The 72,089-nt window shown below is 32.3% G+C and overlaps 5 protein-coding genes, 2 long non-coding RNA genes and 1 pseudogene across 7 annotated transcripts; 3 read left to right on the top strand and 5 right to left on the bottom strand.

The window, feature by feature from the left end:
- Nucleotides 1-1,957: 1,957 nt before the first annotated feature.
- On the bottom strand, nt 1,958-6,465 carry LOC100781785 (LRR receptor-like serine/threonine-protein kinase IOS1). The gene is made up of 13 exons (XM_014768229.3): nt 6,305-6,465; nt 5,667-6,198; nt 5,111-5,586; nt 4,840-4,978; nt 4,678-4,749; nt 4,448-4,519; nt 4,272-4,352; nt 3,850-4,031; nt 3,505-3,752; nt 3,293-3,419; nt 3,070-3,138; nt 2,806-2,995; nt 1,958-2,680 (listed from the first exon to the last, which is right to left on the bottom strand). Exons 1-13 carry the CDS (start codon nt 6,384-6,386, stop codon nt 2,272-2,274), a joined length of 2,679 nt encoding a protein of 892 aa, XP_014623715.1. The 5' UTR covers nt 6,387-6,465; the 3' UTR covers nt 1,958-2,271.
- A 13,277-nt stretch (nt 6,466-19,742) lies between these two features.
- LOC121173595 (uncharacterized) lies at nt 19,743-20,002 on the top strand. Its single transcript, XR_005888732.1, has 2 exons — nt 19,743-19,805; nt 19,903-20,002. It is a non-coding gene; the product is annotated as an uncharacterized lncRNA (long non-coding RNA).
- Nucleotides 20,003-28,082: 8,080 nt separating this feature from the next.
- LOC100779102 (putative leucine-rich repeat receptor-like protein kinase At2g19210-like) lies at nt 28,083-35,535 on the bottom strand. The gene is made up of 13 exons (NM_001253212.1): nt 35,454-35,535; nt 34,833-35,364; nt 34,256-34,752; nt 33,993-34,131; nt 33,831-33,902; nt 33,609-33,680; nt 33,431-33,511; nt 29,704-29,864; nt 29,350-29,612; nt 29,136-29,262; nt 28,905-28,973; nt 28,627-28,816; nt 28,083-28,494 (listed from the first exon to the last, which is right to left on the bottom strand). Exons 1-13 carry the CDS (start codon nt 35,533-35,535, stop codon nt 28,083-28,085), a joined length of 2,697 nt encoding a protein of 898 aa, NP_001240141.1.
- A 6,452-nt stretch (nt 35,536-41,987) lies between these two features.
- Nucleotides 41,988-42,854, top strand: LOC102668758 (putative leucine-rich repeat receptor-like serine/threonine-protein kinase At2g19230). Its single transcript, XM_041009822.1, has 2 exons — nt 41,988-42,467; nt 42,656-42,854. The coding sequence occupies exons 1-2, from the start codon at nt 42,172-42,174 to the stop codon at nt 42,744-42,746; spliced, it is 387 nt and encodes a 128-aa protein (XP_040865756.1). The 5' UTR covers nt 41,988-42,171; the 3' UTR covers nt 42,747-42,854.
- Nucleotides 42,855-46,482: 3,628 nt separating this feature from the next.
- LOC121173598 (uncharacterized) lies at nt 46,483-46,982 on the bottom strand. Its single transcript, XR_005888735.1, has 3 exons — nt 46,922-46,982; nt 46,757-46,837; nt 46,483-46,495 (listed from the first exon to the last, which is right to left on the bottom strand). It is a non-coding gene; the product is annotated as an uncharacterized lncRNA (long non-coding RNA).
- A 426-nt stretch (nt 46,983-47,408) lies between these two features.
- Nucleotides 47,409-48,921, bottom strand: LOC100792239 (LRR receptor-like serine/threonine-protein kinase IOS1). The gene is made up of 3 exons (XM_041009799.1): nt 48,761-48,921; nt 48,123-48,654; nt 47,409-48,042 (listed from the first exon to the last, which is right to left on the bottom strand). Exons 1-3 carry the CDS (start codon nt 48,840-48,842, stop codon nt 47,544-47,546), a joined length of 1,113 nt encoding a protein of 370 aa, XP_040865733.1. The 5' UTR covers nt 48,843-48,921; the 3' UTR covers nt 47,409-47,543.
- Nucleotides 48,922-50,896: 1,975 nt separating this feature from the next.
- Nucleotides 50,897-51,766, top strand: LOC121173593 (uncharacterized; annotated as a pseudogene).
- Nucleotides 51,767-61,573: 9,807 nt separating this feature from the next.
- On the bottom strand, nt 61,574-69,206 carry SIK2 (stress-induced receptor-like kinase 2). The gene is made up of 13 exons (NM_001251359.2): nt 69,112-69,206; nt 68,491-69,022; nt 67,914-68,410; nt 67,651-67,789; nt 67,488-67,559; nt 67,267-67,338; nt 67,102-67,182; nt 63,341-63,498; nt 62,983-63,245; nt 62,771-62,897; nt 62,540-62,608; nt 62,262-62,451; nt 61,574-62,129 (listed from the first exon to the last, which is right to left on the bottom strand). The coding sequence occupies exons 1-13, from the start codon at nt 69,191-69,193 to the stop codon at nt 61,718-61,720; spliced, it is 2,694 nt and encodes an 897-aa protein (NP_001238288.2). The 5' UTR covers nt 69,194-69,206; the 3' UTR covers nt 61,574-61,717.
- Nucleotides 69,207-72,089: the final 2,883 nt, after the last annotated feature.

The following is a 72,089-nucleotide window of genomic DNA, read 5'->3' as shown; positions in this document are numbered from 1 at the left end:
GGGCGCGGGGGGTAAGGCGAATGAGAAGGTCGGGGTCGAGTGGATAGACGCATGTCGGAGAACTTCTCCTCCTGGAGTCTTGCAAGGCCCGCCGCCTGGATCAAGGTGGCCGGCTGATGGGCTTGTACCTCCCTTCGAATCTTCGGGGTCAGGCCGGATATGAAGCAGCTGAGGAGGAAGGTCGAAGGTAAGCCGGCTGTGCGGTTCGCAAGATCCTCGAAGTCGGAGAGATACTGGGCCATGGTACCTGTCTGCGTGAGTTTGCTTAGAGCCCCTGAGGGATCATCAAATTGGGATGGAGCAAAACGCGTACGGAGGGCGTTCAAGAAGGCTGGCCACGAGGGAAATTGCTCGGTGGTGTTCATCCATTGAAACCACGCTAGAGCACGGCCTTCCATATGAAAAGAGGCAATTGTAAGTTTGTCTGAATCCGGAGTACGATGGTACTAAAAAAATTGATTTATTTTATAAATCCATCCGAGAGGGTCGGATCCATCGAATCGTGGGACATCTAATTTTATTCTGTGTATTGGTGTAGGGACAGGTGGTGGCGGTGGGAGAGGAGGCGGGGTTGGTGGTGGTGGAGAAAAAGCGGGGGAGACTCGTTGAAGGAGCTCGTCAATCTTCATGGTCATAGCGTTCACAGACTCGCCCAGGTATAACTGCAGTTTGGCCAAACGACTGAGAGCGTCTTCAAGCTTATCGGGGGGAAAAGAGGTGCGATCGGAATCTGCCATGGGAGGAACAACGAGAGCACCAAAATTGATAGCAGTGCTCGTGTTCTGCAGCTGGCTTCGAGGGCCAGGGCCTCCGAGAAGAGAAAAGGAAGGTGAAGAAAAGGGGAAAACTCAGATAAGAGAAGGAATGTATTGTTCTTATTCCATTTGCTAGTTATTTACATATATTTATAATGCCAATTTGCTAAGGAATTATCCATATCATATCTATTATCATATCTTTTCAGGAATCTTGGCATAATATCCTAACGGTATACAATTCTGGATGTTTCCAAGCAAAGGACACCTGGACCTAGCAAATTCTGCACGTGTCAGCTCAGCCTCCTCTTACTAGTGTTTCTGCTCATCAAACATAGTCTCTTAAGTGCGTGGGTCTGATAATTCTTCTTTTAGCTTTCACTATTTGTACCCCTGCATTCGTATTTGCTGCTGCCTTCGTATTTGCTGTGTCTGCTTCTTCTGATGTTGCTATGTGTACCCCTGTATCCATGTTTGTTACGTCTTCTGTTTCTGTGATTGTTTCTCTGCTCCTATCAGTATAACTGGGCTTAATTTTTCATTTAGTAATAAAATTAAAAAATAAGGTACTTTCTAATTTCCTAGTTGATCTTAAGACATAGTGCCATGGAAAATGTCATGGGATTGTAACAAAGTAACGTAGCTTTTATGTAATATGGATATATATTGTCGTCATATAAAGGAAAAAGAAAACATTCCTGTAAGAATGATATATAAAAAATCAAATTAGACCTTTCACATTCATTACAAAATTTTGGAACACATATTGTCATCGTCATATCATATTCGCTGCTTAACCAAGTCTTAAGGATTTTAATCCCAAATTATTCAAAGATATAGAAACGTAAACCCTAGTATCTAAAGGTATATGCCTCATAATAATAATCTTTCAAGATTTTATAGTCAACAAATTAGTTTATTAAAAATCTAATTTTAGTCAACAAATTAAATAATTTAGTAAAATTGTGTTTATTAAATTAAATATGATGGCCAAATTTAAAGTTACAAAAATTACATTCATTCAAATACGAATGCAAAGTAAAAACACCAATTATGCGCCGACTGGCAAAGAATGGAGCTACATCCCAAGCACATTTCACGCACGTTGCTGGAATAATCTTGTCCTCTTGAAATTTAATGTCAGCAGATGCTATTGGCCTAAGGGCATCTCTAGTATTAGGGTTTAGTTTTCCTTTGCTGTGTTTCTTTATTTAATTTCATGCGCATAAAAAAGAAGTAAAAACACCAATGATCAATAATTATACATCGATATTCATTCCTCAGTATTTATTTTTCTTCTATTAACACACTTCATTTCAATCACCAAGCCTAAGCACACAGCCACATGCAGGACAAGTTAATTTAACATTTAAACAAGTATCACCCAGAAAACATAAGGGCAACATAAAGCGGCTATTCACTACTTGTGCGGCTTCACTTTCAATTGTGTGGCTTCATCTCCTTCTGACATTACAAGTCTTCAATCATACATTACTATCTTATCTCGGGCAAGCGTTTACCTGGCCTGGGGACTAAATTCGGTATTCAGATTCATGGTGACCGGTTTAACTGAATCTCTTGAATCAGGACCACCATATTTAGTTCGAGCTAATTCCATTGCTAAAGACTCCTTCAGTTCAGTCACTATCACACTTATGATTGGCCTTCTGTTGGGATTTGGAGATACACATGCTGCTGCTATTTCTACTGCTTTCCAAACCGAGTTATTATCAAAATCCCCTTCTAACCTTGAGTCAACAATGCTCTTGATATCACCTTTTGCAACCAAGGAGCTAACCCATTGACTTATGTGAGTCTTTTCTTGATTCTTTGTTATCACGGGTTTACTCGTGATTATCTCCAAAAGAACAACACCAAAGCTATAAACATCACTCTTCTCTGTTAATCTATTGGTTATGTAGTATCTGCAACACAATGTATGTAACTCAATTTCTTTTGTCAGAATTTACAGACATATACATACTCAGAATCATTATATTTTCTAAGAAAATGAAGGATAGGAATAGGACAATATAATTGAAGTACTCACTCAGGGTCCAGATAACCAGGAGTACCAGCAATAACAGTTGACACATGAGTGCTCCCGTCTGTTGGGATAATTTTGGATAGACCAAAATCAGATAATTTCGCTTGGAAGTGTTCATTCAACAAGATGTTTGTAGATTTTACGTCTCTGTGGATTATAGGCGGCTTGCAACCATTTTGCAGGTACTCCAATCCTGAGACCAAAAATATATATTGAGAGAGGAAAGGAGGAGTTCAGAAAAGACTAACTATACATGTACTCTCTAACCTGATGCTGCATCCACTGCTATACGAAGTCTGTCTTCCCAGGTGAAGAATTTTGTTTTGCTGCGTTTACCTGCAGAATCAAGTTTTATAACTTTCTGTCTAAAAGTCAGTCATACAATTGTCCAATATGGAAATATCCATATCCAGGGTTTCCGCTTACAAACTACTTAAAAAATTTGTTGCCAGAAATTTTAACAAGAAATTAACTTTATTTGGGAACTAACCAGTGATATGTTCTTGTAAGTTTCCATTATTCATGTACTCGTATATGAGAGCCTTATTGTCTCCTTCATTACAATAACCAACAAGGGAGATCAAATTTTTGTGATGAACTCTCATTAGAAGTTTAACCTGGAACTCAAAATCACAACCGCGTTTAACCTTATATATTTGTTTCTGGGCTCAAAAACGTAGTTCGAAGTGATTAAAAACTTACCTCTGCTTGAAATTGTTGATAACCATGAACAGACGATGGGGAAAGCATTTTCACTGCAACTGGAGTGTCATCGATATAGCCCAGATAAACTGTTCCAGATCCTCCTTTACCCACAATTGTATTGAAATTGTTGGTGATGTTAAGGACATCAGAGTATGAATATATCTGTTTTTTGGATTGCAGTAAGGAATCATCTTGTCCTGTGTATTGCGGTGAGATAGGACTTTGATCCTTCTCCACCATAGAAGCTGTTAAATCAAATATACAATAGTTTTGAAAACTAGCAGGTTACGAGTTTGTTTGGCAAATTATAAATAGAAATATTTTTATCATTGTAGGCGTCACCTTTGGAATTTCTCCTTTTAAGGGTCCGCAATATTGCTGCCACGGCCAGCAGAAGGATCACAACCCCACCAGCTGATGCTACTACGGGTGTAACAATGTTCTTTTTGTCCTCTTCCTCTCCCTTTTCTTTTTCCTTTTCGTTGCATTGACCAGATTCACAGAGATGTGGATTTTGGCCCACACTTGCATAAAAAATACAAAAGATTTATGTTTTAACTCTCAGTAAACCTTACAGGTCATCCATAATTTGGTGTAACCATGTCCGTTGAATTAAAATATCTAGAGCGATTAAGAGATAACCGCAAAACATTGGACATAGATAAAGAAGATTTACGTAAAAGACTAAAATACAACTAATCGGTAGTCATTGCGTTAAAAAATGACGATATTATGAATTTGAGAATTTTCAATAGGATCCATACCTTAGTGATAGGGAACCTTCCTTAGATTTTTCAACAAGTGTTGAGGGAATTGAACCGGAGAGGTTATTATTCTCCAAGTTCCTGCAAAAAGAGGAAAGCTTTAATATCCTTTTCTGTTTTCAAAATTCAGAGGAATCACATAGTTCCTGACATCAAGTATCAGTCCGGTAACTTACAAGATCTTCAAGTGTTGTAATTGAGACAGAAAATCAGGAACTTCACCGTCTAAGCTATTGTTTGATAAATCCCTGCAAAGAAAAAAACTTGGCCGTTTTAAGTATGTTTAAATCTTATTCTTGAGACATAAGTACATACCAGAAATAATAGAAACATTCGAAATAAGGGATTTTTCTAGTCTCGTCATTATTGGACCAGGTGAAACAAAATAAAATAAAAAAAAACTCACAACTTCTCCAACATGGTGAGATTTAAAATTGAAGGGTCTATCTTTCCTGACAATCCACTTGAAGATAAGTTCCTGTTTTGCACAACCGGTAGTTATTATATATGTTATCATCTCAGACTCAGTTTTCTAAAGCTATATGTTAAAATGGAAAAGATGACTTACAAGGTTATGATTCTTGGGGAGTCAACTACGGGATACGTACAATTCAGACCCTCCCACAAGTAGTCTTTCGGGCTGCATGGATCACCTTGCCAATCTCTTGTCACCCCATAAACAGACTTGATGGTTGTAATCGCATCAACTATTTTTTTTTTAATTGAAATGCAAATAAATAAATAAATTATTGTAAAAAAAGTGTAGATTAACTATATTAGTGTAAACCAGAGAAATGGATTTTAGATATTAAAAATCATTTTTTGTTTTCTTGGCATACCATCTCCTTGGTACGTATCTGGTTGCGGGAACTCTTTCACTCTGTAAATTTCAATGGCATTGATGATGGGAGGTAGGGTAGAAGTCTCGGTCATCACAAATGAAAAATTAATTTTTTCCCCACTGATGCCTGAAGTGCTATATATAGTATTGACACTGTGGTACCTAGGAGATATATTTTCAGTCCATGGATTTCCGTTCAGGGTGATGTTGAACTCTCTCGTCTGATTCTTTGCTAACACTTGAATCTCTGTGAAGTGCAAGTAAACATAGAATGAATCTTTTGGATCATCTGGCTTCCAGCTTATTACCAATGGAGCACTAACATTTGCTGGTGTAATTGCGGTGCTCATGACAACAGCTGGCGGTTTGTAGTCGTTCTGCACTAAAGAATCAGCATCAATCGGAAAATTTAGTGGTCTCCATGTATCTAGATCGGCACCGCTCCAGTAACGATCATAAACATCATAGTTGTACCTGTGAGAAAATCAAAGTAAGTCCAGTATAATAGATTCTTTTAATGCAAAAGATTTAATCCAAAACTTGTGCAATTTCACCTGTAGCCTCTGTTTGAACCTAAATCCACACGGAAGTCGGTTTCCAATGATCCAAATCGAGTTTCATAAATGTCAATTCTCAAAGTCCTCAACTCTATAGCTGATATAAATGGTGTCCCATGGCCTGTGTCAACCATACAGATATGTACGTAATCCAGTGAAGGTACATATATGATCTCAAAATCTAGACTAACGGATGCATTGTTTATGTTCACTGTAAGCCACCGGTTAGCCCCGAGAAGAAGATCAAACTTTGGTAACATATTTAAGCCATCATAATTTCCGTACAAAAAAGAAGCCCTGATCAGATACTTGGAGCCTCTTGTGATGTTTATTTTGTAGCAGTTCCTTTGTCCTTCCGGGAAGCTTCTGAGATTCCACACGTTTTGTAGAAACTGATCTCTGAGTTCAGGTACTATTGTCCTGCTCACACCAGTATTTATGAAATTTGCATCTGATGTATAGTTTAAGCCTGTATTCGGCACAGTAAAGTTCACACCTGCAGGAGCTCCGCAAGCTATGCTGATGAATCCTAAAACATAAAATGCATACATTATGCATGGGTCTTAATGCTTCAGCTAAACCTTTATTAGATAATGATATAATAATGAAGTTGATGTTTTAATTTGTTATCAAACCTGATTGATCCTGAGCTTGAATCAGAACGGCAAGAACTAGACATCCTAGAAAAGTAACTAGGAAACTCCTGGACATTCCCATTTCTTATCACCTTCTGCCTTGTGCCTTTGAAGTAGAATATGACAAATATATATCAGGTTGCTGTTATATATACTACAGATTTGTGTTTTGGCGGTAAATCTAACCAGTTTTTGTTCCTTTCCGTTTTAGTCTAATTACTCATTCTTCCATGCAGCTAGCCAGTATGACACTAGGTACATCCACTTGCTAGCTTTCTTTGAAATTCCTGTCATGTTCATCACTTGTCACTCATGCAGTTGCGTGCACCATTAAAATAATTCTACATTCACATGTCAAAGGATACAAACTAATAACAAATGAAAGAATTTATTATCAAATGAAAAATATTTGAGCTAACAAAGCTAGCTGAAGAAGGATCGAGGTGAAAAAAGCAGGGAACTTAACCTCGTGGTTTAGTAAATTATATATACAAATTAATCCACCTTGTAGAGCCAGAAAGATCCCATGTTAATCATTCTCTCAATTTGACGTTCCATTACAACTTACCAAAAATTCCATCTCTGAAGTGAACTTAAATTACGTACCTGTCAAACATTACGACAGGTGTTTTGGATGTCCTCCCCCGAAATTAAATTTTCAATGAAAATAATAAAAATAGAACTATTACTTTAAGTAATGCAGAAAAATGTTGTTCTAATGAGTTTGATAAAAGACCTAATAATCTGAAGTTCCAAACTATGAATACTTAAATGATGAAAAGAAAAGAGCATATAAACTTTAGGTTCGACATACTAAGTCAATATTATTTTTTACCACAACTTTTTTTTAAGGGTGAGGCCAAGTCAATATTTATTGCTATAACATTGGATCAACACTAATGAATGATATATTAATATTTTACTCGTTAAGTCTATCAAATTAAAATTATGAAAGGTTAAAATATATTTGTAATTCTTAATAAATATTTAAATTTTATGTTTGTTTAGTAACTTTTTTCTTTTTTTTATTTCTCATAAAAAAAATTATTTTTGATCATTGATATTTTTTTTTAGTGGTTGATAATTTAGTAAATTTTGTTTTTGTTCTTTGATAATTTTTTTCATTTGTTATTAGTCCTTTTAAAAAACATTCCTAACAAAAGAAAAAAATTATCAAAAAATAAATACAAAACTTGCAAATTTATGGGAGATTAAAAAAAGCACTAAAGACTGAAAATGAAATTATTATTTTATTAGAAATTTATTCTAAATTTTTTTTAGAGAAAACAAATACAAAATTCAAATATATATTAAGCATCAACAACATATTTTTAGCCAATTATTAAATACACCAAGTTTATAGAATAGCAAAATTTCTCTTCAAATCATTGTTGATATCTACTCTTTAAACTACTGTAATATAATTTTTCTCCAAGGACTAGGTTCTTCAATAGGTTTATCTAAAAAATAAGGTTCTTCAAAAGGTAATTTAAAATTTTCATTTGAATTATAGGCAAGAAGGAATACTGATTTTTAAACACGTTCATGTGAATAACATCTTAAATAACAGTGTGATAAATTCAAACTCGATTTAAAACATCTTACTAACAAATTTTATTTGGAATTCACTTTTTATTTTATTTTATTTTATTTTAATCTATGCTTAATTATCCATTTAGTTCTTATAGTTTTCAAACTTATCCCTTTTAGTTCATATAATTAATAAATAGATTTTTTAATCTTTAGAATTTACATTTTAATTTTCAAAAGGTCTCTATCGATAAATTTTTTATTAATTCCGTGAGACTCAAAATTCACTCATTAAACTTAGGGACTAATTTAAAAAAAATAACTTTAAAAACCTTTTGAGAATTAAAAGATAAATGATAGGGATTACAAAATCAACTTATTAAACTTTATAAACTAAAAAATCAACTTATGACTAAAAAAATAAGTTTAAAAACTGTAAAAACTAATAAATAATTAAACTGATAATCTATAATCTAATAGTATATGTATGAATAAATCTAAAGAAACTGTTCGCTAACATGCATTTAAGCGTTTTTTTTTTTTTACTTTTATTATGTTTCGTGGTACTAAAGAAACTGTTCGCTAACAATATAATTTTGCACTATTTAGTGGTACTATTTTATTTCATTTTATAAATGTTTACAAAAAAGAGGTCAAATAGTTTTTTTTTTTTTGAAACAGCTATGAACCAATTTATTAGAAATAAAGCTTAAGAATGGTATTTTTTTTATAAGGTGTAATATCCCAATTTTCGTAAACTAATTTAAAAATGATTGTTATTTGTAAATAAATAGAGTTTTAGAAAAAAAATGATGAGGTTTTATAATTAAATAAATAAGGGGAAATAACTTTATTAATTAAAATAATAATTTGAGAGAAAATAAAAAGGATATTTTATTATTCATTTGATGGAAAATAAAATAGAGTTTTTTTTTATAAAATAATAAAAATAAATAGAGTAAAAAATAGATCGTGAATACCCCTAGTTATAAATAGAAAAATGCTAGGTCAGACTCACTCCTCTGTCCCCTCCTCCGCCTCTCAATTTCGTTTTCCTTTTTCAACCTCTTTTCCCGCAGACCACCAAACATATCTCAAAAAAACAATGATCTCGGATTTATTTACCGTTGGATCATCGTGAAATTTAAGCACCAGGTTCGCAACCAAATTTCAAGCATTCTCACCGTTGAGAATTTTAAAATCATATATGAGCTTAGAGGAATACCCTTCGTATCGTAACCTTTTATTTTCTCGCAGAAATCCAAAATTGTCTCAGTAAAACTACTCTCCTGAATTGATTAACCGTTGGATTGTAGTAAAATTTGGATATGTTGTTGGAAATTCAATTTCTCACACTTTCACAATTTGGATATATTTTATTTATTTATATATGTCGGGTAGAGGGTGTCACATGATGTCCCAAATATCCAAGTCAATGATTAAACTAAATCAATTTCGTGTCAACTGATTCACATGTTTGTTTGATAATATGGTCAAATAATATTCATATTAATGAATTAATTTGCACACGTATATTAACCAACCTACTTTTCCCGTTCGGTCTGGTTATTTTGGATATTGAGTGTTACCCTTGTTATATGATAAACTACATGCGACAAGGTCAAATTTTTAAGGGTATGTCTGTCCTAAGATTTGCAATCAGCCATTTAGTATAATAAATCAGGCACTTTCTAATTCCCTAGCTCTGTAGCCACAGTGCGGTGGAAAATGTCATGGGATTATAACAACTAGCTTTTATTTGATATGAATATATAGTGTCATATATAAAGGAAAATAAGATATTAAGATCATATTCTTAATTTGTGTAAGGATGGAATATGAAACAATCCAATTAGAACTATCAGCCTATCACATTCATCAAAAATTAGGAATATATATATTTGTCTTCGTCATATTCGCTGCTTACCAAGTCTTGAAAATAAAAGTAAACCCTGGTATCTAAAGTTATAAAATTCTATCAAATTTTGAATAAAAACTAAAAACAGTACCCATCAAATTATTGAGTTTTTATTTCCTGAAGAAAAGGACTATAGGAAAGTGAGAGAACAAAATAAAAACGAGATATAACTATCTAAAAGAGACGCGCTTAACTAGTTGGCATTTTTCAATAACTAGGTTGGTTGAAAGGATAATTGATGGAACTTATTCTAGGCAACGTTGCATGAGATAGAAATGGCATTAACTTGTAAAAAATCATATGGGTTAGAAAAAGCATTAACTATTTAGCCAAACTTTTCCTTCTCTTCCATAATGGGATGGACACCTTTTTGTAGCCCAATGTTAGTTTGGGTTGGTAAAATCTGATGGGTGAGATTTCTTACTTATCAGTAACAACGTTGGATTAAGTTGGATAGAGAACTTCTCTCCACTAAGTCTTCACACATTGGAAAAAGGAATAGCAAACAAATTACTGTTTTCTTTTTGCATTGCTTCTAGCGCAGTATGAACACCCACTTGCTTACATAGAAATTCCTGTCTTGTTCATCACTTGTCACTCAATGCATCACAAAAATAATACTACATTCATCGGTCAATCAATGTAAACAGAAATAAAAATTAATTAAAAGCATACCAATAGATGCATCTTAACCGAATATTAAATTAGCAATAAAATATCTATGTATGTGATATGAATCTTTATACATGGTTGAAATATTCAGGGCTTTAGGAATCCTGGTGTTGTTTCTGGATGAACCCTTGACTGGCCTGGTCAATATATATAGCCCCTATAATAATCCCATTTGCTGAGACAAGGCTACTAATGTCAAGATTGGATTTCACGATCTTCATGCCATTGCCCATTATACATGTCTCAGTCTCACTTTGCAAGTTGTATCGCCCTGCAAATTCAACGGTACAAATATACAACCTAGAAAATGAGGAGTAGCTCACTATTTCTAAGTATGCATGCCTTGTGTTGCTAAATTGTATTAAATTTCATGAACTAAATCACTTTCGACAAGTCTCTTATAACTGATAATTTAATAGGACAACTAATGCTAACAATTAAGGTTCTTTTAATTTATTTCTAATTAAAAAATTTCTCAAAATTTTATTCCATGTTGAAAATGAAATATCAAAGAATTGAACAGCCTCGTTAGCAAAGCAAAAATTTATCGAAAGACATGTAGAACGGCACTTTAACAAAATGATGGCCTGATAAAAAAGAGGTACAATAATCTGAAATGGTAAGCCAAACTAGCTAGGTGTACAATCTCATGAAAGATAAGAGCCTAAACTTTAACCTGGGCCCTGTAAGAGCATATGCAGTGCTGGTTCTTATATAAGTTTTTTTTAAACTTCAAATTGTTTAACTTTTTTTTTTCCTATTCAAGTAAATAACATGTAATTTTTTATAAAAGTATCGATGGTTAACCAAATTTATATCATAAATAATGTATTTTATTAAGTAATATTATAGGACTCACAAAATTAAATTGAACACCTATTTTACTAACTTTAACATCATAGTAAAATTTTCTAAAAAAATACTTAAAACTACATGAAATGAAATTGTAAGGTGCAGATAAATAAGCCCTTTTAAGTAACATGTCATTGTTTAACTACTACACTGTTCTGGTTGCGTCTGGTTATATAGATATTGAATGTTACTCCTTGTTATATAATAAACTACTTGTGATTATGTTAGCTTTTTTTTCATACATACAATGTCAAATCTTTTAAAGGTATAGGCTTAATTTTTCATATAGTAATAAAATTAAAAAGTAAGTTACTTTCTAATTTCCCAGTTGATCTTAAGACATAGTGCAATGGAAAATGCCATGGGATTTTAACAAAGTAGCTTTTATTTAATATGGAAAAAGAAAACATTCGTGTAAGAATGATATATAAAAAATCAAATTAGAGCGCTTTCACATTCATTACAGATTTTTGGAACATATATTGTCATCGTCATATTTTGCTGCTTACAAAGTCTTAAGGATTTTAATCCCAAATTACTCAAAAATAGGAAAGTAAACCCCAATATCTAAAGGTATATGCATCGTAAGTCAAGAGGTACATTTTTTTTTTGGTGAATGGTAAGTGAAAGAGATGAACACATGCAGTAAGCATGGAAATCGAAGGAAATAGATTCTCATCAGAGAGAGATCAAAGCTTCATTAATTTTCTATATGGAAGTGTACTGTGAAAGACATGATATATATCCTCTTTACAATCTTGAGAAAACCCCACTAACTATTGGCCAAACTAACTCCGAGCACTGATCGAAGACATGTGAGAAGCACATATTCCATAGTCTTAGGCCAGTAAGGAACAATGCTCATTCACTTATTACGAGCACAATGCACAAAGTAAAAACAGCTTATTTTATACAAGGAAAAAATTTATAACAGTCATTTTCATTCCTCTTATATATGTAATTTTACTCTGTTGGCACACTGCACTACAATCACTTTGCTTGATCCCATTCCGGAATAGCACGAGGAAGACTACTTACCTAACTTATATCCATCTTTGAACACACTTTAATTAGTCATTTATTACAACATTTGTTTTTTATTCTTCTTATCGTTTACCTCGGCAGGGTGAGTTCCGTGTCCAGATTCATGGAGATTGGTTCAACTGAATCTCTTGTTAGATTCAAGGAGACTGGTTCAGCTGATGAACCTCTTGTTATTAGATCGGCATCAATGTGTTTAGTTCGAGCTAATTCGGTAGCTAACAACAACAACAACAACAACGCCTTATCCCACTAGGTGGGATCGGCTACATGGATCAACTTCCGCCATAATGTTCTATCAAGTACCATACTTCTATCCAAACCATTAATTTCGAGATCCTTTTTGATAACCTCTCTTATAGTCTTTTTGGGTCTTCCTCTGTCTCGAATTGTTTGTCTTCTCTCCATCTGGTCTACTCTCCTCACTACAGAGTCTACCGGTCTTCTCTCTACATGCCCAAACCACCTAAGTCTATTTTCCACCATCTTCTCTACAATAGGCGCTACTCCAACCCTCTCTCTAATAGCTTCGTTTCTAATTTTATCCTGTCGAGTCTTACCACACATCCACCGCAACATCCTCATCTCCGCTACACCTACTTTATTCTCATGTTGGCTCTTGACCGCCCAACATTCTGTTCCGTACAAAATCGCCGGTCTTACCGCAGTCCGATAAAACTTTCCCTTTAGCTTGATCGGTACCTTTGCATCACATAACACCCCCGATGCTTTTCTCCATTTCATCCATCCTGCTTGAATGCGATGATTCACATCCCCTTCAATTTCCCCATCATCCTGTATTACAGACCCAAGATATTTAAACCGTGTGACTTGAGGGATAATATGGTCTCCTATTTTCACCTCTGAGTTAGAAACCCTCCTTCTTTTGTTGAACTTACATTCCATATACTCCGATTTGCTTCTGCTTAGGCAAAAGCCATGTGTTTCTAGAGCTCGTCTCCAAGTTTCCAACCTCTCATTCAACTCCTCCCTCGACTATCCAAGGAGGACTATGTCATCTGCAAAAAGCATGCATCTCGGCGCTATCTCTTGGATTTGTTCCGTGAGGACATCCAGAATTAAGGTAAAAAGGTAGGGGCTAAGGGTTGACCCTTGATGTAAACCAATTGTGATGGGAAAATCGTCTGACTCTCCACCCTGTGTCCTAACACTAGTCGATACCCTATCATACATATCTTGGATAACTCGAATATATGCAACCCTAACCCCTTTCTTCTCTAGAGCTTTCCACAAAATCTCTCTAGGCACTCTATCATACGCTTTCTCCAAGTCAATAAAAATCAAGTGCAAGTCTTGTTGGGCCATGCGATATTGCTCCATCACCCGCCGTAATAAATAAATCGCTTCCATGGTCGACCTTCCCGGCATGAAACCAAATTGATTCTCAGTAACTTGAGTCTCCTTTCTTAATCTCCGTTCGATCACTCTTTCCCATAATTTCATGGTATGACTCATGAGCTTGATTCCCCTATAATTTGCACAATTTTGTATATCCCCCTTGTTCTTATAGATTGGCACTAACGTGCTTCTCCTCCATTCCTCCGGCATGCGTTTTGACCTCATAATTTCGTTAAAGAGTTCGGTGAGCCACTCAAGACCTCTATCTCCAAGAGTTTTCCACACTTCAATAGGTATGTTGTCTGGCCCCACCGCCTTACCATTACTCATTCTTTTCAACGCTTCCTTTACTTCCTGTTTCTGAATCCGACGATAGTACTTATAGTTCCGGTCCTCTTCTCTTGTGTCTAGACTGCTAGAGTCATATCCATATCCATCATTAAATAAGTTGTGGAAATACGTCTTCCACCTCTCCTTGATATCTTTTTCATGCACTAAGACTTTGCCTTCTTCATCCTTAACACACTTTACTAAAGCGTTCTTAAATTCAGTGACTACCATATTCATGATTGGCCTTTCGTTGGGCTTTGGAGAAAGACAAGCCTTTGCTAGTTTTACCACTTTCCAAGCCGAGTTACTATCAAACTCTCCTCTTAACCTTGAGTCAACAATGGCCTTGATATCCCCTTTGGCAATCAATGAGCTAACCCTTTCACTTATGTGAATATTTACTTGAGTCCTCGCTATCACGGATTCACTTGTGATTATCTCCAAAAGCACAACACCAAAGCTATAAACATCACTCTTCTCTGTTAATCTGTTGGTTATGCAGTAACTGCCAGACAAAAGCATGTAACTCCATTCATTTTTTGTACGTCAGAATTTGTTAGTAAACCAGCACATCATATATATTTAATATAATTGTATTGTCTTTTTAATTTAATCATCTTAATTTTAAGTGATCTAATTTTTTAAGTCTATAAATTTCTAAAAACTGCCCTGTCAAACATAAACTTCTAAAAATTAATGTGTTTAATGAGTGAATACTAATTAACGAATTATGGTAACCCTAATTGATTAATATATGAGAAATTAATTAATTATAGCATAACACAATACAATTTTCCTTCTTCTGGTCAAAAAGAGAAATAAACATTAATTAGTAGTATTTCAACAACAAAAAAAATAATTTATAAACAATGTTCTGAATGAAACAATTAAACATTGATGATCATTCCATCAATAGGTTTTTATTATTGTCACTATTCCCATGAAAATAAAATTTTATTATTGTCGCATAACACCCTGAGATCTACTAAATCATGTTAACTGATCAAGAATTAATAGGTTTGGGTAAATATATAAGAAGTCATTGGAAACTGTTGCCGAATCTCCATGCCAATCTATCACGTCAAGTGATTTCACGATCTTCATGCCATTGCCCATTATACATGTCTCAGTCTCACTTTGCAAGTTGTCTCGCCCTGCAAATTCAACGGTACAAATATACAACCTAGAAAATGGCATTAACGAGATATAACTATCTAAAAGAACAAAATAAAAACGAGATATAACTATCTAAAAGAAACGCGCTTAACTAGTTGGCTTTTTTCAATAACTAGGTTGGTTCAAAGGATAATTGATGGAACTTATTCTAGGCAACGTTGGATGGGATAGAAATGGCATTAACTTGTAAAAACATCATATGGGTTAGAAAAAGCATTAACTATTTACTTTTCAGGTAGTGTATTTTGTCTTCTCTCTTTTTGCTACCGCTGGGTCACTTGAAGTGCCTCTGTGAGTCCAAATGTTGCTATCAAAAACTTTTTGGGAATTTTTTTCTGCACCCCGTAATTTCTCCCACCACCTCCTTTCTTTATGGAAAGACTATTTTTAGATTCCGAAACTCTTTCCGTAATGGTGTCAGACATTTATTGAGGTGCGGGAAGTTTTAGCCAAACTTTTCCTTCTCTTCCATAATGGGCTGGACACCTTTTTGTAGCCCAATGTTAGTTTGGGTTGGTAACATCTGATGGGTGGGATTTCTTACTTATCAGTAACCACGTTGGACAGAGAACTTCTCTCGGAGGGGAGTTGCTACGTGCACCCAGCATTATTGCTGGGGCACCCAGCATTATTGCTGGGGCACCCAGCAAACAGTGAAGTGGCGAAACTGCCCTTCAGCAATTATTCTTCCGGAAGAAGGTTCTTCCGGAAAGTTTCTGGAAATAATTTTTCCGGAAAGTTTCCGGAAGAATCTTCTTCCGGAAGATTAATTTGTGTCTTCCGGAAATACTCACAGACAATTTCCGGAAGAACGTCATCCGGAATGTTTCCGGAAGAAGCTTCTTCCGGAAGAATTCCATTGTCTTCCGGAAGAAGCTTCTTCCGGAAGTTAGTTTTTTTTTTAAATGCGTATGTAATGACGATTTTGCCCTTGTGTAAATTTCTTTAAATTAACGTCTTCAGGCTGTGTTTTACTGCGCTTTCTTTGTTTCTTCTTCCGTTTGCTTTGTTTCTTCTTCCGTTTGCTTTGTTTGTTTCTTCCGTTTGCTGTTGTTTCGGTGGTGGTCCCTTCAGCAGTCTGTTGGTGGTCCCGTGAAGTGAAGTATTTGAAGATTTGGTGGTCCCGTGTTCCGTATTTGAAGTTTTATTAGTGGATGTTGTTCCTATTTTGTCGGAGGTACGCGTTTATTTCGTTTTCCGGTTAGCTTTTAGAGAAGAAAAACAGTAAAAAATGTATCCGGAAGAAATTTTAGGCACAGAAGGAGGAAGGTCCGGAATGACCACTTCCGGAAGACCTTCTTCCGGAAGTTAAGAAGCCCAATTCCGGAAGAAGGTCTTCCGGAAGTAGTTTCCGGAAGCACTTCTTCCGGAATTGGCCTTCGTAACTTCCGGAAAACCTTCTTCCGGAATGTTAAATTATTACTAATTTATTTTAATTTCTGTTTTATAATTTTTTTAATTTCTGTTTTATATATATTTCTGTTAGTTAATAATGAATTATTGGTTTAATTAGGTATAATGATATATATTGTGGATTATAATTTTTTTTGTTTTATAATGGTATATATATATATATATATTTTTGTTTTATAATTTTTTTTTATTTCTGGTTTATATATGTTGTGGATTATTGATTTAATTAGGTATAATGGTATAATATTAAATGATTTAGGTAACTTAAATGTATAATGGTACAAAAATGTTTTATTAGTTGTTTATTATAGTGATAAGTTTAGTTTAAGTAAATAATGTAGTTATAAATTTAGAATATAGTGATAATTTTAATATAGTCGTGTATGATGCATATGTCCTATTAATATGTTTGTTATTTAAGGTGCAGTAAATTTTTGGATGTGGTTATATGATAATTTGAATGTACTTGTGTATGATGCATATGTCCTTAAGATGGACGAAGATCAATGGAGGTATGACTTTGCGATGTCACAAGAAGTTGATATGGATTATGATTATGATAATCAAGAAGAATGTGGAGTGAATGAACGACATGTCGATTGTTCAAATGCTTTTAATACATCTCAGGTAATCATAGATAATTTGAGTCATTGGTTGAATTGATGGTTTGTACGAAAATTAATGTGTTAGGGTTGCGTTGTAGGTATTCGCTACTCGAGATGATGTTTTGCAATGGGCTCGAACAGTTGCCCATGAAAATGGATTTGTTGCAGTGATTATGAGATCTGACACAGAGACCGGTAGCAGAGGAAGAAGTTCATTTGTGTTAATTGGGTGTGAAAGGAGTGGTACGTACAAGTGTAGAAATAAAGAATTCGTTAGAAAAGACACCGGGAGTAGGAAATGTGGTTGTCCCTTCAGGCTTCGTGGGAAACCAGTGCGTGGAGGGGAAGGTTGGATGGTGAAGTTGATCTGTGGGATTCATAATCATGAATTGGCGAAGTCCTTAGTTGGACATCCATACGCCGGGCGATTGACTAAGGAAGAAAAGAAAATTATTGCTGATATGACAAAGTCGATGGTGAAACCGAAAAACATCTTGCTAACGTTGAAGGAACACAATGCCGACAGTTACACCACGATAAAGCAAATTTACAATGCAAGAAGTGCATATCGTTCTTCAATAAGAGGAGCTGATACCGAAATGCAGCATCTGATGAAGCTTCTCGAACGTGATCAATACATTCATTAGCATAGATTGAAGGATGAAGTTGTGGTGCGTGATCTGTTTTGGTGTCACCCAGATGCAGTAAAGTTATGCAATGCATGTCATCTACTGTTTTTTATAGACAGTACCTACAAAACAAACAGGTACAGACTCCCACTACTTGACTTTGTTGGAGTGACACCAACGGCGATGACATTCTCTGCTGGGTTTGCATATCTGGAGGCTGAGCGTGTTAATAATATTGTATGGGCTTTGGAACGATTTCGAGGCCTATTTTTAAGACACGATCGCCTCCCTCTTGTTATTGTCACTGACAGAGACCTAGCACTGATGAATGCAGTGAAAACTGTGTTTCCCGAGTCTACTAATTTGTTGTGCAGGTTTCATATCGATAAGAATGTGAAGGCGAAGTGCAAATCTTTAATCGGGGAAAAAAATGCGTGGGACTATGTAATGGATAACTGGGGTACTTTGGTTGATTGTCCGTCCGAATACGAGTTCCATGAGTCATATCAGAAGTTTCAAGTTGCTTGTTCGCCTTGGCCGATGTTCGTTGACTATGTTAACGACACATGGATTATCCCCCACAAGGAAAAATTTATTACAGCATGGACGAATAAGGTCATGCACCTAGGCAACACAACAACAAACAGGTATTAACAACTGATTTTATTTGTTAGTAACGATTAATATTAAATGGTATTTAATTGTTGTATATTTTCATGTTTGTTGTGTATTTTAAATGTAGGGTTGAATCAGCTCATTGGGCTCTCAAAAGAGTACTACAAAATAGCGTTGGAGACCTATGTAGTGTTTGGGATGCCATGAACAACATGATCACGCTGCAACACGTCGAAATTAAAGCATCCTTTGAAACCAGTACGCATGTGGTTGGCCATGTATATAAAAAAACCTTATACAAGAGGCTTCTTGGGATGGTTTCGAGGGATGCTTTAAATCAGATTGCTTCTAAGATTGACCGTCTACGTTATCTCGGCAACAATCTCTCTTCTTGTGGTTGTGTGATGAGAAGCACGCACGGGCTTCCTTGTGCATGTGAGCTTTCTAGGTATACTGCTAGCAGCATCCCATTGGAGTCAGTCCATCTTTTTTGGAGGAGACTTTGCTTTTCAGACCAAGGGTTATGTGAGACGGAAGTCACCATCAAGGAAGAAATAGAGGTCATATCTAAAAGGTTTGATGAACTTGATGTGGCTGGCAAAGTAAATCTGAAGAGTAAACTTCGAGAAATCGCATACCCTGATCATAACTCTATGTGCCCTCCTCCATCAAAGGTGAACACTAAAGGTGCACCGAAGAAACCGATGAAAAGAAGTCAAACATCCACAAAGCGTGATCCGTCTTACTGGGAGTATGTTGATGCTTTTCATTCTGTTCAAAGCAGCAACTCTCCAGTGAAACGAAGTGCATCATGTTCTCAACCGCGTCAGCCAACAAGGATCATTCCGATGTTGGATCAATTTGCGTCATTCTTTCAAGGTTTCATTCGTGACGTTGTGGATGTGAAAGCGGACGGTAACTGTGGATATCGGTCCATTGGCGCTTTATTAGGTATGGGGGAAGATTCGTGGCCGTTAGTGCGTAATGAATTGCTTAAAGAACTTGGCAGGTGGTCGCATGAGTACATGAACCTCTTCGGTGGCATAGAGAGATTTGAACAATTAAAGTTGTCCCTACTTGTTGATGGATTTTCAAAGGTATGTTTTTAGGTTAATTTTTTTTAATAACAATGTTTAAATTACTTACATGTGTATGTTTGGTTCATTGAGGTTAGTGTGGACAAGTGGATGGATATAACAGACATGGGATATGTGATTGCTTCACGGTATAACGTAATCCTTGTATCGTTGTCCCAACAACAAAGCATGACATTTTTCCCTCTTAGAAGTCAACCACCACCTGACTCTTCTGGCCACCGCATCATATGTGTCGGTCACGTGTTTGGAAATCATTTTGTTCAGGTACATTGAATATAGTTAGTGTAACAATTATGCAATGACTTCGCTTGTTCGTTTGGCACGGTCAGCGCATGATATAATGTTTGTTCATGTACAACAGGTTTATTTGAAAGACCATTGTCCGTTGCCGCCCCCAGCGCTGTTGTGGTCAACCAATTGTTATTCTCAGGCAAAGCAATGGGCAATTCCATATATTAGTAGAATGCAGGAATACACAAGCTTGATGTCATTCAAAACACACTATGTAGACCTAAATGAAGACTAAACATTCATTGTTTATTTATTTGTATTCATTATGCGATATAATTCGTTGTAACCCGTCACTAACCAATTAATATTATCAACTACTCGTTTGGTTAAGCAAGGAAATTGTTGGTCCAACAAAAATCATTTACGCGTACAGCATACATCATTGTCATAATTGACAACACATAATGACATGCATGCGTGTTACAGTTTGAGCGTGACAACACATTGGTTGACTTCAGTACACATTTTGAAACTAGCAGTCGCTCAACAACACATTGGTTGACTTGACTACACATTAGCGACAACACATTGGCTGACTTGACTACACATTTACGCGTGTCTATTTTTTTGTAAACAAAGTTAAACAAAGGCTCGGTCACAACCATCTATATATATGGCAGACTAGGCTACTAAATCACACATTATCTTGCTTTCAAATACTGGGGTTTACTTCCAAACTTCAACTCCGGTGCCCATTCGAGTACCAAATAGGTGTGATTTTGCAAGCCTAAAAACCAGAATACACAATACCCTTCAGCTATCCGACAAACAATTTTTGGATGAAATTCACTACCGGAAGCCATTCACCGATACAGGTAACCAAATTCGCTTTGAGTGTATCATTTCCTATTTCATCATGGCATCAAGATATAGAACAGAAGTTTCATAGTTTACCTGTAAGAAAATTGGCACGTAAATGGAAATGGTTCTTCATCTATTTCGTAGAAAGAGCTCCAACCCATAAGTGGCTGAGACTCCATGATCATGCTCCAGACACGAAGATATATAAAGACGTTGAAGTATTGAAGAAGGATTATAAGTCCCTTCCTTGCTGAAACAGTAGTAGAACGTGGGGAATATGAAAGGAAGTTGGCAATTTATATGAATACGAAATAGGAATATACGATGATGAGAGTAAATCATATGTAACTTAAGGTGGCTATTAATTGCTTGGAGAATGTGCGCGCCGCCTTCTATGCGTGAATGCGTTTTAATGGTGACGATGAGTATGCTTGCGAGAGTTACAAGAATACAAGGGGAATAAGAATATTCCAAGTTTGAACTTTAATGAACTCTCTTGCTTCTTTAATGAATAGGTTTTGAAGATTGTGATCGTGGAGCTTCTGTGCATTTGGAAGATTTGATCTTTTTTAGGATCCTTTAATTAATCCGTTTATCACATTGTAAACAAGCAAGATGATTAGGTCTAATATGCTGTTATGTAGCCTATAATGGAACTGTGCATGCTAGCTCTGCTTGCTTTAGGCCAATCATGAATTCGGTTATTACAGTAATTATTTACTTGAACATGGAAAAAGGGTTCATTTCCTATTTTTTTCGATTTTGAGGCTTTGTTTTGACGTGTTAGTTGACGGAACTGGGGAACGGGACTATTTTTTTTGGATTCTTTGACGTCCAAACATGAGAAATGGCCGCCCTCCATTGTCTCAGGGCACAAGCACACCCACGCAAAAAAATCCCAAACATGGGTACTTGAACATGGAAAAAGGGTTCATTTCCTATTTTTTTCGATTTTGAGGCTTTGTTTTGACGTGTTAGTTGACGGAACTGGGGAACGGGACTATTTTTTTTGGATTCTTTGACGTCCAAACATGAGAAATGGCCGCCCTCCATTGTCTCAGGGCACAGGCACACCCACGCAAAAAAATCCCAAACATGGGTACTTGAACATGGAAAAAGGGTTCATTTCCTATTTTTTTCGATTTTGAGGCTTTGTTTTGACGTGTTAGTTGACGGAACTGGGGAACGGGACTATTTTTTTTGGATTCTTTGACGTCCAAACATGAGAACTGGGGAACGGGACTATTTCCTGATTTATTAATTATTTTAAAAACTTTTATTTTTTATGTAATTCTTACAAACAAAACTCATGATTCTAGGTTCCCTTTTTTTAAAAATAAATTTAAAACAACCGTAAACTTCGCTTAAGGACCACAAACAATCGGAATAACAAACTATATTATAAAATAATAAACTGTGCAAAACACGCCAACTATATTAAACAAAAACTGTAATAATTACAAATATTCATGTCAACTACAACACAACAATATAAATACAATGATCAATGGTCCGTGCGGCGTCTCTGACGAGCCCTGACCGTCCCATCAGCACTGGGTCCCCCTCTCGCGATCGTCAGGCAGTCCTGCATAATGTCATATAACTCTGTGCCTGCAGTTACTATCCTAAGGTTGAGCACACGCTCCAACCTCTGTGCAATCGCCTCATATCCCTCGTAATCATCCTGTCAAAGTCAGTAAAAACATTTATTATGAAATTCAAAATAAACAACAACTCATAAAACATTAAACGCGCAAATAATCTTACCACATATGGAGGGGGGTCAAATGCCACTGGAACCTGGGGGCTGGGCGGCTGTATGTAGTCCTCAGGGTCTGCAGCTGGTGCATCCCTCTGCTGGTCATCTGCCTGGGTCGGTGTCATGAAAGGGTGAGATATGCGGAAAAACCACTCAATGTAATCCGCAGATACCTGCCCAGGCACTAAACAAGGCTGACCCGCAGGTAGTAAGTGATCCGCAAACTCCATCCACCTGTCATCTATCTGCTCCTGTGACAATCGTGCACTAACAGGCGGCGGAGGGATGCTCTGGATGTAACCGAACTGGCGTACCACCCTCTCCGGTCGAACTGCGACGATCATAGGACCCCATCTGAGCTGACCCTGGAACGATGAAATCTCCTGAAACGCCCTAACACCCCGATGCTCCGTGTACGGCAACCAGGACACATCTGTGACGGTCAAACCATCACAACGTGCCCTGTATGGTGCTCCTGTGATGCCCTTCATGTGCGCCTTCGACGTCAACCACCGGGAAGCACGTGGGGACGTCTCCTGGTATGTGTCGTCAGTCACGCACTGATGCACACTAGGGAAGTGCTCATAGATCCAGCACTACACAATAATTGAGGTTAACATAACATAAAAACATGTTTAAATCATAATCGAACCTAACATATTAATAAACACAAAATTTACCTGAAATAGCGTCAAGTACCCCGCAAGCTGTCGGGTGGTGGTCCTACAAGCCTCATCTAACTGGTCGTACATATGAACCAGCGCGGCAACCCCCCAAGCGTAACCACCACTATGAGCGAGGTCCCGGAAAGCGTCAAGGTGGACCACATGCACGTATGTTGCACTCTTATTAGCAAAAAGAGTGCAACCGACAAGGTGCAGCAAATAAGCGCGAGCTGCGACAATCCACCGCCGGGCCTGACATCTGGTCTCATAAATGTCACGAACCCATCCTAATCGTACATATGCTCCACGTGTGAGCGCTGTCTCGGCTCTGGCCTCCTCCGCAGACACTTCCAGCAACTCCGTGAGCAAGAATCTGGCCTCCTCCGTAGAAAGAGCGTGGAAACTGTGCAAGGCGCCAGTGATGGGCAAATGTAGAATGGACGACACATCATCCAATGTGATCGTCAACTCTCCTACTGGAAGGTGGAAGGTGCTAGTCTCACTGTGCCACCTCTCCACAAATGCGGATATAAGTCCAGGATCGCCAGTAATAACTGAACAATCTATCAGTGGACTTAATCCTGTGGCAGCCACCAGGCCTTCAATCTCAGGCACTGGCCTCCCAATCAGTGTCAGCTTCCTCCCATGTGACACTAACTTCAAATCAGGACGTTCCTGATTTGAAGTACAAATTATACAATTATTAAAAAAAAATTAATCATAAACAAATAAATAAACAATGACAAATAATTAACAAATTAAAATACCTGTCCACTCCACACGGCATGTGCAACATGCTCGGCAAATGATGTGAGCACTGACGGGTCACGTGGACCACCAGGGAATCCCTCTGCAGCATCATCACCATCTGACCCCTCACCACTATCAGCACCCTGTGCGTCCGCACGCATCTCAGGTGCCTCCGTAGGCTGCTCAGGGACATCATCAGTCATGTCAGCGACGTCCTCAGCCATATCACGTCCCTCCGTAGTCATCTGATGAACGCGTAGCCTACGGGCTGAGGCAGTAGGCCTACGCCTCTCGGGAACATCGCCAGCATCCTCGTCAGCAGCTCTATCTCTGCCTACAACTCTACCTATGGCACGACCTAAACCTCGTGTTCTGGCCATGATCTGTAAATCATGTCGAACACGTATTTTTTTCGGTCAAAATATACACAATTTTCTTTATAAAAAATCAACTTTATTTATAAACAAATAAGACTAACTTAAATCAAATTATTTTCACACATACACGACCTAATTTTAAAAAAAAAAATTAAACAACTTCATTTATATAAAAAAAAACAACTAATGTAAAACAAAATTATTAATAAACATGCACAACTTAATTTTTTTAAAAAAAAATTAAACAACTTCATTTATAAAAAAAAAAAACACAACTAATATAAAAATAATTCATTACTATGCACAACTTAATTTTTTTAAAAAAAAATTAAACAACTTCATTTATAAAAAAAAAAAACACAACTAATATAAAAATAATTCATTACTAAACATCCACAACTTAATTTTTAAAAAAAAATAAACAACTTCATTTATAAAAAAAAACACAACTAAATTACTTAGTAAACATCAACAAGTTAATTTTTTTAAAAAAAAAATAAACAACTTCATTTATAAAAACAAAACACAACTAATATAAAAATAATTCATTACTAAACATCCACAACTTAATTTTTAAAAAAAATTAAACAACTAATGTAAAAAAAAAATTATTTAGTAAACATCCACAATTTTTTTAGTAAATAAAATACTTCATTTATAATAAAATAAACTAATTAATTATAAAAAATTAGTATTTTTATAAAACTTCCAAAACACACAACTTTAATTATAAAAATAGACAACTTCATTTTTAAAGAAAAAACACTAATTTAAAAAAAAACAATAAACAAAAACAAACACAACTACTTTTATAAAAAAAAATTAATTTACAAATTAATATTTAGTAAAAATACACAATTTAAATTATAAAAAAAATATGACATCAAAAACCCAAACTTCATTTTTCATAAAATCTAAAAAACAAAATAACCAAAATAAATAAAATAATTCATTTAAAAAAAACAAAACAATTTCTGTTTAAAAAAAATTTTAAAAAAAAAACACAAAAAAAAAACAAAAAAACCACTTCCGGAAGAAGTGGTTCTTCCGGAAACACTCCGGAAGAAGGGTTCTTCCGGAAAGGTCTTCCGGAACTTTGAAACTTCTTTCGGAAGTGCGCGTCTTCCGGAATTCTTCCGGATGAACCACTTCTTCCGGAAAGTTCCCGGAAGACGTTTTCCGGAAGTCTTCCGGAAGAAGTGTTCTTCCGGAAGACGTTTGGTTACTTCCGGAAGAACACTTCTTCCGGAAACTTTCCGGAAAACGTTCTTCCGGAACTTCCGGAAGAACCCCTAACGGGTCTTCCGGAAGACTCCTCCGTCAGCCATTTCCGCCATTTTTTCCGGCGTACTCTCGTCTTCTCCCCTCTCGTCTTCTACCCTAAGGTTCCATTGCTATGCTAAGGTTCCATTGTTATGCTAAGGTTCCATTGCTATGCTAACAGTGATGCACATTACAAGCTAAGGGTAAGGGAAAGGGGAACTAACCTGTTCGCGGAGAAGAAGAAGAAAGCCTTGGCGCGCCTCGCGGAGAAGAAGCTTCACGGAGAAGAGAAGAAGCAGGTTCCGGGAGAAGAAGAAGCTGTTCCGGGAGAGAAGAAGCTGTGTTCCGGGACGGGAGAGAAGAAGAATTTGTTCGAAAAAAAGTGTTCCGGAAATGATTTGCGTTTTTTATAATTTTATTTTAAAGGGCAAAATGGTACTTTCAATCAATTGCTGGGTGCACCAGCAATATTGCTGGGTGCACCTAGCAACTCCCCTCTCGGAGTTGTCTTGCACACCTAATATTTTTATTCGAACACCTAACAATATAGATGAAGAGATTAAAATATTCTTCATATTTTCTTTAAATACAGTTCACAGTTCAGTAATCTGTATAATTTATATGGATGGATTAGCGATCTGTATTATAATCCATATGATTTTTTTTAAAAAAAATAAAAATAAATAAAATTGAGCTAAACTTTTATTAGATAAGTGATAGTTTAATAGGCCATGATAATTTAATATGAACTAAATCACTTTCGATAAGTCTCTTATAAATGATAATTTAATAGGACAACTAATGCTAACAATTAAGATTCTTTTAATTTATTTCTAACTAAAAAGTTTCTGAAAATTTTATTCCATGTTAGAAAATGAAATATCAAAGTATTGAACAGTCTCATTAGCAAAGCAAAAATTTCTCGAAAGACATGTAGAACGGCACTTTTAACAAAATATTTATTTTAAGCATTATAGGTAAAATTAACTATTAAATAACAATAGAGACTATATTTATCAAATATAATATGTAGTCGAATTATTAAATATATAAAAAATTATACTATTAAAACATGCGTTTTTATAATAAAAAAATAAAAAATAAATAGTTAATATGCATTCATTGTCATCTTAATATAATTACATTATCAACTAATTATAAATGTATTTTATGAATATTTTTATTAATAGTTATTATAAAAATCAATAAATAAACAAACTTATATTACATTCTAGTTTGAATGATAACATACATAAAAAGACTTTACACTATAAATACGTTTGTAATTGTCTATTCATAAATATATTATATTTAATAAATATCATAATTAATATATTATTGTATAAAATAGTTTATAAGTTAATGAGAAAAAAATTATATAGAGAGAGTTTCAATCATAAATTAACATACATAATAAGTTTAATTTATTGATTCTTATCATTATTAACTTAAAAGTAAAATATAAATAACATGGGTTTTCATTCTTCGATGGTTGTACTTTAATTTGGATTACGATTACCACTTCCAATCACAAATTAATATATATATATATATATATATATATATATATATATATATATATATATATATATAATTTGTTGACACTTATAATAATAAACTTAAAAAGTAAAATATAATTAACATTGGTTTTCATTTTTCATTATTTATTTTTACACCGTTTGTACTATGCACTAGGATCTTCACTCCTTAAAAAGTGAAATATCTGAATGAAGATATATAATTTATTTAAAGTTATTATTTCTGAAAATTAAAAAAAATAGGAAATATATCATGCAACATAGATTAAAAGTTATATGGTATTTTTTATTAGTTTATCCGATCATCAAAACTTTTAAGTTAATAAAAAAACCCTCTAACTAAACACCTGGAATTAATATATTTTTTTGGAATCAGTTTATTTTTTTATTTTTTTACTGATAAGTTACTTAAGCTACGCCATTGATTAGTCAAACATATAGAAACTAAACTTGACTGTATAGAAATAAGCTAAAGACTAATAGTAATAAGTATAAGTATATGTGATAATTAAGATATGTAATAAAAAAATAAAGATTAAATAAAAATTAAGCCATGAGATAGGTTTAGAAATTTGGAAGTTTTAGTACAAAAAAGCCAAATATAGACTTTTTTTCTCTCTTCAAGAAGTGAAGTCAAACTCCAATATCCGAACTTACAACAATTTGCACTCACTTCTCAAATTGTAGACTAAATTTAATTTAAAGCAAAAAAATAAATAAATAATTTATTTTTTAAAATATCAAATTACGTTAATTCATTTCATACAAACTCAATTTTTTTTTACCAAATAAGAACTCAAGGTAAAAATAACTTATTTTATACTAATCACAACATGTAAGTAAGTTTATTAATTTTTAAAATAATTTAAATATTAATTTGAGATTGAATGAGATTATAAAATTGTATTATCATGTTTTATAAAACTCTATAAATCTTATTCAAGGAAAAATTAAATAACACAGGTTTTCATTCTTTCATTATTTATTTTTACACACATCTCTTTTGTGGCTTGATTTCATTAACTCGTCTTCATCCTCCAACACACTTTAATGACTTATTTTTGACGACATTATGTTATTCTTCTTTAGGTAAGCTTCTACCTCGCCAGGGGCATGAATTCGGTGTCCACATTCACGCTAACCGCTTCAACTAAATGTCTGGGATTGGCATCACAATGTTTTGCTCGAGCTAATTCTTCGATCGCTAATGTCTCCTTTAGTTCAATAGCAATCTCACTCATGATTGGCCTTTCGTTGGGATTTTGAGAAACACAAGCCATTGCTATTTCTAAGGCTTTCCAAGCTGAGTTAATGTCATAATCTCCTTCTAACCTTGAGTCAACTATGGCCCTGATATCCCCTTTCTCAATCAAGGACCTAACCCTTCCACTTATGTGACCCTTTTCTTGATTCCTTTCCATTACTGGTTGGTTTGTGATTATTTCCAAAAGAACAACTCCAAAGCTAAAAACATCGCTTTTCTGTGTTAATCTACTGAATTTGTGGTAGCTGCAAGAAAAGACATGTAACCCAATTTATTTTCTGAGAGTTTGTGGTCATAACTCAAATATCCACGTAGAAACTCTCACTATATATATTTTCGCAGAAAATGATGGATAGGAAAATAATTGAAATGCTTACTGAGGGTCCAGATAACCAGGAGTACCAGCAACGACAGTTGACACGTGAGATTCCCCATCAATTGGGATAGCTTTGGATAGACCAAAATCTGACAATTTTGCTTGGAAGTGTTCATTCAACAAGATGTTTGTAGATTTTACATCTCTGTGGATTATTGGAGGCTTGCAACCATTTTGCAGATACTCCAATCCTGAGATTATATTTGCGGGTAAACATATTAACAGGGTAAAAAGGGACTTGACAAAACTGTCAAAATAATTAGAATTTTAGTTTCTGACCTAAGGCTGCATCCACTGCTATACGAAGTCTGTCCTCCCAGCTCAAGAACGTTGATTTGCTGTGTTTACCTACAGGAACAAGTTGTGTAACTTTCTATACATGTTGGTTTTTGTTTACTAGAAGTTAATCATATGAAAACTTCTATATCCAGAGTTTCAGAATACAAACCTAGTTTGGAAATTGATTTGCAGACATTTTTAACAAGAAATTAATTTTATTTGACAACTAACCAGAGAGATGTTCTTGTAAGTTCCCATTAGCCATATACTCATATATGAGAGCCTTATTGGTTCCTTCATTGCAATAACCAATAAGGGATGTTAAGTTTTTGTGATGAACTCTGATTAGAAGTTTAACCTGGAAATGAAAATCACAACCATGTTTAACCATATATATTTGTTACTTATCTAAAAAAGCTAGTGTAAAGCGCGATTAAAAAATTACCTCTGCTTGAAATTGTTGAAAGCCATGTACAGCCGATGGAGAAAGCACTTTCACTGCAACTGGACTGTCATCGATATAGCCCAGGTAAACTGTTCCAAATCCTCCTTTACCAATAATTGTATTGAAATTGTTGGTGATTTTAAGGACGTCAGAGTATGAATATATTTGTTTTTTGACTTGCGCTAATGAATCATCTTTTTTTGTGGATCGCAGGCGTAAGATCTCACTTTCATCATTCACTTCCATCAAAGCTGTTGATTTTTCTACAATATTGGAAAATTAATAGGTCAAGAATGAATTTGTTTGGCAAATCATTGATAAAAAAATACGAATCTTTTAAAATCGCAGCATTACCTTTTGATTTTCTCCTTTTAAGGGTCCACAATATTGCAACGGCTACTATAAGAATCAACGCCCCACTAATTGATGGTACTATGGGCGGCGTAACAATGTTCTTTTGTTTCTTCTCGAAATTGCATTGACCAGATTCACAGAGATATGGATTTTGGCTCACACTAGCATGGAAAGTAATCACAGAAGAGAATATATATATGTTTTAAGTCATCGATAATATAAAAAGATTCTTCAATTCATTTTGCTTGTGCCTAGAGATTCAGTGGATCAACTATTGCCGCTAAGGAAAAGGAAAAACAAAGGTGACACCATAAAAATTATTTTAAGAGATTTTCATAAAATGTGCTTGACCCAATAATTTTCTATTTTAAGGGGAAATCTAGAAAAAGATGGACCAAGGATGCGTTTGTATCAATGGTTTAATTAATAAGTGCTTATTGAATAAGTGTTAATCATGTAATAATTTTTATTTAAGTTGTTCCCATAATCAAAAGGAAAAATGGGGTACGGTTGAACTATTTCGATACAAGTCCTGAGGTGTTTTCATAAGTTATCGTTGAGTGTTGGAGACCCCATGCACTAGTGATGTGGCAGATCGACAATCATGTACAAATTGACTGGCGTATATAACTTGGGAGCAACTCTTATTTCATGTGTCAATTTTTGGGGTTAAAGTTAGGCAAAACTACTGAAGCTGAAATTTTAAGATCGAGTTGAAATCACATCCCAAGTACTGCCTTAAATATAACCAATTAATGATAATCATCACCACAAATAACCATATCATGAATTTGAGAGTAAACCCACCGAGTCGTGTGGCCCTCCTTGTAGACAAGTATAGATTGTGATTGTGATTCACGGTGGCAGTGCCACTGACCTTATCTAGCTTACACGAAAACCATTTTACACGCTAACTCGGTCAAATACTCTAAAAACACTTTGTGCTGTGAAGTATGAGACAATGACTAAACTAAAGAAATAGCTTTGCTCTTTGCTTCCAACCTCCACAACCACAAGTCTATACTTCCAAATTGGATTATTGTCTATTTATATAAATTTTAATTTTATTTCGGGTGTTGCAATTTTAACCTTTAATTAATTTAATTTAAATTCCTGTAATTTTTTATTTATGAGTGAATTATTTTAATTATTACATTTTTTCGTATTATTTATTCTACTATTAGTCTTATATTATATCTTAAAATATTTTTAATTAAATTTAAAATAAGCAAAAAAAGTAACCTATACTTGATTAAGCATTATACTTGTATTATATTAATTAATAACAGCATAATAGTTAAAATAAATAGCATCAATTTTGTAAAGTATAGTAAAAAATAATAATAAAATCCTATTTTATTTCAAAACGTGGAAAATAAATTTAATAAATATTTTAAAGATAAAAAATAAATAAATAAATTAGAATCTAACATTTAAAAAAAATATTATTTGAAGTAATATTTCTAAAAAATGTTAGAAATTATTAAAAAAAAACTTATTTTTTAAACAACCAAATAATCCAATGAATATTATATTGTGGGTTATCCAAAGGAAACTAAAAAAGGGTTACTACTTTTATTCTGTAAAAAAAAAGTTACTACTTTTATAATTCCAAAAAAGGAACAAAACAAGTTTTTGTTTTGTAGTCTATTCTTAGAGAAAGAATTATCTCTAAGGAAATAAGTTGAGAAGAATTAAAGTATAAATTCAAGAAATTTAACCCTATACAATGAATGCAAAATTAGATAAAAGAAAAATATCCATAAGCATGTGTTTTCACCTTTTATGCGTGTGTCAAATAACTCATACAAGATGAAAAAAATAAACTTAAAACTCTTAAAGAGTCTACTCTCTTTTTTCTTTTGGTTTTCTTTATTAATCTATTTGAATTCTAATCTCCCTTCTTTATTACCTAAAAAACATTGAAATATAAGAAAATAAATGAAAATTCTATCTAAATTCCAGAAAATAAAATAGATAACTCCTTCCATTATAATATCATAATTAAAACTCACTTATTTCAGGACAAAATAATTTGAAAAATGAAATTACTTAAAAATGAGTTACGTGATAGGATATAGAGTTTTTTTGTTCATATTGATCATAATTTTATAACAAGATTATCTCTCATGTTTCAAGGATGATATATGATCTTAAAAAAAATCTCCTAAAAGTAATATAAATAAATAACTAATCTTAGAATTTGGCAATACTTAAATCATATATATTTTTAATCTCAAAGACAGTACAAGAATTTATAATATTTATTAATTTTGTTCAACCAATTAGACATTTTCTACTTAAATCATATATAAAGATGAACATGGTAATATTATTCTCTTATATATATGAAGAATTAATTTGACAGCAAACTTTTACGATAATTAATGTTGTAAGTTTTTTTAAGTAACTATTAATAGGCTATTTAAGGGGACAAAATTTTGGGAAGTTCATGCAAAGATACGTATAATTTTCAATTACTAATTAGTTTAAAATTTTATTCGATGCAAAATAAAAAGAGGTTTCAAAATCACCTAAAGAAAACGAGGATTAAAAAATGTCTGTATATGCAAGGGAGTATTTGGTAGGGGAGAATTTTGTTCTTGTCCAGGAATCATGTTTTATGGGATTGAATAAAATTTGTTTAGTTAATCATTGAAATTTTTTATATAATTTTTCTAAAGATCAAAGAGTTTGTATATTTTTACTGATTATTTTAATTATTTTTTACATTATATAATTTTATAAAGACTAACATGATGTTTTTAAAAGAAAAATTCAAAAATATAATGTTTCCCATAAAAAAAATTTGTGGGAAACTAATTAAAAAAATATTCTCAAGAAACATCTTATCCTAAGAATGTTATTTTTTTAAAAATGCATGTTAAACATGAAAAATTAATTTTTTTTCAACTTATGATTTATGGGGAAAAAAAATCTCCGGTCAAATTCTTGGTGTGGAGAATTTTATTCTCCCCTCCACTTGTATTGAAAAGTTTTTATATGTAGGGACTTATCAAATTGCATTGACCAAATGAACTCGACAATTTAAATCAAATTAATTATTTTGATTCAATTATTTATTTTTAAAATTTGAATTAAATAAATTATAATTAATTTTTATTTAAATAAATACTTTTTTAACTTGAACCAATAGATGCTTCATTCAACTGTTATTTTTTAAGTAAAATATGTTTTTAGTCTCTTAATTATTCAAGATTTTTGTTTTTACTCCTCCAACTAAATATTTACTAATTTTAGTCTTTGATTTTTTTATCTCAATCCTTAAATTTCTCAGTTAAATGACAACATGATAATTTTTGGCTTCTAGAAGGATAACTTTCAACCCCACGAACTGACGCTACTATGGGTGTAACATGTTCTTTTTGTCCTCTTCCTCTCTCCCTTTTCTTTTTCCTTTTCATTGCATTGACCAGATTCACATAGATGGATGTGAATTTTGGCCCACACTTGCATAAAAATATAAAGAAGATTTATGTTTTAACTCTTAGTAAACCTTACAAGTCATCCATAATTTGGTCACCTCCGTTGAATTAAAATAAAATAAAATAAAATATCTAGTGCCATCGAGAGAGATAACTGCAAAATATTGGACATATATAGATAAAGGAGATTTACGTAAAAGACTAAAATATAACCAATTGGTAGTCATTGCGTTAAAAAATGACGATATTATGAATTTGAGAATTTTCAATAGGATCCATACCTTAGTGATAGGGAACCTTCCTTAGATTTTTCAACAAGTGTTGAGGGAATTGAACCGGAGAGGTTATTATTCTCCAAGTTCCTGCCAAAAGACGAAAACTTTAATATCCTTTTTCTATTTTCTAAATGCAGAGGAATCACAATAGTTCCAGACATCAAGTATCAGTCCAGTAACTTACAAGATCTTCAAGTATTGTAATTGAGACAGAAAATCCGGAACTTCACCGTTTAAGCTATTGTTTGATAAATCCCTGCAAAGCAAATAACTTGGCCGTTTTAAGTATGTTTAAATCTTATTCTTGACACATAAGTACATAAAAGAAAGAATAAAAATATTTGAAATAAGGGATTTTTCTAGACGCATCATTATTGGACCAGGTGAAACAAAATAAAAAACTCACAATTTCTCCAACTTGGTGAGATTTAAAATTGAAGGGTCTATCTTTCCTGACAATCCACTTGAAGATAAGTTCCTGTTTTGCACAACCAGTAGTTATTATATATGTTATCATTTCAGACTCAGTTTTCTAAAGCTATATGTTAAAATGGAAAAGATGACTTACAAAGTTATGATTCTTGGGGAGTCAATTACGGGATACGTACAATTCAGACCCTCCCACAAGTAGTCTTTCGGGCTGCATGGATCACCTTGCCAATCTCTTGTCACCCCATAAACAGACTTGATGGTTGTAATCGCATCAACTATTATTGAAATGCAAGTAAATAAATAAATTATTGTAAAAAAGTGTAGATTAACTATATTAGTGTAAACCAGAGAAATGGATTTTAGATGTTAGAAATCATATTTTTTGTTTTCTTGGCATACCATCTCCTTGGTATGTGTCTTGTTGCGGGAACTCTTTCACTCTGTAAATTTCAATGGCATTGATGATGGGAGGTAGGGTAGAAGTCTCGGTCATCACAAATGAAAAATTAATTAATTTCCCACTGATGCCTGAAGGGGTATATATAGTATCGACACTGTGGTACCTAGGAGACTCATTTTCATACCATAGCTTTCCGTTCAGGGTGATGTTGAACTCTCTCGTCTGATTCTTTGCTAACACTTGAATCTCTGTGAAGTGCATGTATACATAGAATGAATCTTTTGGATCATATGGCTCCCAGCTTATTACCAATGGAGCACTAACATTTGCTGGTGTAACTGCGGTGCTCATGACAACAGCTGGCGGTTGGTACTGTTTCTGCACTAAAGAATCAGCATCAATCGGAAAATTTAGCTGTTTCCATTTATCTACATTGTCATACCATGTATCTGCATCGTCATAGTTCCAGTAACGATCATAAACATCATCGTCGTACCTGTGAGAAAATCAAAGTAAGTCCAATAGAATAGAATCTTTTAATGCAAAAGATTTAATTCAAAACTTGTGCAATTTCACCTGTAGCCTTTGTTTGAACCTAAATCCCGACGGATGTACTTTTCCAATGATCCAAATTCAGTTTCATAAATGTCATTTCTCAAAGACCTCAACTCTATAGCTGATATAAATGGTGTACCAAGGCCTGTGTCAACCATACAGATATGTACGTAATCCAGTGAAGGTACATATATGATCTCAAAATGTCGGCTAACGGATGCATTTTTTATGTTCACTGTACGCCACCGGTTAGCCCCGAGAAGAAGATCAAACTGTGGTAACATATTTAAGCCATCATAATTTCCGTACAAAAAAGAAGCCCTGATCAGATACTTGGAGCCTCTTGTGATGTTTATTTTGTAGCAGTTCCTTTTTCCTTCCGGGAAGCTTCTGAGATTCCACACGTGTCTTTGAAACTGATCTCTGAGTTCAGATACTATTGTGCTCTTCACACCAGTATTTATGAAATTTGCATCTGATGTATAGTTTAAGCCTGTTATCGGCACAGTAAAGTTCACACCTGCAGGAGCTCCGCAAGCTATGCTGAGGAATCCTAAAACATAAAATGCATACATTAAGCATGGGTCTTGAGGCTTCAGCTAAACCTTTATTGGGTAATGATATAATAATTTGTTATCAAACCTGATTGATCCTGAGCTTGAATTGGAACGGCAAGAAGTAGACATCCTAGAAAAGCAACTAGGAAACTCCTGGACATTCGCATTTCTTATCACCAGCTTCTGCCTTGTGCCTTTGAAGTAGAATATGGCAAATATATATCAGGTTGCTGTTATGAATTATACTACACATTTGTGTTTTGGCGACGTGGTCAATGTGTAATATGTTGTGTCGGTAGATTCCATAAAAGAAACGGACGATGACTATAATTGACTTGGTTGGATTATGATTGCAATGGAGAAAAGAAAACAAGAGAAGCTATAGACGACTAGAAGATGACTATTATAGCCGTGCAGTAGAAGTCGATGACTAAACAAAACAAATAGCTTCGCCTTTGATTCCAACGTCCACACGTTAGCCTTTCCCTTGTTGCTTGGCCCACCACTGACGTGCATAGAAAGAGGGTCTTTTTTTTTGCTATTTTCTATTTCCACTTCCCCTTATTACTATTACACTCCCCTTTTGATTTTTTTTTCCCCAAAATTGTTCCTGTTTCCTGCGCTTAAGGTCTTACAAATGCACTAACTTTGCTTTTGCTTTTTATGAGTGCAAAAAGGAGAAAAGGGAAAGTCAAATGTGAAGAGCAATTCAAAATTTTGTGCCTCACTGTCCCCTTTGCCACCGTGTGTTGCATTCGTTGTGGTAAGCCTTTTTTTTCATGAGAGAAAAGACTTATGGAGAAAAGGTTATTAGAAATAGAGTTTGCCAAAAATAAGAACTTGGGGTACAATAAGCAATTGTTGGTACAAAAGGAAGGGGGAGGTTGAACTCTAAACGAGAAAGAGAGTCTCGGATGTAAAGTTTCGAAATAGTGATTCTAGAAGAAGAAAACTTAACGGAAGTGTATTTTGTAGGATACTTTTGGAAAAGAAAATTAAATCGAAAGTGTATTAACAATAAAGGGGAGTGGAAATAATAAATGCCCTTTTTCTCCTTTTATTAGAAAAAACAAAAAACAAGTGAATAGGTAATTTAGTCTTTGAGATTGTACCCATTTTGTATATTAGTCCCTAACTTAATATTAAATTCAAAATAATCCCTATCTTTGCATAAGTATTACAAAATAGTCCTTTCGTTAAATTTTAAAGTAACATCACTAGTGAGGTCAATTTTAGTGCCACGTGAACTATCCAATATGGTACTAAAGGATGACGTGGCATGACACGTGAACGTGCCTCCTAAAATATGTCACGTCATTTGATGATAACAAAATAGGCAATTTTGTCCCTGACTTTGTACCCCTGTTGCATATTAGTCCCTAACTTAATGAAAAATTTAAAATAGTCCACGTGACACTAAAATTGACCTCACTAACGGCGTTACTTTTAAATTTAACGGAAGGACTATTTTGCAATACTTATGCAAAGATAAAGACTATTTTGAATTTAATATTAAGTTAGAGACTAATATGCAAAATGGATACAATCTTAAGGACTAAATTACCTTTTTTTTCTCCTTTTATTAGAAAAAAACAGAGCAGAGAGGGGACGAAGGAGAAAAAGGAAAAAAAAGAAGAACAAGTGAGAATCAAAAGTGGCTGATTAAGGGTTAATTTGAGAGAAAGTAGAGTGTGGAAACTTGGTTTTAATGTGGGTTCATCTGGAACGTGAAAGTGGTAAAAAAGAAAGAAAGAAATTTACTTTAATAATATCTGAATCTTTATTTATTTATTTATGGTTTAATTATCTATTTAATTCTTAGAATTTTTAGACTTATATTTTCTAATTAATGAATAGATTTTTTAATCTTAAAGTTTACTTTCTAATTCCTAAAAGTTATCTGTCATTAAAATTCAAGTTAAAAAAAATTAAACAATATAAATCTGTTAGAAATTAAAATATAAATTTTAGGAAATAAAAAATTCATTTATTAAATATACGATTAAAATAGATAAGTAAAAAAATTATAACAACTAAATAAGTAATTAAACATTTATTTATATACATATATATAATATTAAATTATACCGATATACTTTGTATAAACTTTTACATTGTTATATAATTTATTAATTGGATAGTTCTATCTGAAACTCACCGTTAAACTTTCAGTTCACAAAGTAATATATATTAAATTCTATATTAATTTAAAAACATTTAATATTTCATTCATATACATCAAAAGTGATCGTATATTACCAAAAAAAGTAGCATTATATATACTTTCAAAATATACATAATATATAAATAATTTGATTAACTTCCTATTTTTAAATTTTGACAAAATACGATGATGCAATTATTATAATATATATATATATATATATATATATATATATATATATATATATATATAATTCAATAGATAGATAAATAAAATTATAAAATTATGAGTAAATTATTCTAACTGCTTTTGAAGTTTTATGCTTTTAACATTTACAGCAACCTCCTTCGTTAAAGAGTATGATGCAATATTTTTCAAATAAGAAAGTTATATAGTATAGGGGGTGTTGTGTCATATTTTTTAAACAATTAAAGAAAATTAATGTGGGAGAAAATTAATGTTACTTAAATTTTCACTCTATAAAAAAATATTTTTCTAACATTTTTTTATTGGTTAAATTTTAAAAAAATTATAAATTTTAATGGGTTTCATTTCAACACTCTCACCTAATTTAAAAATAGAGCCATAAAAAATTATTATTTTCTATCAATGGCCAGAATATGTTGGGAGTCAATTATTAGCATTGATCATATGGATAATCTAAAAAAGTTATATTGTTATCCAATTATAAAATAGGTTAAATTTACTTTTGATGTTTTATCTTATCTTTTTTATATTCTAGTCTTTTATTTTTCTAAATTTAATTTAGCTCTTTATATTTTGAACCACTTTAAAACATAAAAAGACTAAATTAATTTTTTTTAAATAAGGAATCAATCTGAATAAAAAAAAAAGAGGTAGATTATCAAAAGTAAAATTTAACCTACAAAATATAAAGTATGATAAATATTGTTTAATTTTATAATAATAATTTTGAAATTTAGACAATTTTTAATTGGTTAATTATGTAAAATTATAAAAATTAAACTTGTTTTATACATACGTCGTGTTATTTATTTTCTTCAAAAATAAAATAATGTCATATATCTGCATTGATCTTATTGCCTTGAGTATTAATCAAGGATCTATTGTAATATCTCAATTTTTGTAAATTAATTTAAAAATGATTTTTATTCGTAAATAAATAGAGTTTTAGAAAAAAAATGATGAGGTTTTATAATTAAATAAATAAGGGAAATTAAATTTAGTAATTAAAACAATGGTTTGAGAGAAAATAAAAAGAGTATTTTATTATTTATTTGATGGAGAATAAAATAGAGTTTTTTTATAAAATAATAAAAATAAATAAATAGTAGGTCGTGAATACCCCTCTTTTCCCGCAGACCACCAAACATATCTCAGAAAAGCAATGATCTCGGAATCATTCACCATTGGATCATCATGAAATTTAAGCACCAGGTTCGCTACCCAATTCTGAGTATTTTCACCGTTGGGAATTTCAAAATCATGTCTGAGCTTAGAGGAAAACTCTTCACACGGTAGCCTTTTATTTTCCCGCAAAAACCCAAAAATGTCTCGGTAAAAATACGATCCTAGATTCATTAACCGTTGGATTGTAGGAAAATTTGGATATGTTGTTCGAAATTCAATTTCATACACTTTCACCGTTGGGATTTGGGAGATAACATTTGTGGAGGGAGAAAAAGGAATCACATGAAGATAGTACAAATAGATGTTTCAATCCCTTCTCATTCTCTCTAACGTTTGGGAACCCTATCAGAGCAATCAGAGGAATCTCAAGAACTTTTTAGAGATGTCTCTATCGCTGTAGGAAGACACGTGAGTCCGCTTAGAGGTAAGAGATGAGTTATTCACAATTGGGGATTAATGAGAACATGTGTAGGGATTCTTAGAGGATTAAATTGGGGTTTTATTTTGGGATGTTTATTAAATTGCAATTTTTCCTTTATGATTATAAATAAAATATTGATGTTCTGATGAGAATTGCTTGATAAATTGTACTCTTGATATTTGTATATTTTGACCTAAGATTTTGATATAATTGTGTAATATTATTTGAAGGGTTTTAGTCTTCGGGTTGTGATAGTCTTTTGTATAAATTGTTATATTAAGGATATGAAATGATTATTCAAATTGTGAGTATGTGGTGAATTGAACATGTGATGAATGACAAAATACATGTATATTGAGATGTGTATTGTGTTGTGAGCTATGAATTGTGCAATCACACAACTGTAAGACCCTTTAAGGGCGATAAGTTTTGCGCGACGAGTATTGTGATGGGATCCATTGTGGGAACCCGATGAGTTTAATCACAAGCGCGACGAGTTAAAATGATTTTGAAAATAATTAAATAGTTGTGTGTATTGCATAATTTATAGGTAAAGTGAATATGATTCATGAGGTGTGACAACATGCTATTTTGAGATTATACCATTGTAATTGAGATCGAGTGTATGTGATAAAGTGAGTATGCACGTGATTGAGATGTTGTGTGCATTGAGTTGTAAATTGTGGATTGTACAATTACACGACTATAAGACCCTTTAAGGGCGACGAGTTAATGCTAAGACCCTTTAAGGGCGACGAGTTAAAAATATTTGAGAACAATTGAGGAGTCGTGTGTTTTATACAGTTCATAGATAGAGTCTGTGTGCTGAAATGTTTTCTGGGTTGGACCTGAATCAGGAGGGAGAGGCCCTGGCGGACTCTTCGAAGTGTAAGCCTTGGGGGTCACACGGTTTGAGTGCTCCTTTACGCCTATGTTGATCCCATATGGTTGAAGCATTATTGCAAAACACTGTGACCCTGACTGGTCTCCCTATGATATTACTTAGTGAGAGTGACTTGACTTGCTAGTGTGTGGTTTGTCTTGTCATATACTTCTAGGCGTCTGATGAGGTTTTTCACTGACATGGTATCACATTGCATATAGGATTGAGTCTTAGTGTATATGTTGCATAACGTTTGTGTATTGTTCTATATTGATTGATTTGATGATATTGTGTTTTGGCTATTGAGTATGCGAATGTTGTGAAAATGAATGAGACGTGTGGTGAAATAACGTGAGTTATGCTTAAGTAAATTATATTTTGTTATATAATATTTATACCTATATGTTGTTTTATTTTTCTCTATTAGTTAGGAATGTGATAACTTACTCTCTGTGTGTTGCTTGTGTTTGGATCCTGTGATGATCTTAAACCTTGTGTTCGGGGGAGCAGATGGTTAGGCGAAGTGCTTTGTGCTTTAAGGAACCTTGTGCTGAAGGACGTCGGGACACAATGCTCTGATAGGATGTGACAGTGGAGCATAAGTTTTATATTAATTGCATGATGTTACTCTATTTTATTTTATCTCATTAATTTAACAAAATATTTTTGAAAATTTTGACAGTCTTATTTTGAGTCGAATATGTTTTAATAAGTTTTAATTGATAATAATAAAGTGAATGTGAACCTTTTACCCGTGCGAATTTGGTTACCGATATTTTTATATATTTTATTTATTTATATATATGTCGGGGTAGAGGGTGTCGCATCTATCTTCATCACCCCTTCTTGACTATTTACTAGTATCATCCAATGGCAATTTTGCATCGCATTCAATTGAATAAAAGTTGATAACTACCAACGGAATCGAAGTCAATAGAAACTCTCAATTTTAACTCATTTTTGTCATTTCATTAATTTCCGTTCTTATAAAAAACTCTGGTTAAAACAAGAACTCAGTAAGATAGGTATTAATCATAGGGTGTCTATAGTCACCAATGCACAAGGTATCTCGTAAAAACATGTATTATTGATTTATTGGTGACTATACAGAATTTTACTGAGACTTTTTTCCCCAGTAACTATAAACTTATGCTCATTGATCTTGAAATATATCTGGTCCATGGATTCAATGCACTTCTGAGTTTAAACATCAACATGCTTTGTGTCATAAATCTCCTCCTATACAGTCTGGTATAATTATAAATTCCCTAACCACTCCATACGACTTTCTAAAGTAAATTCCTATCCATTTCTTCTAACACAAAAAATATCTGCTTATAGGCTATAGCAAATAGTGGTCATCTCTTTTTGAAATTTCATGTATGGAAAATGGAGATGCCATTGGGCTTGGAGCTGCACTTTGTGGTGTGTCCTTGCATATACCGTTTCAGAATTTACTGGAAAGTCCATAGTTATGGCCATAGGGAAGAACTCTATGCATCACAAACAAGGAAGAAGGAAACTAGATGATGTAACTGGTGAGGATTTTCTCCTACTGCTCTGAGCTTGCATCAAAATTCTCTGACAATTTATACGTACTTAAATACTAAATGAAAAAAAAACTTTAACAGGTTAAAGAAAAGTACCAAATTTTATATTATTATTAAATTCTTCTGATTGTGTTGATTCTAGGTTCTATTTGCATTGACTGTGGGATAGCAGAAGGCCTTGACTATACTGATGACAAAACTTAGATTCATTACACTTCAGATGCACAGTTCATTGGCACTGGAACAAGCAAAAGCATATCCCACAAGTTCATTTCTGACACACCCCAAAGAACTTTCACAAATGTAAGAAGCTTCCCTGAGGGGAAAAAGAATTGCTACACGCTACGACATCCAGAAGGCAGAAATACTATTTACTTGATAAGAGCTTCGTTCATGTATGGGAACTATTATGACTTGAATAAGCTGCCACAATTTGATCTCTATATTGGGGTTAATTTATGGGACACTGTGATGTTTGACAATGCCACTCATGTGGTAATCAAGGAGATTCTACATGTGCCATCCTTGGATGAATTATATGTTTGTTTATTAAACACTGATAAAGGAACTCCTTTTATATCAGCACTGGAGGTGAGGCACTTTGATCATTCCAGTTACAGAACAAACTCTAAACTCTTATCCCTCTATAAACGTTTTGACATTGGCTCAACAACCAATGAAATAGTGAGGTTAGTTAGTTACTTATTAGCAAAGCCTGTCTGAACTTATAAATCTGTTACATATGTAAGCCATTCCACGGATATTAAACCAAGTTTAATTTCTATACAAGTCATGTGGATTTAACTTCTGTTTGTCTAGATAAGAATTGAATCTAGCTTTACTTGTTTTGGTTTTTATGTTGTTTGATGACATGTAGGTATGACAAAGATGATTACGATCGAATGTGGTATCCGTATAACTTCCTGATTCTACACCACTCAATACTTCCTTCACCGTCGACTCCTTGAACCATACTGCATATCACTTGCCATCGACAGTAATGAAAACTGCTGTGAGGCCGACAAATGAAAATGATTCCCTGGAATTTGAATTTGACACTGGACAACCTACTTCAGAGTCTTGAAATATATCAATTTGTTTGGCAAATCATTGATAAAAAAATAGGAATCTTTTAAAATCGCAGCATTACCTTTTGATTTTCTCCTTTTAAGGGTCCACAATATTGCCACGGCTACAAAAAGAATCAACACCCCACTAATTGATGCTACTATGGGCGCCGTAACAATGTTCTTCTGTTTCTTCTCGAAATTGCATTGACCAGATTCACATAGATATGGATTTTGGCCCACACTAGCATGGAAAGTAATCACAGAAGAGAACATATACGTTTTAAGTCATCGATAATATCAAAAGATTCTTCAATTCATTTTGCTTGTGCCTAGAGATTCAGTGGATCAACTATTGCCCCTATGCAAAAGGAAAAACAAAGGTGCGTGACACCATAAAAATTATTTTAAGAGATTTTCATAAAATGTGCTTGACCCAATATTTTTCTCTTTTAAGGTGAAATCTAGAAAAAGATGGACCAAGGATGCGTTTGTATCAATAGTTTAATTAGTAAGTGCTTATTGAATAAGTGTTTATCATGTAATCATTTTTATACAAGTTGTTCCCATAATCAAAAGGAAAAATGGGGTCGGGCTATTTCGATACAAGTCCTGAGGTGTTTTCATAAGTTATCGTTGAGTGTTGGAGACCCCATGCACTAGTGATGTGGCAGACAATCATGTACAAATTGACTGGCGTATATAACTTGGGAGCAACTCTTATTTCATGTGTCAATTTTTGGGGTTAAAGTTAGGCAAAACTACTGAAGCTGAAATTTTAAGATCGAGTTGAAATCACATCCCAAGTACTGCCTTAAATATAACCAATTAATTCCGGATCCTCTCACTGTGACCTTATGTTTCGTGATGGATGGATCGATCAAAATTAAACCATTTAACATGGTAACACTTTGCATTGTCCCGTACGTGCAGTAGAAGGCAATGTAGAATATGTTTGTGACTATTGACTGGGTGGGATTGTGATTCACGGTGGCAGTGCCAGTGACCTTATCTAGCTTCCACGAAAACCATTTTATACGCTAACTCGGTCAAATACTCTTAACACTTTGTGCCCTGCAGTATAAGACGATGACTAAACTAAAGAAATAGCTTTGCTCTTTGCTTCCAACCTCCACAACCACAAGTCTATACTTCCAAATTGGATTATTGCCTATTTATATAAATTTTAATTTTATTTCAGGTGTTGCAATTTTAGTCTTTAATTAATTTAATTTAAATTCCTGCAATTTTTTATTTATGGGTGAATTATTTTAATTATATTTTTAGTTTTAATTATTACACTTTTTCATATTATGTATTCTACTATTAGTCTTATATTATATCTTAAAATATTCTTAATTAAATTTAAAATAAGTAAAAAAAGTAACCTATACTTTTATTATATTAATTAATAACAGTATAATAGTTAAAATAAATAGGATCAATTTTGTAAAGTATAATGTCATCATAAGTGAAAAATAATACTAAAATCCTATTTTATTTCAAAAGGTGGAAAAGAAATTTAATAAATATTTTAAAGATAAAAAATAAATAAATAAATTAGAATCTAACATTTTAAAAAAATATTATTTGAAGTAATATTTCTAAAAAAATGTTAGAAATTATTAAAAAACTTATTTATTAAACAACCAAATAATCCAATGAATGTTATATTGTGGGTTATTCAAAGGAAACTAAATAAGGGTTACTACTTTTATTCTGTAAAAAAAAAAGTTACTACTTTTATAATTCCAACAAAGGAAGAAAAAAAGTTTTTGTTTTGTAGTCTATTCTTAGAGAAAGAATTATCTCTAAGGAAATAAGTTGAGAAGAATTAAAGTAGAAATTCAAGAAATTTAACCCTATACAACGAATGCAAAATTAGATAAAAGAAAAATATCCATAATCATCTGTTTTTCACCTTTTATGTGTGTGTCAAATAACTCACAAGATGAAAAAATAAACTTCAAACTCTTAAAGACTCTATTCTTTTTTTCTTTTGGTTTTCTTTATTGATCTATCTGAATTCTAATCTCCCTTCTTTATTACCTAAAAAACATTGAAATATAAGAAAATAAATGAAAATTCTATCTAAATTTCAGAAAATAAAATAGATAACTCCTTCCATTCTAATATCATAATTAAAACTCACTTATTTGAGGACAAAATAATTTGAAAAATGAAATTACTTAAAATTCCTTAAAAATGAGTTACTTGGTAGGATAGAGAGTTTTGTTAAAATTTTATAACAAGATTATCTCTCGTGTCTCATGGATGATATGTGATCTCAAAAAAGAAACTCCTAAAAATAATATAAATAAATAAATAAATGATCTTAGAATTTGGCAATACTTAAATCATATATATTTTTTTATCTCAAAGACAATACTAGAATTTACAATACTTATACATTTTATTCAACCAATTAAATATTTGCTACTTAAATCATATATAAAGATGAACATGGTAATATTATTCTTTTATATATATGAAGAATTAATTTGACAGCAAACTTTTACGATAATTAATTTTGTAAGTTTTTTTAATCAATTATTAGTAGACTATTTAAGGGGACAAAATTTTGGAAAGCTCATGCAAAGATACGTATAATTTTGAATTACTAATTAGTTTAAAAGTTTATTCGATGCAAAATAAAAAGAGGGTTCAAAATCACCTAAAGAAAACGTGGACTAAAAAATATCTGTGTTATGTAAGGAAGTATTTGGTAGGGGAGAATTTCGTTCTTGTTCGGGAATCATGTTTTATGGAATTGAATAAAATTTGTTTGATTAATCATTGAAATTTTTTAGATAATTTTTCTAAAAATCAAATAATTTTGTATATTTTTACTGATTATTTTAATTATTTTTCACATTATATAATTTTATAAAGAATAACATGATGTTTTTAAAAGAAAAATTAAACTCAAAAATATAATGTCTCCCATAAAAAAAATGTGTGGGAAACTAGTTAAAAAAATAATCCCAAGAAACATCTTATCCTAGGAATGTTATTTTTAAAAAAAATGCATGTTAAACATGAAAAATTAATTTTTTCAACTTATGATTTATGGAAAATAAAAAACATTTCTCCTGTCAAATTCTCGGAGTGGAAAATTTTATTCTCCCCTCCACTTGTATTGAAAAGTTTTTATATGTAGGGGCGTTTATCAAATTGCATTGATTAAATGAATTTGACAATTTAAATCAAATTAATTAATTTGATTCAATTAGTTATTTTTTAAATTTGAACCAAATAAATTATAATTAATTTTATTTTTAAATAAATATTTATTTAACTTGAACCAATATGATGCTTCAATCAACTGTTATTTTTTAAGTAAAATATATTTTTAGTCTCTTAACTATTTAAGATTTTTATTTTTAATCCTCCAACTAAATATTTACTAATATAATTTTAGTCTTTCAATTATTTTTTCATTTGATTTTTTTATCTCAATCCTTAAATTTCTCAGCAGTTAAATGATAACATGATAATTTTTTACTTCTAGAAGGATCACGTACAACCCCACCAACTGATGCTACTATGGGTGTAACATGTTCTTTTTGTCCTCTTCCTCTCTCCCTTTTCTTTTTCCTTTTCATTGCATTGACCAGATTCACATAGATGGATGTGAATTTTGGCCCACACTTGCATAAAAATATAAAGAAGATTTATGTTTTAACTCTCAGTAAACCTTACAAGTCATCCATAATTTGGTGTACCACGTCTGTTGAATTAAAATAAAATGAAATAAAATAAGATATGTAGTGCCATTGAGAGAGATAACTGCAAAATATTGGACATAGATAAAGAAGATTTACGTAAAAGACTAAAATATAACTAATTGGTAGTCACGCGTTAAAAAATGACTATATTATGAATTTGAGAATTTTCAATAGGATCCATACCTTAATGATAGGGAACCTTCCTTAGATTTTTCAACAAGTGTTGAGGGAATTGAACCGGAGAGGTTATTATTCTCCAAGTTCCTGCCAAAAGACGAAAACTTTAATATCCTTTTCTATTTTCTAAATGCAGAGGAATCACATAGTTCCAGACATCCAGTAACTTACAAGATCTTCAAGTATTGTAATTGAGACAGAAAATCAGGAACTTCACCGTTTAAGCTATTGTTTGATAAATCCCTGCAAACTTGGCCGTTTTAAGTATGTTTAAATCTTATTCTTGACACATAAGTACATAAAAGAAAGAATAAAAATATTTGAAATAAGGGATTTTCTAGTCTCATCATTATTGGACCAGGTGAAACAAAATAAAAAACTCACAACTTCTCCAACATGGTGAGATTTAAAATTGAAGGGTCTATCTTTCCTGACAATCCACTTGAAGATAAGTTCCTGTTTTGCACAACCAGTAGTTATTATATATGTTATCATTTCAGACTCAGTTTTCTAAAGCTATAATGTTAAATTGGAAAAGATGACTTACAAAGTTATGATTCTTGGGAAGTCAATTACGGGATACGTACAATTCAGACCCTCCCACAAGTAATCTTTCGGGCTGCATGGATCACCTTGCCAATCTCTTGTCACCCCATAAACAGACTTGATGGTTGTAATCGCATCAACTATTTTTTTTTAATTGAAATGCAAATAAATAAATAAATTATTGTAAAAAAAGTGTAGATTAACTGTATTAGTGTAAACCAGAGAAATGGATTTTAGATGTTAGAAATCATTTTTTTTTTCTTGGCATACCATCTCTTTGGTACGTGTCTGGTTGCGGGAACACTTTCACTGTGTAAATTTCAATGGCATTGATGATGGGAGGTAGGGTAGAAGTCTCGGTCATCACAAATGAAAAATTAATTTTTTCCCCACTGATGCCTGAAGTGCTATATATAGTATTGACACTGTGGTACCTAGGAGATATATTTTCAGTCCATGGATTTCCGTTCAGGGTGATGTTGAACTCTCTCGTCTGATTCTTTGCTAACACTTGAATCTCTGTGAAGTGCAAGTAAACATAGAATGAATCTTTTGGATCATCTGGCTTCCAGCTTATTACCAATGGAGCACTAACATTTGCTGGTGTAATTGCGGTGCTCATGACAACAGCTGGCGGTTTGTAGTCGTTCTGCACTAAAGAATCAGCATCAATCGGAAAATTTAGTGGTCTCCATGTATCTAGATCGGCACCGCTCCAGTAACGATCATAAACATCATAGTTGTACCTGTGAGAAAATCAAAGTAAGTCCAGTATAATAGATTCTTTTAATGCAAAAGATTTAATCCAAAACTTGTGCAATTTCACCTGTAGCCTCTGTTTGAACCTAAATCCACACGGGTGTACGTTTCCAATGATCCAAATTCAGTTTCATAAATGTCATTTCTCAAAGTCCTCAACTCTATAGCTGATATAAATGGTGTCCCAAGGCCTGTGTCAACCATACAGATATGTACGTAATCCAGTGAAGGTACATATATGATCTCAAAATCTAGACTAACGGATGCATTGTTTATGTTCACTGTAAGCCACCGGTTAGCCCCGAGAAGAAGATCAAACTTTGGTAACATATTTAAGCCATCATAATTTCCGTACAAAAAAGAAGCCCTGATCAGATACTTGGAGCCTCTTGTGATGTTTATTTTGTAGCAGTTCCTTTGTCCTTCCGGGAAGCTTCTGAGATTCCACACGTTTTGTAGAAACTGATCTCTGAGTTCAGGTACTATTGTCCTGCTCACACCAGTATTTATGAAATTTGCATCTGATGTATAGTTTAAGCCTGTATTCGGCACAGTAAAGTTCACACCTGCAGGAGCTCCGCAAGCTATGCTGATGAATCCTAAAACATAAAATGCATACATTATGCATGGGTCTTAATGCTTCAGCTAAACCTTTATTAGATAATGATATAATAATGAAGTTGATGTTTTAATTTGTTATCAAACCTGATTGATCCTGAGCTTGAATCAGAACGGCAAGAACTAGACATCCTAGAAAAGTAACTAGGAAACTCCTGGACATTCCCATTTCTTATCACCTTCTGCCTTGTGCCTTTGAAGTAGAATATGACAAATATATATCAGGTTGCTGTTATATATACTACAGATTTGTGTTTTGGCGGTAAATCTAACCAGTTTTTGTTCCTTTCCGTTTTAGTCTAATTACTCATTCTTCCTTGCAACTAGCCAGTATGGCACTAGGTACATCCACTTGCTAGCTTACTTTGAAATTCCTGTCATGTTCATCACTTGTCACTCATGCAGTTGCGTGCATCATTAAAATAATTCTGCATTCACATGTCAAAGGATAAAAACTAATAACAAATGAAAGAATTTATCATCAAATGAAAAATATTTGAGCTAACAAAGCTAGCTGAAGAAGGATCGAGGTGAAAAAAACAGGGAACTTAACCTCGTGATTTAGGGGGTGTATTGGATTAAGATTTCAAAGGATTTTAAAAGACTTTTTTATGATTAAAAAGTCTTGTGATATTCAATCAAGACTTTTATAAAATATAAACAAATCTTGTGGTATTCAATTAAGACAATAAAAAAAAATTTTTCAGGGCAACAAAATCTGTTGGTATTCAATTGAGATTTCTTACCACTTTTAAAATGTCTTTTGGTATTCAAAAGTAAATAGATTTTGATGGATTCTTTTGTGGAATGGATTTTGAGAGACTTTTTAGTTAGAAATACACATAAAATACTCCTCCAACAATCTCACCAAAACCCTTGAGACTTTTCATAATCTTCCAAAGACTTTTTCTTCTCCTGCCGAACAAGACACAAACCACTACCAGGTTCATTCTCTTACAACTTTTCAATCAATTTTACCTATTTTTTTAATGGCAATCGATAGTCAATATTGTTCATACTATATGTATATTACGCAAATCAAAAGAAAAGGGTGCTGTATATGCTTCAAGATTTCGTATTCATATTGTTTTCTACGTCCAGGCAATGAATATGCATCAAAAGAATGGCAATTGATATGTATCAAGATTTCATATTGCTTTTTTTTAGTACTGTATATGCAAATCAAAATAAAAAACTCTTTTTTTTTTCTGTTTCTTCAACTTGTTTTTTTACAACGTCCATTATTATTATTATTATTTTCTTGTGTTATTATTAAAATGTTAATTATTAATGTGTTATTATTATTTTTTTGACAGCGTGTTATTATTATTATTATTGTGTTAATAATTTTTTAATTGTTATTGTGTTATTATTATTGTTATTTTGTTAATAGTTTTTTTTTAAAATGATTTTATGATATATGAGTATTATTTTTATGGAAAATGCTAACATGTGCCCTTAAGACACTTGTTAGTGTATTATGTATAGAAATTTTGTATTGAAAGTTGTGCAATTTACTTTTTTAAAAGTCAAAAATTGTTGTTTTTAAGACATAGTTACTATTGGAAGTATCCTTAACATGTGCCCTAAGTGCGCATGTTAGCATGACCCTTATTTTATTATTAGGTAGTTTTTTATTGGTTTTTCTATTGAATTGTATATTATTCGGGATATAGTCACTATACTTTTGACAATTAGGAAACAATAACTATTTTTGTCAAATAACTAGTTTCTTATATATATATTAGCGATCAAATGGGGGATTCACAAGAAAATAACAAAGGAAAGAGTAGAGACAAAGATAATTATGTATCTTGGACTATGGAGGATACCAATGAGTTGTTGCACCTCTTGGTGGATGCTATGAATAGGGGATTGCGTGATGCCAATGGGTCACTTAGCAAACAAAATGTAGAACGAATAATACTTCCTCAACTCAATGCAAAAACTAAATTCCCTAAAACTTATAGTCATTATTTGAGTCGGATGAAGTGGTTTCGAAACCAGTATAACATGATGTCAACCCTTATGCGCAACAACTCTGGCTTTGGATGGGACCCAATTGGAAAAACTTTCACTGCTCATGAGGATGTATGGAAAGATTACTTAAAGGTGAGCTAAGTTCATAATCTTTTAAATATATTAATAGTTATAAATTTAGTAAATTATAATATTTGTAGTAAATTATAATATTTAGCTCTGAACTCATTAACACCTGATTTAATGGTTAGACCAGGCTCAACTGTGCCTGCAAAAATAAGGGAAAGCACAAGGTTTTATCCTTATTTTAAGGTATGTGATCATTATCTAATTATAACAAAATTATAATTATAATTATGATTATTATAATAATATTTATGATTATTGATACACACACTTTAGGATTGCATTGGAGCTATTGATGGTACACATATTCCCGCATCAGTAAAAGGACGAGATGTAAGCAGTTATCGTGATCGTCATGGAAATATATCACAAAATGTATTAGCTGCTTGTAACTTTGATTTGGAATTCATGTACATTCTTAGCGGGTGGGAGGGTTCAGCACATGATTCCAAGGTGTTAAGTGATGCTTTGGCAAGGAAGAATGGACTTAAAGTGCCCCAAGGTAAGTATTATCTGGTGGATTGTGGATTTCCTAATCGACGCAAATTTTTAGCCCCATATCGAGGTGTACGATATCATCTACAAGATTTTACAGGTCACGGTAATGACCCTGAAAATGAAAAGGAATTATTTAATCTTCGGCATGCATCCTTAAGGAATGTGATTGAGAGGATATTTGGTATTTTTAAATCGCGGTTCACAATTTTTAAGTCAGCACCTCCATTTCTATTTAAAACACAAGCAACAATGATCATGAACCCATTGTTCAAACACAAGAGCAGGAACGAGAAGATGCTAATATATGGAGGACTAATATAGGTTCAGATATGTGGAGAAATGCTAATAATTAGGCGAACATGAAGTGAGAATCACTTTGTTATTATTTTTTTAGGCAATAATGACTTTGTTATTAAAAGGTTTAAAATTTCTATCGTTTTTATTTTCTTTATTCAAACATTATAATTTATTTATCATCTTTTTCATTCACTTTTGTAACTTCCGTTATTTTTTTGTTTAAAATGTATTAATCTTTCAAAATCTTAAAAATCCATAAAGTACTTTGAAATCTTAAAAATCTGTGTTAGAAATCCATTAAAATCTTGGGTTAAGAATCCTGATTGTAAAAAGTCTTTTAAAAAAAATCTTTTAAAATCCCACAAAATCAATACAATCCCACATAATCTTTTAAAATCTTCAAGATTGTTTTTGTCAAAATATTCTCTCAAAATCTCAATCCAATACACCCCCCTTAGTAAATTATATGTACAAATTAATCCACCTTGTAGAGTCAGAAAGATCCCATGTTAATCATTCTCTCAATTTGACGTTCCATTACAACTTACCAAAAATTCCATCTCTGAAGTGAACTTAAATTACGTACCTGTCAAACATTACGACAGGTGTTTTGGATGTCCTCCCACGAAATTAAATTTTCAATGAAAATAATAAAAATAGAACTATTACTTTAAGTAATGCAGAAAATGTTGAAATATAAACTTGATTTGGGCCTAAATTAATTATTTGGTTCCTTGGACTTAGTTATTTTGGGCTTTAAGTAATTATCGGTTATGTTTCTAGAGAATTTTTGTAGTGTTTGGAGTGTCTAGATATTTCTTATGGTTGTAATATTCTCTAGAATAAGTTGAGAACTCTCTAGAATTAGTGTGTCTAGAGTTCTCCTTAGAGTAGTATAAATAGAGATATAATCCTACACATTTGTATCAAACAAAAATACAAAGTTCTCTCCTCCATAAAGAATTCTCCTTCCTATTAAGTTTTTATTCAAAGTTTCTAATATTCCTAAACATTTTTCCTAGACATAAAAAGCCTTATTTCTAACAGAAAAATGTTGTTCTAATGAGTTTGATAAAAGACCTAATAATCTGAAGTTCCAACTATGAATACTTAAATGATGAAAAGAAAAGAAAAGAGCGTATAAACTTTAGGTTCCACATACTAAGTCAATATTATTTTTTACAAATTTTTTTAAGGGTGAGGCCAAAATCAATATTTATTGCTATAACATTGGATCAACACTAATGAATGATATATTAATATTTTACTCGTTAAGTCTATTAAATTAAAATTATAAAAAGTTAAAATATATTTGTAATTCTTAATAAATATTTAAATTTTATGTTTGATTAGTAACTTTTTTCTTCTTTTTTATTTCTCATAAAAAAATTATTTTTGGTCATTGATACTTTTTTTAGTCGTTGATAATTTATTAATTTTTTTTTTGTTTTTTGATAAAAAAATTTATTTTTTATTAGTCCTTTTAAAAAACATTCATAACAAATGAAAAAAATTATCAAAAAATAAATACCAAACTTGCCAATTTATGGGAGATTAAAAAAAAGTACTAAAGACTGAAAATGAAATTATTATTTTATTAAAAATTCAATGTAAATTTTTCTAGAGGAAACAAATTCAAAATTCTAATATGTATTAAGCATCAACAACATATTTTTAGCCAATTATTAAATACACCAAGTTTATAGAATAGCAAAATTTCTCTTCAAATCATTGTCGATATCTACTCTTTAAACTACTATAATGTAATTTTTCTTCAACGACTAGGTTCTTCAAAAGGTTTATCTAAAAAATAAGATTCTTCAAAAGGTAATTTAAAAATTTCATTTGAATTACAGGCAAGGAATCCTGATTTTCAAACACCTTCATGTGAATAACATCTTAAATAACAATGTGATAAACTCAAACTCGATTTAAAACATGTTACTAACAAGTTTTATTTGGAATTCACTTTTTATTTTATTTTATTTTTATCTATACATATAATCTAGGCTTAATTATCCATTTAGTTTTTATAATTTTTAAATTTATCCTTTTTAGTTCATATAATTAATAAATAGATTTTTTAATCTCTAGAATTTACATTTTAATTCTCAAAAAGTCTTTATCATTAATTTTTTTTTAATTCTGTAAGACTCAAAATTCACATATTAAACTTAGAGATTAATTTAAAAAAAAATTAACCGTAAAAACCTTTTGAGAATTAAAAGATAAACGGTAGGATTACAAAATCAACTTATTAAACTTCAGAAACTAAAAAAATTATCTTAAATTATCTTATTAACCATAAAGACTAAAAAAATAAGTTTAAAAACTGTAAAAATTAAATAAATAATTAAACCGATAATCTATAATCTAATAGTATATGTATGAATAAATCTAAAGAAACTGTTCGCTAACATGCATTTAAGCGTTTTTTTTTTTTACTTTTATTATATTTCTTCCAACAATATAATTTTGCAGCATTTAGTGGTATTATTTTATTTCATTTTATAAATGTTTACAAAAAACAGGTCAAATAGTTTTTTTTTTTGTTTGAAACAGCTATGAACCAATTTATTAAAAATAAACTTAAGAATGGTATCTTTTTTTGTATGAGGCCCCAAAGATCCAAGCCAATGATTAAACTAAACCAATTTCGTCTCAACTGATTCACATGTTTGTTTGATAATATGGTCAAATAATATTCATATTAATGAATTAATTTGCACACGTATATTAACCAACCTACTTTTCCCGTTCGTTCTGGTTATTTTGGATATTGAATGTTACCCTTGTTAATGATAAACTACATGCGACAAGGTCAAATTTTTAAGGGTATGTCTGTCCTAAGATTTGCAATCAGCCATTTAGTATAATAAATCAGGCACTTTCTAATTCCCTAGCTCTGTAGCCACAGTGCGGTGGAAAATGTCATGGGATTATAACAACTAGCTTTTATTTGATATGAATATATAGTGTCATATATAAAGGAAAATAAGATATTAAGATCATATTCTTAATTTGTGTAAGGATGGAATATGAAACAATCCAATTAGAACTATCAGCCTATCACATTCATAAAAAATTAGGAATATATATTTGTCTTCGTCATATTCGCTGCTTACCAAGTCTTGAAAATAAAAGTAAACCCTGGTATCTAAAGTTATAAAATTCTATCAAATTTTGAATAAAAACTAAAAACAGTACCCATCAAATTATTGAGTTTTTATTTCCTGAAGAAAAGGACTATAGGAAAGTGAGAGAACAAAATGAAAACGAGATATAACTATCTAAAAGAGACGCGCTTAACTAGTTGGCATTTTTCAATAACTAGGTTGGTTGAAAGGATAATTGATGGAACTTATTCTAGGCAACGTTGCATGAGATAGAAATGGCATTAACTTGTAAAAAATCATATGGGTTAGAAAAAGCATTAACTATTTAGCCAAACTTTTCCTTCTCTTCCATAATGGGATGGACACCTTTTTGTAGCCCAATGTTAGTTTGGGTTGGTAAAATCTGATGGGTGAGATTTCTTACTTATCAGTAACAACGTTGGATTAAGTTGGATAGAGAACTTCTCTCCACCAAGTCTTCACACATAGGAAAAAGGAATAGCAAACAAATTACTGTTTTCTTTTTGTATTGCTTCTAGCGCAGTATGAACACCCACTTGCTTACATAGAAATTCCTGTCTTGTTCATCACTTGTCACTCAATGCATCACAAAAATAATACTACATTCATCGGTCAATCAATGTAAACAGAAATAAAAATTAATTAAAAGCATACCAATAGATGCAGCTTTACCGAATATTAAATTAGCAATAAAATATCTATGTATGTGATATGAATCTTTATACATGGTTGAAATATTCAGGGCTTTAGGAATCCTGGTGTTGTTTCTGGATGAACCCTTGACTGGCCTGGTCAATATATATAGCCCCTATAATAATCCCATTTGCTGAGACAAGGCTACTAATGTCAAGATAGGATTTCACGATCTTCATGCCATTGCCCATTATACATGTCTCAGTCTCACTTTGCAAGTTGTATCGCCCTGCAAATTCAACGGTACAAATATACAACCTAGAAAATGAGGAGTAGCTCACTATTTCTAAGTATGCATGCCTTGTGTTGCTAAATTGTATTAAATTTCATGAACTAAATCACTTTCGACAAGTCTCTTATAACTGATAATTTAATAGGACAACTAATGCTAACAATTAAGGTTCTTTTAATTTATTTCTAATTAAAAAATTTCTCAAAATTTTATTCCATGTTGAAAATGAAATATCAAAGAATTGAACAGCCTCGTTAGCAAAGCAAAAATTTATCGAAAGACATGTAGAACGGCACTTTAACAAAATGATGGCCTGATAAAAAAGAGGTACAATAATCTGAAATGGTAAGCCAAACTAGCTAGGTGTACAATCTCATGAAAGATAAGAGCCTAAACTTTAACCTGGGCCCTGTAAGAGCATATGCAGTGCTGGTTCTTATATAAGTTTTTTTTAAACTTCAAGCAACTGTTTAACTTTTTTTTTTCCTATTCAAGTAAATAACATGTAATTTTTTATAAAAGTATCGATGGTTAACCAAATTTATATCATAAATAATGTATTTTATCAAGTAATATTATAGGACTCACAAAATTAAATTGAACACCTATTTTACTAACTTTAACATCATAGTAAAATTTTCTAAAAAAATACTTAAAACTACATGAAATGAAATTGTAAGGTGCAGATAAATAAGCCCTTTAAGTAACATGTCATTGTTTAACTACTACACTGTTCCGGTTGCGTCTGGCTATATAGATATTGAATGTTACTCCTTGTTATATAATAAACTACTTGTGATTATGTTAGTTTTTTTTTCATACATACAATGTCAAATTTTTTAAAGGTATAGGCTTAATTTTTCATATAGTAATAAAATTAAAAAATAAGTTACTTTCTAATTTCCCAGTTGATCTTAAGACATAGTGCAATGGAAAATGCCATGGGATTTTAACAAAGTAGCTTTTATTTAATATATACATATATATATATATATATATATATATATATATATATATATATATATATATATATATATTGTCATATAAGGAAAAAGAAAACATTCGTGTAAGAATGATATATAAAAAATCAAATTAGAGCGCTTTCACATTCATTACAGATTTTTGGAACATATATTGTCATCGTCATATTTTGCTGCTTACAAAGTCTTAAGGATTTTAATCCCAAATTACTCAAAAATAGGAAAGTAAACCCCAATATCTAAAGGTATATGCATCGTAAGTCAAGAGGTACATTTTTTTTTTTTTTTGGTGAATGGTAAGTGAAAGAGATGAACACATGCAGTAAGCATGGAAATCGAAGGAAATAGATTCTCATCAGAGAGAGATCAAAGCTTCATTAATTTTCTATATGGAAGTGTACTGTGAAAGACATGATATATATCCTCTTTACAATCTTGAGAAAACCCCACTAACTATTGGCCAAACTAACTCCGAGCACTGAAGACATGTGAGAAGCACATGTTCCATAGTCTTAGGCCAGTAGGGAACAATGCTCATTCACTTATTACGAGCACAATGCACAAAGTAAAAACAGCTTATTTTATACAAGGAAAAAATTTATAACACTCATTTTCATTCTTCTTATATATGTAATTTTACTCTGTTGGCACACTGCACTACAATCACTTTGCTTGATCCCATTCTGGAATTGCACGAGGAAGACTACTTACCTAACTTATATCCATCTTTGAACACACTTTAATTAGTCATTTATTACAACATTTGTTTTTTATTCTTCTTATCGTTTACCTGGGCAGGGTGAGTTCCGTGTCCAGATTCATGGAGATTGGTTCAACTGAATCTCTTGTTAGATTCATGGAGACTGGTTCAGCTGATGAACCTCTTGTTATTAGATCGGCATCAATGTGTTTAGTTCGAGTTAATTCAGTGACTACCATATTCATGATTGGCCTTTCGTTGGGCTTTGGAGAAAGACAAGCCATTGCTTGTTTTACCACTTTCCAAGCCGAGTTACTATCAAACTCTCCTCTTAACCTTGAGTCAACAATGGCCTTCATATCCCCTTTGGCAATCAATGAGCTAACCCTTTCACTTATGTGAATATTTACTTGAGTCCTCGCTATCACGGATTCACTTGTGATTATCTCCAAAAGCACAACACCAAAGCTATAAACATCACTCTTCTCTGTTAATCTGTTGGTTATGCAGTAACTGCCAGACAAAAGCATGTAACTCAATTCATTTTTTGTACGTCAGAATTTGTTAGTAAACGAGCATATCATATATATTTAATATAATTATATTATCTCTTTAATTTAATCATCTTAATTTTAAATGATCTAATTTGTTAAGTCTATAAATTTCTAAAAACTGCCCTGTCAAACATAAACTTCTAAAAATTAATGTGTTTAACGAGTGAATACTAATTAACGAATTATGGTAACCCTAATTGATTAATATATGAGAAATTAATTAATTATAGCATAACACAATACAATTTTCCTTCTCGTTGTCAAGAAGAGAAATAAACATTAATTAGTAGTCTTTCAACAAAAAAACAATAATTTATAAACAATGTTCTGAATGAAACAATTAAACATTGATATCATTCCATCAATAGGTTTTTATTATTGTCACTATTCCCATGAAAATAAAATTTTATTATTGTCACATAACACCGTGAGATCTACTACATCATGTTAACTGATCAAGAACTAATAGGTTTGGGTAAATATATAAGAAGTCATTGGAAACTGTTGCCGAATCTCCATGCCAATCTATCACGTCAAGTGATTTCACGATCTTCATGCCATTGCCCATTATACATGTCTCAGTCTCACTTTGCAAGTTGTCTCGCCCTGCAAATTCAACGGTACAAATATACAACCTAGAAAATGGCATTAAGGAGATATAACTATCTAAAAGAACAAAATAAAAACGAGATATAACTATTTAAAAGAAACGCGCTTAACTAGTTGGCTTTTTTCAATAACTAGGTTGGTTGAAAGGATAATTGATGGAACTTATTCTAGGCAACGTTGCATGGGATAGAAATGGCATTAACTTGTAAAAAAATCATATGGGTTAGAAAAGGCATTAACTATTTACTTTTCAGGTAGTGTATTTTGTCTTCTCTCTTTTAGCTACCGCTGGGTCACTGGAAGTGCCTCTGTGAGTCCAAATGTTGCTATCAAAAACTTTTTGGGACTTTTTTTCTGCACCCCGCAATTTCTCCCACCACCTCCTTTCTTTATGGAAAGAGTATTTTTTAGATTCCGAAACTCTTTCCGTAATGGCGTCAGACATTTTTTGAGGTGCGGGAAGTTTTAGCCAAAATTTTCCTTCCCTTCCATAATGGGCTGGACACCTTTTTGTAGCCCAATGTTAGTTTGGGTTGGTAGCATCTGATGGGTGGGATTTCTTACTTATGAGTAACCACCTTGGATAGAGAACTTTTCTCACAGTGCCCTCGGCACCTAACATTTTGGTTGAAATACTCAACAAAGTGAAAGAATTAAATATTCTTCATATTTTTCTTAGATACAAATCGGTAACAATCCGTATAACTTATACGGATTAACGATCATATCTTTATATAAATTTACAATTTGTATAAGTTTTTTTTTAAAATAAAAATAAATAAAATTGAGCTAAACTTTTATTAGATAAGTGATAATTTAATAGGCCATGATAATTTAATATGAACTAAATCACTTTCGACAAGTCCCTTATAACTGATAATTTAATAGGATAACTAATGCTAACAATTAAGATTCTTTTAATTTATTTCTAATTAAAAAGTTTCTGAAAAATTTATTCCATGTTGAAAATGAAATATCAAAGTATTGAACAGTCTCATTAGCAAAGCAAAAATTTCTCGAAAGACATGTAGAACGGCACTTTTAACAAAATATTTATTTTAAACATTATAGGTAAAATTAACTATTAAATAACAATAGAGACTATATTTATCAAATATAATATGTAGTCGAATTATTAAATATATAAAAAATTATTCTATTAAAACATGTGTTTTTATAATAAAAAATAAATAGTTAATATGCATTCATTGTCATCTTAATATAATTACATTCTAGTTTGAATGATAACATACATAAAAAGACTTTACACTATAAATACGTTTGTAATTGTCTATTCATAAATAAATTATATTTAATAAATATCATAATTAATATATTATTGTATAAAATAGTTTATAAGTTAATGAGAGAAAAATTATGTATAGAGGGTTTCAATCATAAATTAACATATATAATAAGTTTAATTTATTGATTCTTATCATTAATTATTAACTTAAAAGTAAAATATAAATAACATGGGTTTTCATTCTTCGATGGTTGTACTTTAATTTGGATTACGATTACCACTTCTAACCACAAATTTATATATATATATATATATATATATATATATATATATATATATATATATATATATATATATAATTTGTTGACACTTATAATAATAAACTTAAAAGGTAAAATATAATTAACATTGGTTTTCATTTTTCATTATTTATTTTTACACCGTTTGTACTATGCAATACGATCATCACTCCTTAAAAAATCAAATATCTGAATGAAGATATATAATTTATTTAAAACGAGGTATTAATTAAGGGAGAGTTATTTTTTATTTTTTTACTGATAAGTTACTTAAACTACGCCATTGATTAGTCAAACATATATAAACTAAACTTGACTGTATAGAAATAAGCTAAAGACTAATAGTAATAAGTACAAGTATATGTGATAAGATAAGTAATAAAAAAATAAAGATTAAATAAAAATTAAGAATATATAATATTTTATTGACTTATGCTTATTACTATTATTGACTTAATTTGAATTTTATTTTTTTAATTTTGGATTAATGAAATGTGTGCAATTTTGGACCTTCAAATTCTTTTTCAAACTAATTAAATATTTCTATATTTAAAATTAAACAATGTGGACCTTATATGTCAATTTTTTATATTTAAACCCCATAAAGTCTCTTTTCTGCTTAATTTATTTTTAAATTGAATTAAATTAAACCTTGTTTTTCTCATAACTCATCAATTAAAACACCAAATTTCTAATAACTTAGGGTTGTGTGAACTTATAGAGGTAAGAATACCGGTTGAAAAATTTAATAGGGAATACGAATTCAAAACCTTCAGATTTAAGAATATTGGGTTCTAAGAGGTGAGAACACTTACCTAGAGAAATGAGAATACTTAGTGCATACCGAAAAAGGTGACAACATTAGATTAGGAGAAAGGCTTGTGAACTTAATTTTGTATAACGATGGTGAAAGGGCTTAATTAGAAAACAAATTTAAGTTCAAGAACCTAATTAATCAATATTTAAAGAGCATAATTAAAATTTGTAAAATATTTCAAGAACCTATAAATTAATTTACCCTAAGTTAAAACCAAAGCAGTCATGAGATAGGTTTAGAAATTTGGAAGTTTTAATACAAAAAAAGCCAAATATAGACTTTTTTTCTCTCTTCAAGAAGTGAAGTCAAACTCCAATATCCGAACTTACAACAATTTGCACTCACTTCTCAAATTGTAGACTAAATTTAATTTAAAGCAAAAAAAATAAATAAATAATTTATTTTTTAAAATATCAAATTACCTTAATTCATTTCATACAAACTCAATTGTTTTTTACCAAATAAGAACTCAAGGTAAAAATAACTTATTTTATAAATTTGAGAAAAATCATCATGCATTAACAACATAAAAAGTTTTATATAATCATTCAATCACAATTCATCAACATAAAAAATTTTATATAATCATCCAATCACAATTCATCAGATAAATAAATTTATTAATTTTTAAAATAATTTAAATATTAATTTGAGATTGAATGAAATTATAAAACTATATTGTATTATCATGTTTTATAAAACTATAAATCTTATTCAAGGAAAAATTAAATAACACAGGTTTTCATTCTTTCATTATTTATTTTTACACGCATCTCTTTTGTGGCTTGATTTCATTAACTCGTCTTCATCCTCCAACACACTTTAATGACTTATTTTTGACGACATATATTATGTTATTCTTCTTTAGGTAAGTTTCTACCTCGCCAGGGGCATGAATTCGGTGTCCACATTCACGCTAACCGCTTCAACTAAATATCTGGGATTGGCATCACAATGTTTTGCTCGAGCTAATTCTTCGATCGCTAATGTCTCCTTTAGTTCAATAGCAATCTCACTCATGATTGGCCTTTCGTTGGGATTTTGAGAAACACAAGCCATTGCTATTTCTAAGGCTTTCCAAGCTGAGTTAATGTCATAATCTCCTTCTAACCTTGAGTCAACTATGGCCCTGATATCCCCTTTCTCAATCAAGGACCTAACCCTTTCTCTTATGTGACCCTTTTCTTGATTCCTTTCCATTACTGGTTGGTTTGTGATTATTTCCAAAAGAACAACTCCAAAGCTATAAACATCGCTTTTCTGTGTTAATCTACTGGATATGTGGCAGCTGCAAGAAAAGACATGTAACCCAATTTATTTTCTGAGAGTTTGTGGTCATAACTCAAATATCGACGTAGAAACTCTCACTATATATATTTTCGCAGAAAATGATGGATAGGAAAATAATTGAAATGCTTACTGAGGGTCCAGATAACCAGGAGTACCAGCAAGGACAGTTGACACGAGAGATTCCCCATCAGTTGGGATAGCTTTGGATAGACCAAAATCAGACAATTTTGCTTGGAAGTGTTCATTCAACAAGATGTTTGTAGATTTTACATCTCTGTGGATTATTGGAGGCTTGCAACCATTTTGCAGATACTCCAATCCTGAGATTATATTTGCGGGTAAACATATTAACAGGGTAAAAAGGGACTTAACAAAACTGTCAAAATAATTTGAATTTTAGTTTCTGACCTAAGGCTGCATCCACTGCTATACGAAGTCTGTCCTCCCAGCTCAAGAACATTGATTTGCTGTGTTTACCTACAGGAACAAGTTGTGTAACTTTCTATACATGTTGGTTTTTGTTTACTAGAAGTTAATCATATGAAAACTTCTATATCCAGAGTTTCAGAATACAAACCTAGTTTGGAAATTGATTTGCACACATTTTTAACAAGAAATTAATTTTATTTGACAACTAACCAGAGAGATGTTCTTGTAAGTTCCCATTAGCCATATACTCATATATGAGAGCCTTATTGGTTCCTTCATTGCAATAACCAATAAGGGATGTTAAGTTTTTGTGATGAACTTTGACTAGAAGTTTAACCTGGAAATGAAAATCACAACCATGTTTAACCATATATATTTGTTACTTATCTAAAAAAGCTAGTGTAAAGCGATTAAAAAATTACCTCTGCTTGAAATTGTTGAAAGCCATTTACAGACGATGGAGAAAGCACTTTCACTGCAACTGGACTGTCATCGATATAGCCCAGGTAAACTGTTCCAAATCCTCCTTTACCAATAATTGTATTGAAATTGTTGGTGATTTTAAGGACGTCAGAGTATGAATATATTTGTTTTTTGACTTGCAGTAATGAATCATCTTTTTTTGTGGATTGCAGGCGTGAGATCTCACTTTCATCATTCACTTCCATCAAAGCTGTTGATTTTTCTACAATATTGGAAAATTAATAGGTCAAGAATGAATTTGTTTGGCAAATCATTGATAAAAAAATACGAATCTTTTAAAATCGCAGCATATATTACCTTTTGATTTTCTCCTTTTAAGGGTCCACAATATTGCCACGGCTACTAGAAGAATCAACGCCCCACTAATTGATGCTACTATGAGCGTAACAATGTTCTTTTGTTTCTTCTCGAAATTGCATTGACCAGATTCACATAGATATGGATTTTGGCCCACACTAGCATGGAAAGTAATCACAGAAGAAAATATATATGTTTTAAGTCATCGATAATATAAAAAGATTCTTCAATTCATTTTGCTTGTGCCTAGAGATTCAGTGGATCAACTATTGCCCCTATGGAAAAGGAAAAACAAAGGCGACACCATAAAAATTATTTTAAGAGATTTTCATAAAATGTGCTTGACCCAATAATTTTCTATTTTAAGGTGAAATCTAGAAAAAGATGGACCAAGGATGCGTTTGTATCAATGGTTTAATTAATAAGTGCTTATTGAATAAGTGTTAATCATGTAATAATTTTTATTTAAGTTGTTCCCATAATCAAAAGGAAAAATGGGGTACGGTTGAACTATTTCGATACAAGTCCTGAGGTGTTTTCATAAGTTATCGTTGAGTGTTGGAGACCCCATGCACTAGTGATGTGGCAGATCGACAATCATGTACAAATTGACTGGCGTATATAACTTGGGAGCAACTCTTATTTCATGTGTCAATTTTTGGGGTTAAAGTTAGGCAAAACTACTGAAGCTGAAATTTTAAGATCGAGTTGAAATCACATCCCAAGTACTGCCTTAAATATAACCAATTAATGATAATCATCACCACAAATAACCATATCATGAATTTGAGAGTAAACCCACCGAGTCGTGTGGCCCTCCTTGTAGACAAGTATAGATTGTGATTGTGATTCACGGTGGCAGTGCCACTGACCTTATCTAGCTTACACGAAAACCATTTTAGACGCTAACTCGGTCAAATACTCTAACACTTTGTGCTGTGAAGTATGAGACAATGACTAAACTAAAGAAATAGCTTTGCTCTTTGCTTCCAACCTCCACAACCACAAGTCTATACTTCCAAATTGGATTATTGTCTATTTATATAAATTTTAATTTTATTTCAGGTGTTGCAATTTTAATCTTTAATTAATTTAATTTAAATTCCTGTAATTTTTTATTAATGAGTGAATTATTTTAATTATATTTTTAGTTTTAATTATTACATTTTTTCGTATTATTTATTCTAGTATTAGTCTTATATTATATCTTAAAATATTTTTAATTAAATTTAAAATAAGTAAAAAAAAGTAACCTATACTTAATTAAGCATTATACTTGTATTATATTAATTAATAACAGCATAATAGTTAAAATAAATAGCATCAATTTTGTAAAGTATAATGTCATCATAAGTAAAAAATAATAATAAAATCCTATTTTATTTCAAAAGGTGAAAAAGAAATTTAATAAATATTTTAAAGATAAAAAATAAATAAATAAATTAGAATCTAACATTTTAAAAAAATATTATTTGAAGTAATATTTCTAAAAAATGTTAGAAATTATTAAAAAAACTTATTTATTAAACAACCAAATAATCCAATGAATATTATATTGTGGGTTATCCAAAGGAAACTAAATAAGGGTTACTACTTTTATTCTGTAAAAAAAAGTTACTACTTTTATAATTCCAACAAAGGAACAAAAAATGTTTTTGTTTTGTAGTCTATTCTTAGAGAAAGAATTATCTCTAAGGAAATAAGTTGAGAAGAATTAAAGTATAAATTCAAGAAATTTAACCCTATACAATGAATGCAAAATTAGATAAAAGAAAAATATCCATAAGCATCTGTTTTCACCTTTTATGCGTGTGTCAAATAACTCATACAAGATGAAAAAAACAAACTTAAAACTCTTAAAGAGTCTACTCTTTTTTTCTTTTGGTTTTCTTTATTAATCTATTTGAATTCTAATCTCCCTTCTTTATTACCTAAAAAACATTGAAATATAAGAAAATAAATGAAAATTCTATCTAAATTTCAGAAAATAAAATAGATAACTCCTTCCATTCTAATATCATAATTAAAACTCACTTATTTGAGGACAAAATAATTTGAAAAATGAAATTACTTAAAATTCCTTAAAAATGAGTTACCTGATAGGATATAGAGTTTTGTTGTTCATATTGATCATAATTTTATAACAAGATTATCTCTCATGTTTCAAGGATGATATGTGATCTTAAAAAAAAATTCCTAAAAATAATATAAATAAATAAATAACTAATCTTAGAATTTGGCAATACTTAAATCATATATATTTTTTATCTCAAAGACAATACAAGAATTTACAATATTTATACATTTTATTCAACCAATTAGACAATTGCTACTTAAATCATATATAAAGATGAACATGGTAATATTATTCTTTTATATAAATGAAGAATTAATTTGACCGCAAACTTTTACGATAATTAATGTTGTAAGTTTTTTTAATTAACTATTAATAGACTATTTAAGGGGACAAAATTTTGGGAAGTTCATGCAAAGATACGTATAATTTTCAATTACTAATTAGTTTAAAATTTTATTCGATGCAAAATAAAAAGAGGGTTCAAAATCACCTAAAGAAAACGAGGATTAAAAAATGTCTGTATATGCAAGGGAGTATTTGGTAGGGGAGAATTTTGTTCTTGTCCAGGAATCATGTTTTATGGGATTGAATAAAAAAAATTTAGTTAATCATTGAAATTTTTTAGATAATTTTTCTAAAGATCAAAGAGTTTGTATATTTTTACTGATTATTTTAATTATTTTTTACATTATATAATTTTATAAAGACTAACATGATGTTTTTAAAAGAAAAATTCAAAAATATAATGTCTCCCATAAAAAAATTTGTGGGAAACTAATTAAAAAATATTCCCAAGAAACATCTTATCCTAAGAATGTTATTTTTAAAAAAATGCATGTTAAACATGAAAAATTAATTTTTTTTTCAACTTATGATTTATGGAAAAAAAAAATCTCCGGTCAAATTCTTGGAGTGGAGAATTTTATTCTCCCCTCCACTTGTATTGAAAAGTTTTTATATGTAGGGGCTTATCAAATTGCATTAACCAAATGAACTCGACAATTTAAATCAAATTAATTATTTTGATTCAATTATTTATTTTTTAAATTTGAATCAAATAAATTATAATTAATTTTATTTTTAAATAAATACTTTTTTAACTTGAACCAATATGATACTTCAATCAACTGTTATTTTTTAAGTAAAATATGTTTTTAGTCTCTTAATTATTCAAGATTTTTGATTTTACTCCTCCAACTAAATATTTACTAATTTTAGTCTTTGATTTTTTTATCTCAATCCTTAAATTTCTCAGTTAAATGACAACATGATAATTTTTGGCTTCTAGAAGGATAACTTTCAACCCCACGAACTGATGCTACTATGGGTGTAACATGTTCTTTTTGTCCTCTTCCTCTCTCCCTTTTCTTTTTCCTTTTCATTGCATTGACCAGATTCACATAGATGGATGTGAATTTTGGCCCACACTTGCATAAAAATATAAAGAAGATTTATGTTTTAACTCTTAGTAAACCTTACAAGTCATCCATAATTTGGTCACGTCCGTTGAATTAAAATAAAATAAAATAAAATATCTAGTGCCATTGAGAGAGATAACTGCAAAATATTGGACATATATAGATAAAGGAGATTTACGTAAAAGACTAAAATATAACTAATTGGTAGTCATTGCGTTAAAAAATGACGATATTATGAATTTGAGAATTTTCAATAGGATCCATACCTTAATGATAGGGAACCTTCCTTAGATTTTTCAACAAGTGTTGAGGGAATTGAACCGGAGAGGTTATTATTCTCCAAGTTCCTGCCAAAAGACGAAAACTTTAATATCCTTTTCTATTTTCTAAATGCAGAGGAATCACATAGTTCCAGACATCCAGTAACTTACAAGATCTTCAAGTATTGTAATTGAGACAGAAAATCAGGAACTTCACCGTTTAAGCTATTGTTTGATAAATCCCTGCAAAGCAAATAACTTGGCCGTTTTAAGTATGTTTAAATCTTATTCTTGACACATAAGTACATAAAAGAAAGAATAAAAATATTTGAAATAAGGGATTTTCTAGTCTCATCATTATTGGACCAGGTGAAACAAAATAAAAAACTCACAACTTCTCCAACATGGTGAGATTTAAAATTGAAGGGTCTATCTTTCCTGACAATCCACTTGAAGATAAGTTCCTGTTTTGCACAACCAGTAGTTATTATATATGTTATCATTTCAGACTCAGTTTTCTAAAGCTATAATGTTAAATTGGAAAAGATGACTTACAAAGTTATGATTCTTGGGGAGTCAATTACGGGATACGTACAATTCAGACCCTCCCACAAGTAGTCTTTCGGGCTGCATGGATCACCTTGCCAATCTCTTGTCACCCCATAAACAGACTTGATGGTTGTAATCGCATCAACTATTATTGAAATGCAAGTAAATAAATAAATTATTGTAAAAAAGTGTAGATTAACTATATTAGTGTAAACCAGAGAAATGGATTTTAGATGTTAGAAATCATATTTTTTGTTTTCTTGGCATACCATCTCCTTGGTATGTGTCTTGTTGCGGGAACTCTTTCACTCTGTAAATTTCAATGGCATTGATGATGGGAGGTAGGGTAGAAGTCTCGGTCATCACAAATGAAAAATTAATTAATTTCCCACTGATGCCTGAAGTGCTATATATAGTATTGACACTGTGGTACCTAGGAGACTCATTTTCATACCATAGCTTTCCGTTCAGGGTGATGTTGAACTCTCTCGTCTGATTCTTTGCTAACACTTGAATCTCTGTGAAGTGCATGTAAACATAGAATGACTCTTTTGGATCATCTGGCTCCCAGCTTATTACCAATGGAGCACTAACATTTGCTGGTGTAACTGCGGTGCTCATGACAACAGCTGGCGGTTGGTATTTGTTCTGCACTAAAGAATCAGCATCAATCGGAAAATTTAGCTTTCTCCATTTATCTACATTGTCATACCATGTATCTGCATCGTCATAGCTCCAGTAACGATCATAAACATCATCGTCGTACCTGTGAGAAAATCAAAGTAAGTCCAATAGAATAGAATCTTTTAATGCAAAAGATTTAATTCAAAACTTGTGCAATTTCACCTGTAGCCTTTGTTTGAACCTAAATCCCGACGGATGTACTTTTCCAATGATCCAAATTCAGTTTCATAAATGTCATTTCTCAAAGACCTCAACTCTATAGCTGATATAAATGGTGTCCCAAGGCCTGTGTCAACCATACAGATATGTACGTAATCCAGTGAAGGTACATATATGATCTCAAAATCTCGACTAACGGATGCATTGTTTATGTTCACTGTACGCCACCGGTTAGCCCCGAGAAGAAGATCAAACTGTGGTAACATATTTAAGCCATCATAATTTCCGTACAAAAAAGAAGCCCTGATCAGATACTTGGAGCCTCTTGTGATGTTTATTTTGTAGCAGTTCCTTTTTCCTTCCGGGAAGCTTCTGAGATTCCACACGTATCTTTGAAACTGATCTCTGAGTTCAGGTACTATTGTCCTGCTCACACCAGTATTTATGAAATTTGCATCTGATGTATAGTTTAAGCCTGTTTTCGGCACAGTAAAGTTCACACCTGCAGGAGCTCCGCAAGCTATGCTGATGAATCCTAAAACATAAAATGCATACATTAAGCATGGGTCTTGAGGCTTCAGCTAAACCTTTATTGGGTAATGATATAATAATTTGTTATCAAACCTGATTGATCCTGAGCTTGAATTGGAACGGCAAGAAGTAGACATCCTAGAAAAGCAACTAGGAAACTCCTGGACATTCCCATTTCTTATCACCAGCTTCTGTCTTGTGCCTTTGAAGTAGAAAATGGCAAATATATATCAGGTTGCTGTTATGACTTATACTACACATTTGTGTTTTGGCGACGTGGTCAATGTGGAATATGTTGTGTCAGTAGATTCCATACAAGAAACGGACGACGACTATAGACTTCCTCAGATTGTGATTGCGGCGACCGGAGGGACAAAACAAAACAAAAGCAATACCTTGGATTCTTTGTTTCCAGCGTACGTCCACAACCTCAGATTGTGATTGCAATGGAGAAAAGAAAACAAGAGAAGCTATAGACGACTAGAAGATGACTATTATAGCCGTGCAGTAGAAGTCGATGACTAAACAAAACAAATAGCTTCGCCTTTGATTCCAACGTCCACACGTTAGCCTTTCCCTTGTTGCTTGGCCCACCACTGACGTGCATAGAAAGAGGGTCTTTTTTTTTGCTATTTTCTATTTCCACTTCCCCTTATTACTATTACACTCCCCTTTTGATTTTTTTTCCCAAAATTGTTCCTGTTTCCTGCGCTTAAGGTCATACAAATTGATGCAAGCTCCATTGGAGCTTGTAGGCCTAGGATCTTCTTCATCAATGGATTCCTTTGCTTCTTGGAAGATTAATGGCAGCGGAATGGAAAAAGGAAGAGCGAGAGGAGACGCCACTTCAAGAAGAAGATGAGTCTAAAAGAAGCTCACCACCATAGGAGGCCAGGGATAAGAGCTTGGAGGAAGAAGGAGATGAATGAAGGGAGAGGAAGAGAAGAGCACGAAATTTTGTGCTCTAAATGAGTTTTGAGATCTGAAGTTTAATATTCAAATGATCAAAGTTGAAAAAAATGCACACACATGACCTCTATTTATAGCCTAAGTGTCACACAAAATTGGAGGGAAATTCAAATTTCACTTGAATTTGAAATTGAATTTGTGGAGCCAAACTTTGGAGCCAAAATTTCACTAATTATGATTAGTGAATTTTAGTTATGGTTCAGCCCACTAATCCAAGATCAATTCCAAGATTCTTCACTAAGTGTGCTTAGGTGTCATGAGGCATGAAAAACATGAAGGACATGCACAAAGTGTGACTATATGATGTGGCAATGGGGTGTAGTAAGCAAATGCTCACCTCCCCCTCTAAAATTTAATTGGATTGGGTTTCTACCAATTCAATTAAATTTATTTCCAACCATACACTTCAAACATCCACTTAGTGCATGTGAAATTACAAAACTACCCCTAATACAAAAACTAGTCTAGGTGCCCTAAAATACAAGGGCTGAAAAATCCTATATTTCTAGGGTACCCTACCTACATTATGGAGCCCTAAATACAAGGCCCAAAAATAATGAAACTTTAATCTAATATTTACAAAGATAAGTGGGCTTGTACTTAGCCCATGGGCCCGAAATCTACCCTAAGGCTCATAAGAACCCTAGGGCCTTCTCCTGCATCTCTGGCCCAATCTACTTGGAGTTTTCTATCCAATGCCCTTGCGGGGTAGGATTGCATTATTCCCTCCCCCTTGAAAAGGATTTGACCTCAAATCCCGAGGTTCTTGAAACTCTGGGCTTTTTCCCTCAACACCTGTAAAAATAACAAAAACATATGTATTAGTGGTGTTTAGTATGTTGAAGTAAGGTAAGGTCTGAAAACTCATTTCCTGGGCATCTTCCCATGAAGGAACATGGTTCCTCACCAACTCAATGAGTGGTGCTACAAGTATAGAAAAATACGGGGCAAACCTTTTGTAAAAGTTTGTTAAGTCTTGGAAGCCCCAAATTTTTCTTACACTTGGTGGAGCGGGCCACTCAGGAATGACCTTTATTCTCTTAGGGTTCATGGGAACCCCTTGATCACAATTTAAAAAATTAAGAAAAGTAAAGCAATAGAACATACCTTTTTCTATATTTTCATGTTGATTATTCCTACCAAAAAATATGACAAACCTAAGGTGTCCCATATGAGTGCCTAAGTTTGTATTGAAACTAAAAATAAGAACAAACCTACCTAACGAGTCCCTATGTACACAAATCATGAAGATGTTGGGTGCACGAGTGATTTTAGAAAAGAGTGTTGCACCACCCAAAGCATTCATCACACCACCTATTTTTGGGATTTGGTGTCTAATAATACCTATTTTGGGCACCAACAAAGCACAAGGATTTAATCTCTTGCGAACCAAACCCTCATCCAACAACTCCTTTACTTGAGGAATAAACTCAAGCCTAAGAGATGTGGCAATGCTAACAAGAGTCTTTTTACAAAGGAGAAAATGTGGAGGTTGTCTAAAAAGGGAAATTTCTTTAATATTTGTCTTTATTTCAAAATGTCTTTCCTTCTTAGCTAACCTCTTGGAGGAGACACTTACCTCCTTACACTCCTCCTTAACCATTAAAGGTTGTCTTTCTTCTTGGGGGTAGATCTCTTCACTAGATTCTTCCCCTTTTGCTTCTTCACTTTTACTAGAGGAAGGTGAAGTAGTAGCCTCATCTTGGCTACTATAAATGTCTTGGCCCCTCATAATCATGATTTTCTTGGTGGGGCATTGAGAAGTAATGTGTTCTCTTCCAAGACATTTAAAGCACTTCATGGAGCTAGTCTTCTCTTGCATACTAGCCTTAAGGGGTTGCTTTTCTATTGTCTTCCCCTTATCATCTTTGGGCTTAGAAGGTCTCACCCCTAAGATTCCTTGACCTTAGTCTTTCTTTGGATAAGAGTGAGAGCCATAAGATTTTGAAGTAGACTTCCTTTTAAGTTGTTGCTCTACCTTTATTTCCCAATCTAAATTAGCCTCTACATTGTCTTTCCCATGGAAGTATGGGAGTTTAATGTTAACCTCTTGAGGCTTTCTTTCATTTTCTCTCCTATGGGAGTGAGGTCTAAGATGTGAC

Source organism: Glycine max, chromosome 15, assembly GCF_000004515.6.
Source record: "Glycine max cultivar Williams 82 chromosome 15, Glycine_max_v4.0, whole genome shotgun sequence".
NCBI lineage: Eukaryota > Viridiplantae > Streptophyta > Magnoliopsida > Fabales > Fabaceae > Glycine > Glycine max.
This window is presented reverse-complemented; position numbering and strand designations above follow the sequence as displayed.

Coding starts and splice junctions, on each gene's coding strand:
- LOC102668758 (XM_041009822.1), top strand. CDS start 42,172: ATGTATGGGAACTATTATGACTTGAATAAGCTGCCACAATTTGATCTC. Junction 42,468..42,655: donor ACAACCAATGAAATAGTGAG/GTTAGTTAGTTA, acceptor GATGACATGTAG/GTATGACAAAGATGATTACG.
- SIK2 (NM_001251359.2), bottom strand. CDS start 69,193: ATGGGAATGTCCAGGAGTTTCCTAGTTGCTTTTCTAGGATGTCTACTT. Junction 67,790..67,913: donor AGACACATACCAAGGAGATG/GTATGCCAAGAA, acceptor TTTCAATAATAG/TTGATGCGATTACAACCATC. Junction 63,246..63,340: donor TAAAAGGAGAAAATCAAAAG/GTAATATATGCT, acceptor CCAATATTGTAG/AAAAATCAACAGCTTTGATG.
- LOC100792239 (XM_041009799.1), bottom strand. CDS start 48,842: ATGGGAATGTCCAGGAGTTTCCTAGTTACTTTTCTAGGATGTCTAGTT. Junction 48,655..48,760: donor TCAAGCTCAGGATCAATCAG/GTTTGATAACAA, acceptor TTTATGTTTTAG/GATTCATCAGCATAGCTTGC. Junction 48,043..48,122: donor GGTTCAAACAGAGGCTACAG/GTGAAATTGCAC, acceptor ATTTTCTCACAG/GTACAACTATGATGTTTATG.
- LOC100779102 (NM_001253212.1), bottom strand. CDS start 35,535: ATGCGAATGTCCAGGAGTTTCCTAGTTGCTTTTCTAGGATGTCTACTT. Junction 33,512..33,608: donor TTACAATACTTGAAGATCTT/GTAAGTTACTGG, acceptor GTCTTTTGGCAG/GAACTTGGAGAATAATAACC. Junction 28,495..28,626: donor CCTGGTTATCTGGACCCTCA/GTAAGCATTTCA, acceptor CTTTTCTTGCAG/CTACCACAAATTCAGTAGAT.
- LOC100781785 (XM_014768229.3), bottom strand. CDS start 6,386: ATGGGAATGTCCAGGAGTTTCCTAGTTACTTTTCTAGGATGTCTAGTT. Junction 4,750..4,839: donor TCCCCAAGAATCATAACCTT/GTAAGTCATCTT, acceptor TGTGCAAAACAG/GAACTTATCTTCAAGTGGAT. Junction 3,139..3,292: donor CTTACAAGAACATATCACTG/GTTAGTTCCCAA, acceptor TTGATTCTGCAG/GTAAACGCAGCAAAACAAAA.